This window comes from Magnolia sinica, chromosome 7, assembly GCF_029962835.1.
Source record: "Magnolia sinica isolate HGM2019 chromosome 7, MsV1, whole genome shotgun sequence".
Lineage (NCBI taxonomy): Eukaryota > Viridiplantae > Streptophyta > Magnoliopsida > Magnoliales > Magnoliaceae > Magnolia > Magnolia sinica.
The window spans coordinates 26,116,134-26,187,090 of NC_080579.1; the positions used below are offsets into that span (position 1 = coordinate 26,116,134).

The following is a 70,957-nucleotide window of genomic DNA, read 5'->3' on the forward strand; positions in this document are numbered from 1 at the left end:
ATTTGGATAACCTCGTAGTTGTATGAGACCAAAGTATGGTCTAAATTTGAGTTATGATGGATGAAAGGAAGTGGTTAAATCGAAAGATCCAGATTTATAAGGAGTTAGTAGGCCTTAAAAGGATAACTTTGTACTTAAGAAAAAACTTACCAAAGTGGGGTCTTCATAATTCATACTTAGTCTATATTATGGGCAATCCAAGTTATTCATATAAAGGAAAATATCTTACTATAACTACCCACGAGATTTCTTCACTCGATGGACACCAAAATCAATGGTTAAGGGGCTGATTTGTCAATTGGGTCACTTTTACAATGATCTAATGGTTGAAATTTAACATGTATAATTAATTTATGATATATAGTCATGGTATAAAATTTCACATCAAAAGGATCGTGGGAACCATGTGATCTAGAATTCAAGGGTCTAGGTTAATGGCATTTTCATAATTATTACTAATATGAGAGTTTTGAGAAATTTAATGATTCTACACAGTTATAGGCATGTTTCTAAGTAATACTTACAAAAAAATTATATCTAAATCATTATGAATAAAGAATTATTCACCAAATTAACTAAAGGAACGTACATATATCAACCAATATAATGGATGGTCAGATGACATGTTAAAAATAGAAAAACTTGATGATTAGTACTCTGATCATGTATATGAGTGGGTGTACGGTTAGTTTTGTAAACAGATAATCACAAGTGAGTTTTTAGAGTCATCAAGAGGCAGAACATGTATACCGTTAGATTTAAGTGACTTTTTCACATGTGTAAGTTTCTCAGATTGTAGTTTTGATGGTGGGTTAAAAATATTCATAGGTGGTGAACAAGATGAATAGATCAGAATTTTAATTTAATATGTGTACGAGCAAATGTAGATATTAGATAGTTAGTTTATTATAATCAAGTGGTCGAAATCTAAAGTGGACGGTCAGATATCTTTACCTATCGGTGGATAGTTGGCTGAACGGTTGTTTATGATAGACAAGTGGGAATACTTGGACATATGATGATCTTGTCTTAAAATCAACGGTTAGATGGCTTGATCTATGGATGAAGATCATTCTCAATGGTTAGATTCATATTGGAGAATAAGTATAAGGTTAGGATAACTAGATTGGTATCGTACACATGTACATATTAAGTTAAATTTCATTGTAACACTTGAGAACTTTCAATATTCAGGTATTGAAAAGTTTAGGGTGTTACACCATTAGTGTAATGTCCCGAAAATTGGAACCGAGTACATAGACTCCGATCCCGATTTTATGAGTGTTAACTTAATAAAATGCACATGTATTCTCATTCAGATTCACATTCATTTCATACACAAATAATCAAAGTAACGCATTTCATCTTAGCTAAACCAAAGCAAGGGAGAGATAACAAAATACAGAAATATAGGGCTAAACCAAAAGTTATAGGTCCAAAATTGGTGACCACCCATATAAGAATTATACAAATCACAATAATTGCAAAAGGAACAGAAAAACAACTACCTAACAAGAAGAAGCTGGAGATCTATAGGTGCCCCGAGCACATCACGAACTGGTCGTATTCCTAAGTTATCTGCATATGTCAAATAGGAGGTGTCAATGCCAACATAGTGAAGAAATATTCTTAAGATTGTTACTTGAGATATTTTAGTGAATAGTAAGTTCACAACGAATATATATTCATACATGTAGTACACTAAAGCATGTTACCTTTAACGCACAGATACTAAGCAAGTCACACATATTATGAACACAACCGTGTGCAAGTAACAATGGCATAACAAACAAATAGTTTCCTAATCTAGTTGGTAAGTATATTAATTCTATGATAAAATGATGCATGCTCCTTACAATCTAACACTCCCTCACAAGCGACTTTAACGCCTATTTCACAAATTTCAATACTCCCTCATAAGCAATTCCAACGCCAAATTATAACTTATCCTAAGATATGCATGATTAGCTAAGTAATTATTAGTCTCAGTTCATACAGCATATTGGTGAAGCTAGGATACCGTTTTTATATCACGAGCTATTGTCCGAATCACGTGACTCATTGCAGCATATGGCGGCTCCTCACCAATGTCCTTTGATTCAAATTAAGGGATTAACACGGTATAGGTCGTCACCCAACATCGAGTATGAATAATCAGTTGAGAGGTGTGGGCTTTTCACTCAAAACTAAATCAATACAGAGAAAAGGACTCATCACTCAATTCTATTCAGGCTCAGTCATTCGATCGGTATTCTGGCACGGAACTATCGACTAAGTAATTTAATGGGGGCCTTTTGAATAACATTATATCACCTCTAACAGTACTCACTGGTTACTATGGGGAGGCTGTCACCCCAGCATAGGCTAATAGCTCAAACACAGTGTCCCATACGCCCATGTTTGACTCATGAGTCTTTCTATAATCGTAATGACTAATTATTATGAGTAGACTAAATCAATGATAATGGTGGTATCACATATTCTATTGAATGTTATACAATCACCAAGCATAAGAATGATTGAGCTTGCATTAAACTAATGAGCATGACTATGGAGGACCCCAGGTAAAACAAATTGGGTGCAAAGCATCCCGTGTAGTTCTAACTACTATCGATCATCCATGTTCAATTTTAGTCGGTCATATAAGCTTGGGATAGCCTTCCTAAAGTGGGTTATCCGCATATTTAAATAATTTTCTTAGTTCGATCCACCACAATTACACAATTCAATAATATTAACATTTCTTAGCATTCGACATCGAAGAATTCTAATATTAAAATTTTAATGTCATTCAAGCATTTCATTAGGCATGTTATCAACTAAGTATCAAACAAACACATTTAGTTATTCTAAAATGTTGTGTAGAATCTTGAGGGTAGATCTTCAGCGTATAATTGAAATCCTTGACTCGAATGCGGCCTTAGCATTTAGAATTTGGGGAAAACTCCCAGAATCTTATTTCATCAGCAATTTCATCATTAGTATCGTGAATTCTAATCTAATTAAAGTTTAATTAAGGGTTATAAGTTTACCTAACTTGCTTCGAGCAGACACTAACTCGATTCAATAAGTTAGGGCCCCAAGTCCTAACATGATCAAACCCTATAGTCAGGATGTCTAAGAAACGACGGAAATGAAAGGCGGTTTTAACCATAATGGCTCAAACGTGCAGGAATCAAAAGAAAGACATGAAAATGCAACTAAGGGAACTCTTACTTAACAAGGTATGAAGCATCTAACCTAAAATCATCAGATTTTAGCTGTGGAATGCATGAAAATGAGCGTAGATGCGGTATCTTCAAGATCTGGTGAGAGTGGGGATCGGACAACAATGATCCAGCATCAGGCTCACCATCTCTCTCATCCCTCTCTTCTCTTCTTCTCTCCTTCTCTAGGGAAAAATTGTATAGGAGCAAGGGTTGCCCCCAAATGCCCTATTTATAGCACTAGAAATGGTGTAAATGGCCCTAAGGACTAGGTTTTCATTATACTAGCCATACATGAGGTTGCTTCTAATCTTTGGGGTCCACTATGGGGTGTGGGTGTCATTACATCATAAGATAGTTTTTCCTAGTAATGATCTACGTATGAATACAATTGTCCTGTTATTTGGATGTGTCGATTAATGGGTATGATTAGAAGTTAGTTCGATTGTCACTGATAGTCGATCAGGGCTGCGGCTGTACGAATATGTGTAGGGTATTAACTTAGGTCATTGCCCTAAATTTGGTCGTGATCTAATGGTCCGAAAGCCACAACTTTGGCAAAGACCAGATACAAACAATTAACTTAAGTTCTAGATTAATTTTAAGAATATTCACACATCTCATGCACTGATCTTGCGAGTCGAAGTTGAGTGATTCGAGATGTGATCTCGGCTCGATGCCCTGCGATGGACGTAAAGCCCGCTAAGACAAATGTCTCTTTATAGTCTCGGGTTTAATGGCCCACTAATGAGCGGTCTAGAACTTGTTCAAAAAATTGGGGCATTTCTAAAATAAATTAAATAGCGAGATTTCTTATGTACAACAACTAGAGTTTGGATTAAATAATTTCATAGCACAGCTTATTCGTAATTAGTGTAAATTATTATTCAGCTCTAATCACCCAAATCAAGAACTATAATTTAACTATGCTAGAAACTACCCGAATTAGTAAAATATACTAAAAATAGAAAATTCTAATTTAATCTATAGAATGATTTCTAGCATAATTAGAAGCAATTCCTAAGAAGACACCGAATACAAAGACACCAAGATTTTTTATTATTTTTTTAAAAAAGGATATATGCAATCCATCAACAACAAGAAGTTATAGAAATTTTCAATTTCGATAGGTTTATTGCTTATAATATTTTTGGTATTATTAGTTACAAGATTTTTATTTTTTTTAATTTTTACGGTAGTTTATCATCAATTCTACTTTAGTCCCACCAAATTTTATTACATTTTAAATTATAAAACAATTCTAAAAATTCTAGAAATACCAACTACCTTAAATTAATAATGTTCAGTATAGTTTTTAAAAAGTCCTAAATTTATCTTTCTTTTAGTTTTTTATTTTTATTTATTTTTATATAAAACTAACTCATCAATCTTCAGTCTGGATTTTGAATCACCTAAATCGGAGTTGTAAAAAAATAGATACAAATTTCTGAAGTTGATGCACAAACTGTCAAAATTTGAACATGCACAATATTGCTGAACAGGGAGTAACGGTGACACCATGGATACAACAATAGAACCATTGATTTTTGTCCAGATTTTGATGGTGGCACCATTGAGGTCATGGTGTAGCTATCAGGGTCTGTCTAGAAACTCTATTTTTCGGCGGTGGCACCACGGGGTCGATCCACGCTCTATAAAATTCAAACTTCAACTCTTTTAGATGGTTTTAGTGGACTTCACATCACTCCTTTTGATCCTAAACATGTGCGAATGCATGGATGGACATATACTCAAATCGAGATATCAAAGGTAACGCCCAAGGACGTCTAATTCCCAGTTAGCAAAATTCTAAGGCATTACAACTAGTTATAAAGGTTTTATATAAATACACTATTTGTGAATTAGGCTAATAAAGGGTAAACTAATCATGCATTCATGGCACACAGGCGTTATTAGGTGCATAATCTAGATATTGTGGTAGGACATACCGTTTCATGAGGTATTTTCGCTGGATCCTAGACCATTGTTCGAATGACCTTTTTGTTTATTGTGAGATGGGTCATTTGTTTTGAATGACTCAATCTCTTACATTGGTCTGGCTAGATGTGCATCCCCAATATGACGAGCATTTCATACATTCATACATTTAAATAAAACAAATTATAAACTATGATTGTTTTGTATGCTTTTCCTACGAAACTATACTTGATTAATATGTCGACTATGTAATCTTAAGGAATTTCTCACTGAGTTGGACACTCATGACTCGAATTCGAAAACCAACAATTAATGCAGGTATTTATGACTGTGGAGCTCGGTAATGTCTAAGTGGAGCACAATGGAGGGTTAGACGATTGAGTGGAGTAGTGCTTGCTTGGTCGAGCTTCGAGAGCTCAAGCCGCTGGACTATTAGACCTTACATGACTTTTGTTTATATCTTGCACATTAAGATACTTATGTTTTATAGTTGTCCCTATGGGCACCCCTTTTAGATTTATACACTTTATTTAGATATTTGCTCTGATACTTATGCTTTAGTTATCTTTTCTTTCCTTGATATCCACTTATTTCAATATGTGCTACTCTGATTTACTTTGGATATGGGATGAATGATAATCTTATTATGTAGACACGTAGGAAATGCCCTCATGTGTGACATCCCTAGGCAACACTCAGTTTTGCGCACCTAAAGCATCATACTCACGTGTAAAAACCGGGACATTGTCAGTGTCGGTCCAATGTACATGACCATCATAGTGTTAACACCATAAGACACGGGATCTAAGCCTACGTACTTAGGTGTTGGGTTCTGGGCCATTATACAATTGTACTCTAAATGCTCATATATGAGTTGTTATGATGCATAGGTTTAAGATGTATTCAATGCATGCCAAATTCTCATATGCTTCAATAATCAAAGATAATTAAAATTAAGTATGACATAATCGAAGTACATAGTTTCTTTTTGAGAAATTACAACATGAATCTAATAGTATTAATTCACAATATCATGATTTCAAGGCTCATGTATATTTGTATCCATACACCAAATCAACTACAATGATTTACCTTGTCACGCTAGACCTCTTTAATGCAAGGATGTATGAGTATGTTATAAGGGATTTCAGTAGAATACTTGAGCAAGGCCACTTGCACACCATATTACTATATATCGCATAAGTCAAGTGTGTTACATGAATATACCTGAACAATGGTTTGCATGCACATATCATTTGTGCACACTTCATCTCTTTAATGTTTGCTTAAGAGCATACTCAAACATGGATTCATGTACACACTATCTAATGTACATCACATAGCAAGCATCATCTCTAAGCATCGTTGACCAATTTCGGGTGGACTTGTTTAGCCCTTAGTTACCGCGTCCTCAACCATGCCAACTTGTGCTCAATAATCGCAAGATTAAGCTACTTATCTATGTGTTGTTCTCGTGATTAATCACGAATCTTAATCTCCACAAAAAGCATCGTTTTTGGCTTACCTGTCTCACTTAGTGGGCCTTATGGTGCATTAGGTACACATCTTGATAGGCCTCGCAACCTTGTAGGCCTCACAACACATAATTATGCATCTCGATGAGTCTAGTAGTCTCATGGGCCTTCCGACATATACATATATATCTCGACGGGCCCCATGGATGGTGTGGATAAGACCCATACATCATGGTGACCCCATGGACCACATAAATAAAATACATACGTGTGAAAAAGATATACACATCGAGGCGACCAATGGACCACAAGAATAAACCACATACATCACAGCAGCGCTTGGAACACATGAATAAATACACACATCAAAGGTGGGCCCCTTGCCCAAATAGAGCACATACACATGGTGGGTCTATTGAATACAATGCATACATCATGATGTGCCCCCCTGGTCGAATATAACACATACACATTGTGGGCCCGCTAAATACAATCCATATATATCATGATGTTACTTTGTATCCTTTTCTTACGAAACTATAGTTAATTAATATGCCGACTGTGTGAGAACCAATTCAATTGAACTTTAAATCTATTTTGATATATGAATGATGATTTAACCACTCTATTATCTGACTAAATAGGATAGGACTTCGATTCCGGTTGAGTTATATAATTGAATCAAGTGAATTAAACATTAAGAATGGCTAGAAGTAGATCATTTGCACTCTAATGCTTTATGTCTATTGATTTCCTTCTTTACTTTACTTAATTACATCGTTACTTCTCAAATCAGATTTCATAAGTTGGTTTTATTTTTAGTTCTAGTTCTAAAGTGTTCTAGAAATTACACAATTATAAGTCCATGTGGGTTTGACTTCAATCTCATTGAATAAAACTACATTGCAGCCCTACACTTAGAGTTTGTCTCGATCAGGTTTTTGGCACCGTTACTGGGGACTTCAGTTGCTTCCTTCTAAAATACATTAGCATAAAAATTAGTGTAGGATTATGATTAGTTTTCAATGTGTTTCTAAATTACATTTTTTTGAGATTTTAAGATACTAACCTTACTTTTGTTTCTTTTATTTTGTAGAATCTAACTTAGAATCAATAATTAGGTACTATCCCTCCAACCCTCTTACTATAGTTATTTTTGATCTCTTACTTTTTTGTAGTTTTTATTTCAACAGGAGTATGTTTTAAAATTAGGTTTAATAGTGGTTCATGCCCAAGTGGGTTCGTGACAACACTCTATCTCTTAAGTAAATGAGGATTAGTTGAAGTTGTTTGCATATTCATCGTAAGATTAGACAACACCTAAGATCCTCTGAATTGGCCAAGAATATGGCTGAGAATTAACTTCAACATCGTGCCATTAAGAAACAAGATGAAAATGAAGTGCAAAATAGCCCACCAGCTAGAACTCTACGTGACTATTTGCAATCATCTAAGACGAGCATACCTTCCTACATGATCTTTCCACATAATGCAGGAAATGTGGATTTTAAGCTGGGAGTGATCCAACTACTGAAATTTCATGGACTAGATTATGAGAGTCCATACCTATATCTCAAGGAATTTAATGAGATTATAGCCACCTTACACTTCAACAATGTGTCGAATAATACCCTGAGATTAAAATTGTTCCATTTCTCATTGAAGGGGAAGGCCAAGTCATGATTTCACTCCTTAAGACCAAGATCAATTGGCATATGGGCTGAGATGACCTAGGAATTCCTTAAAAATTTCTTCCCAGTTCATAAGACCAATATCCTTAGAAGGGTCATTATGAACTTCTCACGAAAAGAGGAAGAAGCATTCTTCCAATGTTGGGAGAGGTTAAAGGATCTCCTAAGTGCATTCTCACATCACGAACAGAGATTTGAGCACTATAATCTTAAACGTACAAATTTATGTCATCACACATGCTAATAAATTTTATTTTAAAAAAAAAAAGAAAAGAAATCTAATGTTAGCTTTCTGTGGCTCATTTTTAGCATTTTTTATCTCTTTTGGGAAATCCAAATCTTCCATGACATCTAGTGTTGGAGTTTTACAAGATGTACAGACCTAGGAATTTATAACGAGTACCACCTATACTGTGGACATTAAACTTTTGATGCAACAAAATAAGGATACACGACCCGCTCCCTATAAATTATCCTGAACTTAGCATAACTTCTCTCTGGTCATTATATGATGACTTAGCTCAAAGTTGGCAAAGTGAGTGCAAAGCTAGAAGTCAAGCGTAGGGCTTCCCCTAGATAGAAGCCCGAGGTAAGACATTCTTGACCACCAACACCACAAACACTACACGGTCATCACCATTACATTTTAATTAGACATCAACAGTAAAGACAATCCGCCTTCTCATTCCCCACACACATGCACTCTGATGAAGCGCGGGGATGGGAAAGGTACCCAAACCTTCGATCTTATTGAAATCGAGAGGTCTCGTCCAAATCAAGGCATAAATCACGATAGAAATAGATGTATAAGATGACATATCTTTTAGTGCTCCATATCTCCTCATACATTGATCAAATTTAGACACAATTTGGTTTAGGTGAGTTTCTCGATGTGTTCTTAGAGATGATTTGCTCAAATTAAACCATGCCTGACCAAATCCATCTTGATGCGATCATGGAAATTTGATATTGTTTTCAATAGATTTGATTCAATTCAAGTCAAATTGAACTAAAAAACATTCTCTTGCCTAATGAATACCTACTAAAGACATCTGATGGTTCGAAATAATCGTCCAATCAATGAGATATAGGTTGTGAATGTCTAGGATTATTGTATGACCAAATCAAAGGATCAACTATGAGAATCAACCCATACGAACAGTAGTATACTTTACATATCCTCATTTCAGGATTGCATGGGTCCTATTCTTTTTTATGCTTTCAGCAAGGAATCATAGGAGCCTACATTCGGAATAAGCACATCATATTTGGTTGTCAAGCTTTTACATATGGGTGGTTTATGTTGTAGATGGACCACGCATATTAGAAAATAATAACCATTAATATTTGATTATTTTCAAGTTTTATGCAGACAATTATTGTTGTTCTCTTGTTAATGATCTATTTTCAGCCTACGGATTGAAGTGATGAGACATGATTGGTGGACTGTATCAACCTCACACTCGGACAGAGTATCAAATACCTTGCCCCAAAAGAATATAGTAAAGTGATCAAATAACTCTCCCCTAAAGAATACAATGAAGTGATTTGCAACTTTTCTATCATTGACAATGATAGAAAGTGTGTTATCAGATGTCTTCAATCTGTCTGGAATAGGGGAGTTTGATCAATCGAACCCCTGACTCAATCAATCGAGAAACCCCATTTTTGTATAGTTTACTCTCTAGATAATTTAGGCCATGTTCGAATGATCAAACATGGGAGCTCAATCAATCAAGGATTGCTTAAGCAACGTCGCTCGACCGATGCTTAGATCGACGACGTGCGAAAAATTTTACGTAATTGCATGAACTGTTTCTTATTCTAGGTGTTATACTATCTATATAGGTGTAATTGAAAGATTAGGGGATTCCAATCAGGGATAAAATGTTTCTATGGTCCGTAGATGAGAAAATGAGCGTTTTTTGAATTGTAAGTGCATTCATCTCTTGTACTTTTTCATTTTCATAATAACTGTTGTCACTTTGTGCTATGATATTTTCCCACAAGGGTTTTCCACGTAAAATTCATGTCATTTATGCATGATTTGTTTGAGTTTTCTTATCATCGTGTGATTCTAATTCAGACTTTGCCTCATGGTTCCCCAACAAGTGGTATGAGAGTGATAACGTTGGGATTCGAGCTTGAATTTGAAACATGTCGATGAAAGGATCAAACGTTAAGTATGAAATTGAAAAGTTCACTGGTAAAAATAACTTTGAACTATGGAAGGTGAATATGAGAGGCTTTCTAGTTCAGCAAGGGCTATAACATGCACTCCTTAGTATAGCGAAGCAGCCCGCATTTATGAGCGGTGAAGAGTGGGAGGAATTAGATGAGAGAATAAAAACCACAATTCATTTATATATGTTCGATGATGTCCTTTATAATGTCTTTAATCAAAAGACCACCGCAAGGCTTTGGAAGAAGTTAGAAGGCTTGTACATGACGAAATCTCTATCGAATCGTCTCTATCTGAAGAAACATATTTATAACCTAAAGATGGCAGAGGGGTCTGATATTAATGAACACATCAGTGCATTCAATCAGCTACTCTGCAAATTAACAAGTGTGGAAGTGACGATCGGGGAGGAAGATCATGCCCTAATTCTGTTGAATTCCCCTCTAGAGTCTTACAAGAGTCTTGTAGAGACTATGTGTCATGGTAGGGAGACCATAGACGTCAAAAATGTCATCTCAACCCTTCATTCAAAGCAATTGAGAAAGAAGGACAGTGGCGATGATTCCTCTACGGATGTGTTGGTTGCTAAGGGAAGAAATTCTGAGCAAGAAAATGGAAACTCTTGATCTCGGTTCAAGTCTAAGGGTAGGGGAAAGATGAAATGCTAGAATTGTCGGAGATAGGGGCACATGAAGAAGCATTGTCGGAGTCCTAAAACTCATGAAGTAGAGAAATTAGATGATTTATCGAGGGAGGCAAATTCAACAGAATCTTATGTAGGTACGAGCAGTTGTGATGTGTTGTCAGTGTCCAAGGTCGGTCACTTACACAATGAATGTAGGAATGAGTGGATTTTGGACATGGGGGCATCATATTTTATGGGTCCTCATCGGAGTTGGTTCATCAGTTACAATGAGTACGATGGTGGCTGAATGTTTATGGGATATAACATTGCCTATAATGTTGTTAGTGTCAAATCGGTGTGCATCAAGATGTTTAATGCGATTGAGCGTATCCTAACGAATGTGAAATACATTCCTAATCTGAAGAAGAATCTGATATCTTTAGGAGCTCTCGAGGCATTTTGGTGTAAATTCATCAGGTTTGATCGTGTCTTAAAATTTCAAAGGGAGCACTCACTATTATGAAGGCACAAAAGAGCCTCATTCTCTACAGGTTGATTGAGAATACTGTATCAGGTGTAGCTATGGTGTCTATAACAGAATCCACGTTGGCACATTTGTGGTACACGGGCATAGGCCATATGAGCGAGCGCGGTATAAAGGTATTACTTGATTGACGCTTGATTTCTATATTTAAAAGTTTTGATTTAGATAAATGTGAGTATTACATATATGGTAAACAGTCAAGGTTATTTTCTAAAACCGGAAAGCATAGTAGTAAAGGATGGCTTGATTATGTGCACTCAGATGTGTGGTGGTCGTCGCTCATTATTTCTTGGGGGGGATCATTGTTCTTTGTGACATTCATAGACGATTTTTCTAGAAAGGTATGGGTTTATTTTCAAATCCGATGTCTTTGTCACCTTCAAGATGTGAAAAGTGATAGTAGAAAAAACAGTCAGGGCGGGATGTGAAAGTGCGAGGATAAATAATGGTGGAGAATTCAGTTCGAAGGAATTCAATCAATTTTGTAAATAGGAGGGGATCATTCGACATAATACATTTAAGCACACACCAAAGTAGAATGGTGTGGCGAAATGAATGAATTGGAATCTCTTGGAGAGAGCCCAAAGTATGTTGAGCAATGCTAAGTTAGGCACAGATCTTTAGACTGATTCCATTAACATGACTTGTTAGTTAATGAAACAACCCCTGTCTATGCCAATAAATTGTAAAATTTCAGAGGAAGTGTGGAGTGATCGTAATGTAGACCACTCAGGGTTGCGGGTATTTGGTTGTGACACTTTTATGTACCATCAGTTGAGAGAGAGATAAGCTAGACTAGAGGGCAAAGAAGTGTACTTTTGTTGGCTATGGTGATGGTGTGAAGGGATACGGGCTATATGACCAGGTCACACGGAAGATCACGATAAATCGTGACACTGGGTTTAATGAGGATTTCTTATTCCATAAAAATGAACACAAAGCAACGAAAAAGTCAGTGAAAATTGACGTTGAAATAGAAAATTGTGAGACACGAGCAGAAGTAAAGCCGCAGGAACAGATAAGGAGGAGGTGGAGCAGCCACATATGAGGAGAAATCCACCGAGCGATTGCAGATTACCAGCGAGATACAGAGATAACTTAAATATTACATTCGCCCATATTATGAATGAGGGAGATCCATCTTCCTTACAGGAAGCACTGGATAGCCCAGATGCTGAGAAGTGGATGGCGACGATGCAAGATGAGATGGATACTTTGTACAAGAATGAGACATAGGAGCTAGTAGAACTTTCCATTGGGCATAAGGCGATCAGTTTCAAGTGGATCTATAAGAAGAAGTATGATAAATACAAGGCGAGATTGGTTGCGAAGGGGTATGCTCAGAAAGAATGCATCAACTTCGGTGACATCTTCGCTTTTGTTGTCAAGCAGGTATCTATTAGATTTTTATTGGCGTTAGTTGTTCAATACAACATGTAACTGGAACAAATGGATATAAAGACTACTTTCCTATATGGAGAGTTGGAACGACATATCTACATGAAGCAACCAAAGAGGTTCAATAAAACGGGTCAGAAAATAAGGTTTGCAGGTTAAGGAGGTCGTTATACGGCATGAAATAGTTGCCTAGCAGTAGTACAAGAAATTTGATACTTTCATGGTGAGTCAGTAATTCACTATGAGTGAATATGATCAATGTGTCTACTTTAAGACACTGAATAATGCAGAATTCATCTTACTGGTATTATATTTTGATGACATACTAATCGCTAGTCATAGCATGTCTGAAATAAAGCTATTAAAGACTCAGCTATCAATGACATTCAAAATGAAAAATCTAGGGGCTGCAAAGAAGATTCTTGGCATAAACATACATATAGATAGAGAGAGGAGCAGGTTACAGTTGTTTCAAACAGAATACATTAATAAGGTATTGGTGAAGTTTGGTATGGACAAGGCTAAGCCAGTTGGCACACCTTGTGTTGCTCACTTTAGGCTTTCTTTAGAGCAATGTCCCAGTACAGATGAAGAAAAGTAGGTTATGTCTTGTGTGCCCTATTCGAGCGCAGTTGGCAGTTTAATGTATGGCATGGTCTCTTCGAGAGTGGATATTTCACATGCAATTAGTATTGTGAACAGATACATGTCAAACATTAACAAACAGCATTGAGAGGTAGTGAATTAGCTACTTCATTATTTACGAAGCACAGCGGACTATGTCTTGACATTTGAAAATTAATCGGAGAAAAATTGGTATGCTATGTGGATATCTACTACATAGGGAATGTGGACAACAGAAGGTTGACTTCTAATTACTCGTTTGTATTAATGGGTGGAGTGACTAATTGGATGTCGAAGCTTATGGTTGCTCTTTTTACAATCGAAGCTGAGTGTATGGCAGTAACAGAGGTTTTCAAAGAATGTATTTAGTTGTGTGGAATGATGAATGAACTCGAGCTTCAGCAGGAGGTTGTGTCGGTTAATTGTGACAGCGAAAGTGCAATCAACTTGGCAAAGAATTCGGTTTACCATTCTAGAACTACACATATTGTTGTTCGTCATCATTTTATTCGACAAGTGTTTGAGGAAGGCAGTGTCACTCTTAAGAAGATCTACACGAGTGTGAAATTGATGAATATGCTTAAAAAGGTGGCTCTCGCAAAGAAGTTCTGATTCTTTTCGACTTCTCTAGGTCCGGCAAAGGTTTGATGAAGACGGAATGTGCACAAAAAGCGACGATGATGGTGAAGTTATGATAGAGGCGATTAGAGATGGAGCTTGGAGTTGTGGTTTATGATTATTAAATCCAAGGTGCAGATTATTATCAGATGTCTTCAATCTATCTGAAATATGGGAGTTCGATCGATCGAACCATTGAATTAATCAATCGAAAAACCCCGTTTTTGTACAATTTGCTCTCTGGACAATTTAAGTCATATTTGATTGATCAAACATGGGAGCTCGATCGATTGAGGATTGATCGATGTCAATCAATTGATGCTTAGATCGACAGCACGCACGATTTTGCCTAATTGTACGAAGTGTATCTTATTTCGAGTGTTATACTATATATATGGATGTAATTGCAGGATTAGGGGATTCCAATCAGGGCTAAAATATTTTTAGAGTTTGGAGAGGAGAAAATAAGAGTTTTCTGAATTATAAGTATATCCATCTCTTGTACTTTTCGTTTTCATAGTGATCGATGTTGTTTTGTGCTGTGGTTTTTTTCTCGCAAGGGTTTTGCACATAAAATTCATGTCCTTCATCTATGCTTTATTTGTGTTTTGCTTATCATTGTGTGATTCAAATTCAAGGTTTGCTTTACAGGGACTGATTGGTTCCATCGTGATGTATTTGGTTTATATCCATGCCGTTCATCCATTTTCCCAACTCATTTTAGGGCATGAACCCGCAAATGCAGCAGATCCAAATCTCAAGCGGACCACACCACAAGAAACAGTGGTGATTAAAAGCCCACCATTAAAAGTTCTCGAGGACACCGGAATGTTTATTTGTCATCCACCCTGTCGATAATGTCACAAAGACCTCGATGAAGGGACTACACAAATATCAGCTTGATACAAAATTTGTGGCCCGCTAGCAGTTTTTAATGGTGTTGTCCACCTGAGGTTTTCCTGTGGTGTGGTCCACCGGAGGTTTGGATCTGCTGCATTTTAGGGCTAGTGCCCTTAAATGAGCTGGCAAAACGGCTGGATATAAGACAAATACATCACTGTGGGACCCACAGGGATCCACACACCTCAGTGGATCCGCCCATCACAGGTAAGCATTCACGTTGATTGATCGAGCAAACCTAATCTCCCATTGGTGAACATATACGTTTCCTCTTCATTTTAACGGTCAGTTTGATGTGTACCGATCGAATATCTAGGACCATCATTAATTTTGGATTTTGGGTTGTGAGTCATCCATAGAAGAAGATACATGTATGGAACTTCAGCAGCAGCAGGATACATGCGTACGTTCGGAGGTGGCCAGGGCATCAAATGACTGCTCATCCGTTCAATCCATGGCCACCCAAGTTAATGAGTGCACCACCTATTAGGAACTGGATTCTATTTCTTCTTTTCAACGAAGAAAAGGTGCTGAGATTCCTACCTAACTACCCCACGTAAACCCAAATCTCTTGGCATCACCACCACAAATACTCTCTTCCTTGTCGTAAACGCAAAGTGTCATCTCATTTTATTCCATCACACTTCTCGTAGGAAATTTGATAGAGATTACTGGCCATCTAAATTGTGGGTCACACTGTATTTATCATAACTCTAAAAATACAGTGATCAGGCAATCCTAACCATTCAATTGGTAGCTATCAAATCGATGGCTGAAAGTAAAATGTCAGAGGTCGAAATTTCAACAGCAAAATCATATGGTTAGTCTTTGATTCATGCACCATCCACCATTGGGTCAGCAATTTGGACGGTGTGGATTTCCATGCAACTATGTCATGTGTATGGTTACAGGGTCAGCGTGATTTTTACATTGGTGATGAACTATCACATGTGTCTATAGCACAAACGACAGAGCCAATCCTGCGTACTTCTTGCGCCAGCGATGGATTGCGAAGATGCCATTTTTGGGAGGAAGCGGATAGCGTGGTGTGCCACACACCTCCTACCTCCATGCTGTGTTGACGTCACCAAGTTCTGTGGTACCCACTGTGATGTATGTATTATATCCACACCGTCCATCCATTTTACGAGATCATTATGGAATGGAACCAAAATTGAAGCAGATGCAAATCTCAAGTGGACCATATCTTAGAAAGCAGTGGGGATTGAGTGCATACCCTTGAAAACTTCTTGGGTGCCACGAGTCTTGGATCAAGCTGATTTTTTATTTTTCCCTTTATTGAGGTATGCGTGACCTTATGAACAGGTTGGAAAGCAAATAAATATCATGATGCCCCCGAAAAGGTTTCAATGGTGGGTGTCATTGTCCTCACTGCTTTCTGTGGTTCACTTGAGCGTTGGATCTACCTCATTTTTGGGCTTATTTGCTAAAATGATATCGCAAAATGGTTGGACGGTGTGGATATAACACATACATCATGGTTGGGCCCAACTTGGTGACGTCAACACAGCAAGGAGGCCCGTGGCACGCCACGCAATCTGGTACCCTTTTGGGCGTATCAAAATCTTGGTAATGATCCTAAGTTGAGATCCTCACGCTACTAGACGCTTGCATACATGCACCTCAAAAGCAGCCATCCGAGTAGTGGGCCCCAGCTTAAATGAACTCCATTATCCCAACAACCGCCAATTCATCGACCTACGTTCGTTACCATTCCTTAAAGGCGTGTTTGGGCACTGGGATTAGAAGGGATTAGGTGGGATGGAATTGCATCTGGTCCGTGCCAATTCCACTCCATGTTTGGGGAGGATGGAAAAGCTGTCGATGGAATTGCATTGGGTCCCATGCCAATTTCACTCAATGTTAGCAAGTTGTGTAGGTCCCACTATGATGTGTAGGTTAGATCCACACCGTCCACCCATTTTTTGAGATTATTTTAGAGTATGGGCCAAAAAATCAGGTTAATCTAAAGCTCAAGTGGACCCCACCATAGAAAGCAATGGGGATTGAATACTTACCGTTGAAAACTTCATTGGGGCTATATAAGTTTTGGATCTACCTCATTTTTAGGCCCATGGCATAAAATGAGGTTACAAAACAAATGAACGGTCTAGATATAACACATGTATGTTATTCTCAATAACTTCGAATGATGGTTAGTATATCCATTCAATGTACCACTGGATTACCAACAAAGCATGGTATTATTCTTATCCCATGGCAACAGGGTGATTATCTTTTTTGAATCCCATCCCAGCGAATCCCTTCCAATCCCAACGCCCAAACACGCCCTAAATTTCCATTCAGCCATCCATTTTCTGGCCTCAATGGGACGGTTATGATCATCCAGTCATGGTTGACCCATGCCAGGTCCACAATGAAGCCAGTATATAAATAGTTTGATAGCCATTCGACAATGAAGCCAGTATAAACAGTTTGATAATAGCAAATGTTTGCCACATACGGACCAGAATCCCCTACAACACCTGATTTAATCAGTGCCTAAAACACCCAATCTCTTTGTAAGAGGTCCGGATAAGTAAGCCCACAAGATCTCACAGCATCTACATGATCTTACAGACCTTCGCATCCACATCCACTTCCGGCAATCTGCTTAATTAATGGGAGTAAAAAGGATCTAACCACCCTTCTGATTTTAGAGGTTGGAATGACCTCTAGACTTCTCATCTAACTCAACAGATTTCTCCTCTCGCTTCCTTTGCAGTGGAGGAGAAGACACCTTCCATAGACATTGGTGTATTTGAGATCTCAATTGTTTCAGCAGGTACTAAAAACGTTACCAATTCTTAATATCTCTAACACATAATTACATTTAACTGAATTGCAATTCACTCGTTTTAAAGTGGCAACCAAGGAGGCCCTAACCATCTAAAAACATGACAACGAAAATAAACGAAGATTTTAGTGATTTGGTACCCCTTTTAAATGGCTAGATTTTCCAAACATTTAGGGTCCATTTGGGATCTCTATTAATAAAAGCCTATATTTGCTTATTCTAAAAAATAAAATAAAAAAGCTTTTATTTTGAAAATAAAATGTTTGATAAAACTATAATTTTATAGCTTATTATTTTACAACATAGCCATAAAGTTATTAAAAAATAAGTAATAAGGAATTCATTTCTTCTTTAAAGTTATTTGGCTTAAGTGACAGACATTTTTGAATAATTTTTTGACAAGCTTGTCGTTAAACTTTCAAGTAATTCCCACCTTTCCCTCCTCTCCTCTTTAAAATCTCTCTAAGATAGACCCACATGATGAGCAACCCATATTGAAGGTGGGACTCCACATGACAAATGATCCACATGGGCTCACATAATGCATGGTCACATCAAAGGTGGGTTGTACATTATGGATGCCCCACATCAAAGTGTGGCCCTACTTGATGGATGCCCCACATCAAAGATGGGACCCACATGATGGATGGTGCCCATGAAGGTGGGACCACATGATAGAAAGTCGACATCAAAGGTGGGACCACATGATAGAAAGTCAGCATCCAAGGTGGGCCCACATGACGAATGACCCATATTGAAGGTTGGGCCCCAAATGATGAACGATCCACAGCAAAAGTGGGATGAACATAAAAGGTGGGTCCCACATGATGGCCCACATTAAAATGCGGCCCTGCATGGACTCTCTACATCAAGTAGGCCCCACGCCCCACATGATGAACGATCCACAGCAAAAGTGGGATGAACATCAAAGGTGGGCCTGCATCATGAATGACACATAATGAATGGTCCACATCAAGGTGGCCCATATAATGGACAGTGGGACACACATGATGGATGACCCACATCAAAGTGTAGCCCATTGTGAGACAATCCACATTAAGTGGGCCCCACCTAATGGACGGTCCACATCCAAGGTCTCACATGATGGATGGTCCATATCCAAAGTGGCCCAACATGATAGATGATCCACATAGAAGGTACACGCGACACAGTGGATGATGGACATCAAAAGTAAGCCCCGCGTGATGGACAACCTACTTCAAAGGTGGATCCCACACGAAAGACATCAAATTTGGATTCCACATGGTGGGTAGTGCATTGTTGTAATGGAGTTATTGTATTGACATCAACTACCCGTAGAAAAACGTCTCATTTCAATCTTTTACCAAACGTGTTTATGTCATATAAGAGCTTTTATTTTTTTTTTGAAAACCTGATTTTACATAACAAGCTTATTTAAAACAACAGATGAAATAAAAAGAGCTTATTAGAGTAGCTCTTATTTGAAAAGTTATTATTAGATTAGAATAAAAATGCCAAACAAGCCCTTAGACTGTCCCTAGCGAATGGATTGTTCAGATCATAGATCAAAAACTTGAAAACTCACACTCCACTCGATGCCTAGTCAGATCGAGTGACTAAATGACCTGATTGAGTCTTTTTTTACTGGACTCATATATAATAAAATAGGACGCAGGTATAAAGATAATAAATGTTTGAAAAGAAGGGGGGATTGGGCTCGCTTCTGGTTAGAGACGAGCTTTCCAATGGGGGAGGTAGTTTGTATCTCGCCTCCAGCCTTTCTATTTTATGAGGCAACTCAGCTCGAGTCGGCTGAATCAACACAGCTAAAATCTGGCCGAGTTGAGTTGAGCCACCAAGTTTTAGAAGTATGGTTTGGACAATCTCATTCGGCGCATTTACGGTAGAGAAGGTGAGGATCAAAATTACATCATCCCATGAGGAGAGCAACAGTATATTCCGCTAATTCAGGTCCTCATCAAAGTAGAGATATTAAGAGCCATTTTTACCCAAACACCGCTGGATACTTTAGCCACTTTACCCAAACCCCGCTGCTTAGTCTAAATAACACAAGGCTGCGAAGCAGGTTGAAACTTGAGGTCTGTACATCCACAAAGTTGTCCTGCTTTCAGTTCTGATAGTAAGACTCAGGAAACCCTAACACCATCAAGTTCCACTTGTGCTACAGAAGCATTGATTGCATCAACCACCTCCATCTTACCCTTGCTAACTGCTTCATCCATCGGGGTCCGCTCATGGCTAGCCAACATCCAACACCATAATCAACCAAACAAGAAAAGATTACAACCATCGGCTATTTTATGATCTCCAACATGAAGATATCCTAGTGCCAATTTGTCAGGCCCTGAGTTGCAACAAGCAGGGCCTGCAGTTCATTGATCCAGACCTTATATGATCAGCCCCAAGATTGATGCATCAGACCCGAAATCTCATAGAGACTGAAAATGCTAATCCTTCGATCAGTGTCCTGCAAATCCCAAGGTTGAGGGGAAAAAAATGCAGTCCGCATTCAATGGAGAAAGGGCAAAGATTGGATGGCTAGGATCTCTCAAATCTAGGATATTTATCGAGCAGAGTCCATCCACTGTTGCGCTCATCTGGTCAATGGTCTGAATCATCAAACTGTGGGCCCCACTTGCAAAAGGATATTCTCCATAGACTAGGGCAGGTTTGGTCAGCAATCACTTCAACTCTAGTTTACAGGTTTAAAGACAACAGACCTGTTTAGGGTAGTTACATCAGCTCCCGCCATAATCAAATTCCTAATCACCTGCGCTTTCCAATTGAGAAAGGAAACCATCTGTAAAATATGTTGCGGAATGTAACAAACTAACCATCGCACATAAAGCATCATCATTTACCTCAACATGACCATTAAGGCAAGCCCAATGGAGAGGGGTGTTTTTCTCTGCATTACAAGCATTAAGATCCTGTATCAAGGAGAGAGGTTATTACCACTTCAGAAATTTCTATATGATTACCCACTAATTATGCTATGCTTTGGGTACAGTTTTACAAACAGCTAATACAATACAATGAACTCTAATCACTTGGTTTTTTTCCCCCCTTTTATTTCCTTTTTGGGATTTTTACTGTGTAATTCCTCAAGATTTCTTATTCTAACAAACAATGTCTTGACTGAAGTAAATGCCAGGAAGTGATTTTGTTAGTGTAAAATCTCCTAAATGCCCTTCTTCTTTTCAATAAAAAGTGAATTCGAGCATTGTGGATCCCACATGGTGTGTGTATGACATCCAACATGTCCCACAAGTACACCCCAATATCATGATAATGAGATGAACCAAAAATTAGGCCAATACAGTCACTAGGCTAGGCCACATGTGAATTTGGAGGTATTTTCAGTGGGTGTGTATGACCTAGGGATTTCAGAAGAAGTTTCAATACAAACCTCTATCAAGGAAATTATGATAATATCCTTCAAGTGCCCTTATCTACCTCTGTCGCTTCTACTCTAATCAACTATGGATAAATGTTTATGATTAATCAAATATTTTCTTGCTAATAACATTATAACAGATCTCAACAAGCTAACACCCATCAAATTAATCTGCGATTCTAACCAATCAAAATTGCAACCAGATTTTTATAAATGTATAGATTTATTATGCCGTAACCAACACTGCATCATCGAGGGAGATGAAAGCATTTCCATCATCTACAGAACCTAAACATGGATGAAGTTTAATCATCCTCCAACGATTCACCTCATCAATTTTTATACCAGTGCAGATTAGTGAATTAACCACCCTGAAATGAGGTGTAGACTGCTTTCATCAATTGAGAATCAAGATGAGAGCTAGATTGGGCAGATAAGACGAGCACTTCAATTGATAGAGAACGACTAAACTAATCCAAAGAATTCCCAGTATAGAGTGGTTACATTTCATCATTGTCATTACCATGACATATGATTCCACATATGCTGAAGGCATTACCTGCCAGATGTAGGATTGATCCCTATTTCTTCAATTCTACTCCCATGCAAGTGATGAATCCATTTAACTCTTGTACCCTTTTTAGGGAGAATACTTTTTCTATTCTATTTCAGTATTGAAGAAGACTTGAACCAGGGTTTTGCGGAAAACCCTAGCATTGGTACCATGCAGTAGAGAAAGGGATTTGGGGAAGATAGTGTGTTTAAGAGAGAATAGCCTCCCTGACCTCTTTTATTATTAATTGAACATACAAAAATATGGTGTCCTGAGGGAGCACCGAAATAAAATAGAAAGACATCACATATGCTTAGTGGCCAACATATCACAAAAATGAGAACAAATGGCTATGGTAAGAATATTGACAAGTTGCTTGGATTTAACATGAGGCATAGAAAGAAGACTGGAGATCTTTTTCACGAATGAAGCGACAATTGATCTCGATGTGCTTTGCAAGTTCATGGAACACTGGATTTGAGGCAATATGAAATCATGGCTTGGTTGTCACAACATAGTAAGATAGGCATTGAAACTTCAACTACAAGGTCTTTAAGTAGGAACTGAAGCCAAACAATCTCACATGTAGGATGACCCACAGAGGGGACTATTCAGCTTTCGCAGAGGAGCAGGCAACAACAGTTTATTTCTTACTCCTTTAGGAAACCAAATTACCTAGCAGTAGACCTTGAGTCGCTACATGATCCGGCCCAGTCTGCATCACAATGTGTTAATATGAAGATGATCATGATCTAAGTCTAAAAGACCCTTTCCAAGAGAAGGCTTCAAGTAGCAAAGTATCCGACAGAGTGTTGAGATGACGAATACAAGGAGCTTGCATGAACTGGCTGACAACATTAACAGAAATGCCTTGGCAGGCGATGCTTAGATAAGTAAGCTTTCCCGCAAAGCAAAAAATACATGCCTGGCTCCACAAGTCCTTCTGATTCACTAGAATGCATGTGATGATTCACTCCTATCGGGGTATCAGCAAGATGTGAACCCAGCATGTTACTTTCTCGAAGAAGGTCAAGGGTATACTTACTCTGCAATATAAATATCCTGTTCTTGGACTGAGTAACTTCAGTTCCAAGGAAATATTTCAGTGACCCTAGGCCTTTAACTTCAAAAGTGCCCACAAGGAACTTTTTCATGGCAATAATATCATCAGCACTTTCACAAGATATGATGAAATGATCGACGTATACTCTGCCAACACAGTTATAAAGGAGTCAACTCTCTTCACAAAGATAAGAGTGGTCACATGAACTACGCTAGAAGACAATTTGAGAAACCGCTTTGCTGAACTGCTTGAATTAGGCCCAATGAGATTGTTTAAGGCCATACAGAGACCTCTGAACTTGCATCCTTTGCACTTCTAACCCGGGGAGAGATATTTTCCTCTTGAGGGTTGCTATGGAGAAATGCATTCTTCACATCCAACTGCTGAAAAGGCCAATGAAGATAAGTAGCCATGGATAAAGCTGGACACCGAGTCGAACCGAGTCGAGTTTGGTACAGCTCAGCTCGGTTTGGCAAGCAGCCAACCCCAACTCAAGTTCGTCTCGGCTTGGTCCTCGAGCCTGATTGGCCAGCTCGGCTCGGTTAGGTCAGTAGCTCAAGCCAGCTCGAGCCCAGTTTGAGCTTGAGCTTTCAAGTCGAGTTCAAGTCCGAGTGATGCAAGACAATTAACTACTTGCTCTAAAAGCTCGAACTGTTAGAGTATGGTGAATTAATCCCTTTATCTCATAGCCCAGGCCCCACATCGCAATGGTTAGGACCTCGGCCGAACCCCCTTTGTGGACCCCAAATCACATGGGTCACCCACCCCGAGCTTGTCCCCGCATCCCACGAGCTACCCCACTCAAGCCCGGTGTGAAATGCGCATTAATCACCCCCGGTAAGGAGTCTTGAACACAAGACCTCCTCTGTGGGCCGCACCCACCCCAAATGTGCCCCTGCATCCCACAAGCGACCCCACTCGAGCCCGGTGTGAAAATACCCCTGCATTACCAAGCTTTCAAGCCAAGTTTGAATTCGAGTTCGAGGTTCTACATAAAATCCAATCCATTCTGCACTACAGTAAAAGTGAAAACCGAAGACGACTTACAAACGGAAGAGTGGAAATATTATAAACTTACAATGTTCACAACATTAAATGCATTTCTATTGTTATTTACTACAGGAGAGGAGATTCGTTTGCCGAGCTCAAGTTACTTTCTAATTCTTCATATAGGTACTCGTTCACCTCTCCTGAATCAAAAGTTGGTGAGACTTTTCCATCGTTCTCTAGTATAGTTTAAATTAGATTGTTCCAAAAAAAAAAAAAAAAAAGATTGTTCAAGCTCTCTTTGTGAACAGATTTATACGTAATATCCAATACATTGTAAAATGCACCAAGACTAGAGAAAAGCTTGGATGGTTTATTACTCTTCTTCTTTTTGCTCATTCTCGATCCTGCTTTGGCATCGCGTTGTCTTAGAGGACATCACTAATATATGTAAGTAATGCAGGGCCATTTCACACCAGACTCGAGTGGGGTAGCCTGTGGAATGCGGAGACACACTCGAGGTGGGCGGCCCATGTGATGCGGGTGGCTCGTGAGGGGCGGGCCCCACCCGTGTGATTCGGGTGGCTCGTGTGAGGTGGTACCCATATGATTTAGGGCCCACGATGAGGGTTTGGCCGAGGTCCTAACCCATGGGATGTGGGGCCTGGGCTATGAGATGAAGGGATTCATTCGCCATGCTCTAACAGTTCGAACTTTTAAAGCAAGTGGTTAATTGTCCTGCATCAATAAGCCTCTTCCATACTACGTTTCAAAGCGAGTTGTAATTGCTCTTCTTGCAATGCTAATAAGATAACTTACTCGTCTTCCTCTTCCTTACTAGTTCGCTCAACTCTTCGTGTATCAAAACCTTCACCAATTACAACTTTTGTGGAAGGTTTGGATGAAGTGGAAGGTTTCTTATTTAAATCTAGAATGGCCTGAAAAAGTTGGAGTTCCTTTAGGCTTTAGGACACAGTTTTGCATCTCCACTCCGACATGATAGGTGTAACCTAAGCCGATTAGTATTGTTAACAAACTTTGTCTCACACAAATGACACAAAATCTTCATTTTTCCATACTCTGGGAAGTAGACTAAGGAACCGTAGTCTCAAACGTTGGTCGATGGGTCAATTGACAACATATCTATACTCCATGTATTGGAAAAATTAGTATTTTAACAATAATAAAATATGATAAACAAAAGCAATAATGAAATATTAATTATATCATAAACAAAAGCAAATATGGAATGATAGTCTTCCACGCACGTGACAACGCCTTTAATAATTCCGTTGGTTTATTTAATGAACCACTTTGACAAAAGCATGAATTTTTAGACAAATATTTCCCATGTTGAGCACATTATTATATTTGCATCGTATAATTATAATCTTTAATGTATGCATGACCAGTGTTCAAATTATCGGCGATATTATCGAAATATCGCCGATAATATCAGTGTCGCTGCAATGGTGACACCGAAACCCCATTACTTCGTGTCGCTTCCAGGTTTCGCCAAAATCTCGCCAATATTATCGGTATTTTCAAAATCACGCTGATATTTCGCTATTCCCACCAACCACGAGTGGGAACTGTAGCTAACAACCCACTTTTATCGATAGAAGGGGTGGTTGTCGGCAAGAAAATCACAAAAAAACATAAGAAATACCCTTTTTGCGCCCGAATTTGGAGGAAGACGCGAATTCAACTGCTGTTGAGTGCATATCGGCATTTCCGATAAGATTCAACCCAAAAATTTCTTTTTTTTCCGTCCAAAAATCCTCTAAGCTTCTTGATTCCACTAGCGGGCGGAGATCTTGTTCGAAATTAGAGGTTTTTTTTTATTTAAGATGAGGGAGAGGGATTTTCGAGTTGAAAATCCGGAGAAATCGGTGGGAAGGAGATAAAATTTTGAAAATTTTCGAAGGGGAGAGGAATTTTGGGGGTTTTTATCGCAAATTGGGGATCGGGCAGCGTGAATGGGATTGCGTACTTGGTTACTCAGTACGCTCTTATCGTACTAAGTACACTCGGTTGGGCCCACAGAGAATGTATCTGGTCTATCCATGCAGTCCATCCGTTTTTCCATATTATTTTAGGGGTTGAGACCAAAATTTTAGTGTACCAAAAGATCAAGTGGACCAAACCATTGGAAACAGTTTGAATAATGACTTCCACCGTTAAAACTTTTCCAGGGCCCACAATGATGTTTATTTCTCATCCAACCTGTTCATAAGATCACACAGACATGGATGAAGGGAAAAAACAAATAGAAGTTTGATCCAAAACTTCTGTGGCCCCCAAGATATTTTCAACGGTAAATGTTCAATTCATACTATTTCCTATGGTGTGGTCTACTTGAGGTTTGGATATACTTCGTTTTTAGTCTCAAGACCTAAAATTATCTGTTAAAATGGATGGACGGAGTGGATAAAATACATAAATCATGGTGGACCCCACAGGTGAGCTTTGACGATGCAGACGGTGTTCAAAAGACACCCCACCACGACTTGGGCTCCGAGGGTGCAAGTCGATGCTCCGAGGGCCCCACCATGATGCATCTGTTGTATCCATGCTATCCATTAATTTTTAAATATTATTTTAGAGCTTTATCCAAAAAATGAGTTAGATCTAAAACTCAGGTGGACCACACCATGGGAAAACAGTAGTGATTGGATATCCACCATTTAAATCCTCTTAAGGCCCACTGTACTGTTTATTTGACATCCAATCTATTAATTAGCTCATAAAGACTCAGATGAAGGGAAAAAACAAAGATCGGGTTTTTCCAAAACCTTTATGGCCCCCAGAAAGTTTTTAATGGTCAAAGTTCATTTAACACTGTTTCTTGTAATGTGGTCCAATTGAGATCGGGATATACCTCTTTTTTTTTTTCATATTATAAAATTATCTATAAAAATAGATGGACGGCATGGATGAAACACATAACTCGTGGTGGGGCCCACAGAGCACGGCAGGGGAGTAGCCAAATCCGTTTCCGTCGCGCATAGATCAGGGACGCGGATTTCCCGCGGAAGCCTTTCCCTCTGTTCCAGTGCTGCAAGCTCAAGTGGGGCCCACTGTGATGGTTGTGAGAAATCCTCTCTGTCCGTCCGTTTTGTGATTTCACTTTAGGACTTGTTTTAAAAAATGAACGGTATCCAAAGCTCAAGTGAGCCGTACTAAAGGAATATGTAGTTTGGGAAATTCCTACCATTGAAACCTTCTTGGGTTCAACAGTGATGTTTAGATGCCATCCATACCATTAATAATGTCATTACTATTGGGATGAACTGAAAACAAATATATTGGCATGAATCAAAACTTTGGTGGCCCCACGAATATTTCAACCGTGGATGTTTAATTATCACGTTTTAGGCTCACAAGAGCTTTAGATACGGTTCATTTTTGGCATCATGTCCTAAAATGAACTCACAAAACGGATGGACGGGGAGGATTTTTCAGAAACATCACAGTGGGCCCCAGAAGTGGGGACAATGATCCACCGTTCAAAACTTCTTAGGGGCCACAGAAGAGTCCGATCAAGCTTATATCTTTGTTTTCACGTCATCTATCTCTATGTTAACTTATGAAGAGGTTGGATCTAAAAAATACATAATGGTGGGCCTTATAAATGTTTCAACGGTGGGTGTGACTGATCCCACAGTTTTCTGCGGTGGGTCCACTTGAACTTTAGATCCATCTCATTCTTTTTATCATGCCATAAAGCCATCTTTACAACTGGTTGGACGGTATGGATACAACACACGCATCATGGCAGGGTCCACAGAGCTTGGTGACGTCACTTCAGTAGCAATTTGGCTACTGCCTTGACAGTATCTAATCCGTCACTTCAGTAGCGATTTGGCTACGCCCCCTGCCACTAGCCAATGGCTGGTGGTCAGTGATCTGTGGGCCCCAGTCCCACCATGATGAATGTGTTTCATCCATGTCATCCATCTATCCAAATCATGGGTCCATTTTGGATGGATCATAGCTTGAAAATCACAGCAATGGAAAGATTTTAAAACCATTTTATCTTCCCCATTGAATTTCTAGATGGGACCATTGTCATTTTATCCATCTGATTGGCCACTTAGGATCATCTTATCCGTGCTGTTTTCGATCCATGCTCTGATTCTAGTGGGACTAGCGAAATGGATGGTCTGGATTGGCCTAAATTTATATGTTTCATTTTTTTATCCAGTACTCTATAATTAAATACAAAAACAAATGAACGGCGTGGATATAGAATAAATACATCAAGGTGGGCCCCACAATCAGGACCGCACTGTGGTGGATGAGGCTGGGGTCGCACATGCACATGCATTCATAAAGTAAAATCCAACCCGTCCATCCTATGAAACTGTGAATTTTACTCCAAATTTCCAAAAATCAAGATCATCAATTAATTAAATGGGCTACACCAGAGGGAACAAGTTGGGAGATAACATCCACCCTTTATTTACATGGACCCATCATGTTGTATGTATAAATCACAATAGACCCCATAAAGTTTACTCAGTATGCAATCTGCAGACTCTTTCCTCAATTGTAACTTATATGAAATTTTGATTTGATCTAAAATCTTCGCCCTTGAAATGATTTGGACTTATTACACTGAATACGAGCCGATGCAACTTTTGCATGTCTTAATTGTTGTAAGCTTGCATTTATATTATATAAACTCATTTTGATTACTATTTGAGTGATTTCTTACGACAACGCATGCTTTTTGGCCCCCATTAAATAGAAACTTATTATTTAATGCATTCTTTTTGCAAATTTTTCATTCCTGAATATGTAAATATATGTATTTAGGCATGTCCTGAAGTTTCACTGAAAATTTTCACCATTTTCTCCATGTTTCCCCCTTTTTCCCTGCATTTCCGGTTATCGGCGATATTATCGACGATAATGATATTATATTTATATCACTAGCCAGCGAAACTTGTAGTGGCACCGACAACTCGAACACTGTGCATGACTATATTGCTGCCTACTTTAGCCATTGCTATCCTCTTTCCATTAACTATTATTGTGGCGTAGGTATAATGAATTTCCTGCGGAGCTCATTGAAGGTTTCCAGAAATACAAATGAGAGATCGTCGCCTACAAAGGAAGCAGGTTCATCATGTAAGAGTCCAGCTTCACCTACTGATCAAGTTGTAACACCATCTAAGAAAACCTCGACCCCCTCACACAAAGGTCCTTCACCTAAGAGTCAAACAAACCCGAATCGAAGAATATCTGCCAGTAAGAAAATTCGTAGCATACAATGGTCTGATCCAATGGACAATTCCCTGGTTGATACATTGGTGGAGCAAGTTAACCTTGGCCTTAAGAGTGACATTGGATTTAAACCTAAAGCATACGAGGCTACTATCAAAAAAATCCATGAAAGATGTCAAATTCTCTTGGAAAATCGTCATATTTCAAACCGTCTTCACACTTTGAAGAGGCTTTACTAGGCAATCAAGGATATGCTTAGTGCCTGTGATTTTGGTTGGGACCCAGATGAGAAGATGGTTGTAGCTTCTGACGATGTTTGGGAAGGTTATATTGCAGAAAGTTTGGGGTAAGATTTGTACTTCATTTTTGTGATAGTATTCAATTCATATCATTACCTATTGAATATAATATGCATTCATAAATTTCTCCTCTGTCTACAATCTCACCCATATGCTGAAAGAGTTCACAAGAAGCACATCGAAAGATATGATGATTTGGCATTTATCTTTAACAATGAATGTGCACATGGCTCATTTGCCAATACAGCTTACTCGTCACCCATTTCGGGGAGACGCCGCAGCCGACGTGAACTGAATTCGGATGACGCATCGGAAGAAGAGGCTTCTGAGACTGTTCATCTATCATCGAATTATGACGATGATCAGCACCTTGGTCCTCACATTTGCTGCAGCGAGAGATCCACTCATCGGTCAAAGCGGTATAACAGGAGCCCGATGGAGACGACAACAAGGTCCCGAAACAGTCACTCAACAGCGAGCGACATGAACCGACAACGGAAAGGTAAGCCAAGTGATCATATAGGTGACAAGATAGGAGAGATGGCTGAAGCGGTGAAGTCCCTGACAATTACAATGTCACAGGGTAAAAGTATGAGCCGCCTGCAACGATTGTTGGGGATTCTTAAAGAAGTGGAAGGACTAAGCCACGAAGACCAACTTCGAGCTGCAGGCTTTTTTATGAAAATGGGCCATGAGAGGAGGAATGAGTGGATTCAGAAACAAATAATTGAGCGTGGTGGCCCTGAATGAAAATGGGTTGGCTTTCTGGCTACTGACTTCGTGTTTTTTAACAAACTCTCTTCTTTTCTTTTTTGAATATTTGGGGACTATTATATGCGTGTTTTTTTGTGCACGGTTGGGGATGCTGCTGAATATTCTGTATGGTACAATTGCTACTAGAATAGCAATTGCAACTGACATTTTTATTTGAAGATGGTAGTTGTTTTTTTCATAAACTGTTGCAGGTGTGTAGCAGGTGTTGGTGAATAAAATTGGATGAACAGGTGGACATTCTCTGTCAAGGTAACACCATGTGTACTGATAAGAGGGATGGACATTGTGGTTTGGTATATGGCTGATGCGTTTGTGGCAATGAAGTGTGACCAATAAACCATACCTGTTCGATTTATGATACATATCAGATAACTTTATTTTACAGAGCAAATTTGAAATATCTCAGTGGATAGTCATCTACAACAGACTCCCTCAAACAGGAATGTTATCCGAAGTGTGATTACATTAAAATTGCAACTTCTAGGTCGAATGTCATTTCATTAGTAGTGTTACAGTCGATGGACATATATGTTTTCGCATATGCAGCTATTAACTGTATGCCTTAACAGCAACCATGATTTTTCTATTTGACAAGTATGTAATTTAGTTTCTGTTCCAAATGTAGGAAAATGAAGGCAAAGTTTTACGTGGTGTTCGTGGGAAGAGTCCCGGGAATATATGACAATTGGGACGACTGCGATGCACAGGTATACCGATTCAGTGGCTGTAGACACCAATCTTTCAGGACTTACAATTTTACCATAGAATATTCAGCAGCATCCCCAACCGTGCACAAAAAAGCATGCATATAATATTCCCCAAATATCCAAAAAAAAAAAAAAGAGTTTGTCAAAAAACACAAAGTAGCCAGAAAGCCAGCCCATTTTCATTTAGGGCCACTGCGCTCAAGAATTTGTTTCTGAATCCACTCCTTCCTCCTCTCGTAGCCCATTTTCATAAATAAATAAATAAATAGAAACCCTGCACCAACTATTTCATATTGCAAAACCCTTGCAGCCCGAAGTTGGTCTTCGTAGCTTAGTCCTTCCACTTCTTCAAGAATCCCCAACAATCGTTGCAAACAGCTCATACTTTTACCCTGCGACATTGTAATTGTGAGGGACTTCACCGCTTCGGCCATCTCTCCCATCTTGTCACCAATACGATCACTTGCCTTACCCTTCCATTGTCGGCTCATGTCACTCGCTATTGAGTGACTGTTCTGGGACCCTGTTGTCATCTCCATCGGGCTCCTGTTATAACGCTTTGACCGATAAGTGGATCCCCCGCCGCAACGAATGTGAGGACCAAAGTCCTAATCATCATCATCATCCGATGATAGACGAATGGTCTCATAAGCCTCTTCTTCCGATCCGTCATCCGAATTCAGTTCATGTCGGGTGCGGCGTTTCCCCGAAATGGGTGACAAGTAAGCTGTATTGGCAAATGAGCCATGTGCACATTCATTGTCAAAGATAAAGGCCAAATCATCATATCTTTCGATGTGCTTCCTACGAACTCTTTCAACATATGAGTGAGACTGTAGATAGAGAGGAGAAATTTATGAATCCATATTATATTCAACAAGTAATGACAGACCTGAATACTATACAAAAATGAAGTACAAATCTTACCCCAAACTTACCACAAAACATCGTCAAAAGCTACAACTATCTTCTCATTTGGGTCCCAACCAAAACCATTAGCACTAAGCATATCCTTGATTGCCCAGTAAAGCCTCTTCCAAGTGCGAAGACGGTTTGAAATATGGCGATTTTCCAAGAGAATTTAAAATCTTTCATGGATTTCTTTGATAGTAGCCTTGTATGCTTCAGGTTTAAATCTAATGTCACTCTTAAGGCCAAGGTTAACTTGCTCCACCAACGTATCAACTAGGGAATTGTCCATTGGATCAAACCATTGTATGCTAGGAATTTTCTTACTGGCAGATATCCTTCGATTCAAGTTTGTTTGACTCTTAGGCGAAGGACCTTTGTGTGAGGGGGTAGAAGTTTTCTTAGACGGTGTTACAACTTGATCAGTAGGTAAAGCTAGACTCTTACATGATGAACCCGCCCCCTTTGTAGGTGACGATCTCTCATTTGTATTTCTGGAAACCTTCAATGAGCTCCATAGGAAATTCATTACACCTACGCCACAATAACAGTTAATGGAAAGAGGACAGCAATGGCTAAAGTAGGCAGTAGTTAGGCATACATACATTGAAGATTATAATTATACGATGCAAATATAATAAGGTGCTCAACATGGGAAATATTTGTCTAAAAATTCTTGCTTTTGTCAGAGCGGTTCATTACATAAACCAACAGAATTATTAAAAGCGTTGTCGCGTACGTGGAAGACTATCATTCCATATTCTCTCAGCAATCTCATCTTTCTTCCTTGCCTACTCATCTCTTACGTGGTCTGTCACCCAAGATAACGCTCGACCTTCTTCCGCAGTAGTGACCTCTACAGGGGATCGCGAAACGTCCTCTGAGTTATGAACTTGAACTGAGGTGTTGTACGTAGAATAGGAAATTGGCCTTTCAAAAGGCCAAAGCAACACTCTATGACATTTCGCAATTGGGCGTAACGATAATTGAAGAGTTCTTTCTTATTAGCAGGCTTCCTTCCAATACGAAACTCATTCAAGTGATATCGAACACCTCGATAGGGTGCCATAAACTCGGGTGAATGTGCATATCCCGCATCAACAACATAATATTTTCCTACACATTTGAAGATATGATTAAGTTATGTTTGACACATATTCTTATAATAGAAACAATCACACCCTTTATAATGATTACCATGAGGAACAAGGAAACAGTCAAGGCGACCGGTTAATGCATTTTGTAAAACACGAGCATCGGATGGAGAGTCATCCCAACCAGCAAGCACATATACGAATTTCATATCAGAAGTACAAGCAACCAAAACATTTTGTAACAGAAAACCTTTCCTATTTTTTAAAGTTAAGCTTGATTCTTTTGGCATATAAGCGAGAATGTGGGTGCCATCTAGGGCCCCAATGCAGTCCTACAAGCAAAAGTGGGCCTACGATTAGTTGATTCCTTACACGGAAAAATGGCACCAATGACAAAAAGACATGTATACAATATTACCTGAAAGAATGAACTCCACATTGGATTGTCAGATATTTCTTTCGGAGTATGTAAGCCAGGGAACTTCACATATTCAAAGACCGATTATAGCATCCAACACTCTAGTGAAATGTCTGCTTACAGTCTTGCCAGATTGTGAAAAGCGATGACCAATCACACGGTTACGTACATTGTGACCGATAATATGTAGGAACATTACAACTTACTCTTCTAAACTGCACCTTCTTGTATTGGAAAGAAGATTCCGATCTCTCAACAACGAACATATTTCGAAGAAGTTATCCCTACACATTCTTAACTGTACAAGACAATCAACATCGCTCTTCCTTATAATTCTATTGATGAATCCATTCCTCTCAATGTGACCACCCTTGGGCAATGCCTTCATACAGTAACGCCGATAATATTCAGCAGCTCCCATTAAACATGCAGAAGCTGCAATTGCTGTTAATGCAACTATAATTTCATTGTCGCTCCAATCAGTACCGGAGGACTTCTCAACGCTATTATCCCCACTATCAGAAGTAATGAGAATATTGGGGAAGAATACTATCTGAATGGGAATTACAGTTTTAGCCAAATTTAAAATATCCACAGAAGCATGAATGGATGCCAAAAAATGCACACCAATGACGTGCTGTAAATCAATGATGGCTTTCATCCATGGGAACACTAACTAAATCATGGAGATAATAGGAACAAATATTAACTCATAAAATGTCAAATATTCATAACCAATAACACCAAACAGGTCATGACATTACATATACAAAGCTATAATGTTGAGTTACATACATGTGGGATATATCAGTAAATTCGATAGGTGACAGAATATAGTGAATAATCCTGGGAATACCAGATAGAACCATTCATGCACCTATTGAGCATAAATAAATTATGCAGAGTATTGCGTATTTCCCACAAACTCCACAATGGCGAGTGTTGTCTACATCGTCGCATCAACAGGCGTGTGGTTAGGAAATACTTTGATGATTACGAAGAGAAACGGTAAGGTGGTTAGGAAAAAGTATGGAAGGCCGTTGTATGTCATCATACAACGGACATGCTAATGCAATGTAATGGCTATCCAGAGTGAGTAAATGAGAGGACAGCGAATGAAGGGAAGGTCGTGTTAAACAAGGGCCTACAGATGAAATTTCATCAACGCAGTAAGGTGAATTTACGAAATACGAAGATATGAGTAATTCCTCCACCAACGACTAGCCCGGATGTAGCACAATCTTACCCCAATAAACTTCCTGGTGTGTAATGGTGTAGAAGATGATCATGGACTGCATGTATTTATAACCAATCCCCTTCTCCCTATGAAGGTCTATCTAGACCTTTACTTACCAGATGCTTCACATGCATTGGTCATATCTACCTTCCACAGTGAATGAAGAAGAAGCGAATCCCTTTGATACGACGTCATGTCCTTGAGATTCACCTGTAAGCCTCCTGGACTCAGCGGTATACCCTATCATGGAAAGAAAAAAGGTATGGAAAAACCAGAGGACTATATTTAGACCGTATACACCCTACTGGGGCAGAGGCATCCGGAGTAGGAAGAGACCGATGCGACCTAAATAGAGGGTAGGGTCATTTTTTTGGAAGAGAAGAAAACCGATACCGATTCAGGGGAAGAGGACATCAATATCTGAAGGAGTTGGTTTCAGATCTCCCTACAGGAAAAGGAAATCCCCGATCTTCCCCTTCCGACTTACCGAAACCACTTTCGCCTATGAGAATCGCAAATGGGCGAAAGAGATTCGGAGGTGGTGGAACACATGCAGGGGGATGCAGACGATGGGGAGGGGTGAGGGAGTAGCATGGAAAGATCGACCTCAGATGCACCGCAGGATCGTCCTTATCTTCTCCAATGTTGTATGATGAGTGCGTTGCACTGATCGAAGCACTGGACTCTGACATTACTGAACCGCCGACTGCAAATATTAATTCGTTGATGTATTCACAGGGTCGGTAGACCCCGGATTTGAAATCCCTATCAAACACAGTAAATGTGTTGTTTCGACATTTAATACCATCTAAACCAATCGTCACCGTCAATCCAAATAGGCCCTACCTAATGTGGTAGTAATGATAGAAATCATCACTTTAGTATGCCCCAAAGTACAAAAGAAAATCCAAATATAACCTTTGATGAAGTAACACTCAGTCATTAGTGAAGCCAAATTATACAACTACGATATGGAGGAAAAAAAATCTACACAAAACAGCTTCCTCACCGCTCCATTTCTGATAAGATAATCCACTATGTCAAGATGTCCATTGGCAGCAGCCATATGAAGTGCTGAAAGTAGCATCAACAAACGTAAGTTCAAAGCACTGATTAAAAAGCAAGCACAAATTCAGAAGGGAAATCCGTGAAGATGTCACAATACATGGGTACATAATATCCTAAATGACAACAAATAAATATTGATGAGCAACGGAGTCTTTGACAAATTAGGAGTAACAAATATCATAGAAAGCTTTAATCGATCAAATGCAACTGCAAGGAAAAGAGCATGCCATGATCTTTCACTCCAATGTTTCTCAAAAAACCCAAATTTGTGTGCTCTTCTTCTTCTTCTTCATTTTCAATTGAGAAGTGGGGTGTGATTCATGAAATGGTAGGGACACAAACTTTACTGTACCTTCCGAATAAATGGCGGAACATTGTTATTAGAATGGCAAGGAGGCAGGTCAGTGTAATCAATTAAGACTTGGGGAAAATATGAGAGGTGATGAGAGAGAAGTTTGAAAAAGGAGAAAAGAGAGAATTGAGATTGTAGAGAAGTGTTGCTTAATTACGTTATGCTAGCATCCAGCATATTTAGACGGTGCATGAAGAGAAAATGAACAAAATACCCTTGGTCAGTTACAAAAGAAGCAATGAATGGCTCTCTATGATAATCACTAATAATCCTCCATTGTACAGAAAAAAAAATTAACTATATACACTCCCCCACAAGCTGAGTGCTCGATGGAAGTAATGAGATTGCCAGATGGAAGTTGATATCAGGGAGAAGTCCATTGGTTGAGGATGCATTTGGTTGCACCAAATATCACTAAATTTCATGCTTAATCAGTTTAATCACCAAAATCCCCAATTAACTGGGATAAGGCTTAGATGATGATGGTGGTGGTGATGACAATGATGATGTCTCTCATCTACTCATTCACTTGCTAATACCTTAGGGTGCATTTAGTTACCCCAAATATCATGAGCAAGTAAATTTCACCAAATATCTTGAGCTGCATTTCGTTGCAACAAATAGATGAGACACACCTAAGTGAATTTCACCACATACATCTTTTTCCTGAATACAATGATGACATAGTTCTATGTGCTTCCTTCTAGTATGGATGGGGTACATAATGGGCAAGATAATGGGGTATGACGGACAGGGCACACAGAAATCTTCATCATACTCTCTGTATATACTGGCCAAGATTGACAAAAGAACCAAGTTAAACGAGTAAACAAGAAAGCCAATTGATTTCAGCCATATGCATGTCATGGCACAGTCGACTTTAACAATAAAGCAAGCTGTCAACTGCCCCATTGCTTCCTGCTGGCCCTTGATGCCAATTTGTGGGTTGTAAAGCTACAAAATCCATTTGCAGAACGACAACTGTCCAGATCACCAGCCCAATCTGCATCAAAGAAAAATGATAAGGTTTGTCTAACAAAGGAAGAACAGGATAACAGAGACCATGATCAAGTCTCTCAAACGTAGCACATGATCCCCCAGCCTGACGATGACTGTCGTTAGGGTCATTTAAGAACTTCACACTACTGACAATGAAGATTATGTGAGGCCTACGAAGGTCAAATGTTGAAGTGCCTCAATGATGCTATCACACAAAGGGATTTGCTACCAAAATGCTCTCATGCCCACTCAATCATTTGTTGAGAACCACTGGTGCATGATGCAACCAGGCCACCCATCAAGCATGCTTAGAATTGGAGGTCCGAGTGTGGACCCCATGTTCCATCAGACTAAATGGGTGCCCCAGATTGGCATCTGACAAATCCAATTGGATGGCCCATATCAAGAACCACTTGGATTGTGAAGCACTCAATCCAGTGACCCGTCGGATGGTTGAAAAGCATGAATCTAATGGAAAGTGGAGCCATCAGTCTGATTGGGTGGCATTTGGAGCTTTTATATATCAACCAGCAAGGTTTTGAATATTGCTATTGGGTACCAATGTTTTCAGTATTGGTATCAATTGATGTATCGCACCCTTGGGATAGAGAAACACATCTGCTATCACATGAGAAATATCGGATGTATCACGTAATGTTTCGCGGTCTTTGGGAAACATTGGGAAATTAGTCGAATTTGTCAATGAAATTTTGGGGGATGTTAAAAAAGGCATCAGCACTCTTAGAAATCAAAAGATAACAGAAAATAAGTGATCATAATAAGTTACCTTTGCATAGGGTGATAAACTATGTGTTGTCTAACAGATTGATGCAACTATATTCAAAATCAACTAATATAATTTATAAATCATAGAAGACATGTATGAAAATACAATCTTTTTCTTTTCTTTTCTTTTCTTTTTTTTGAAAGATGATAAATTTATTCAAAAAGAACGGAACCAAAAATACACAAGACAAAAACAAGAAAAAGAAAATCATTCAAGCCAGCTGATCGGATATTGGGAGATAACTTTTAATGAAATCACCCAATCCATTACATCTGATTTAGCCCAAATGAAAATCTCCATAACTTCCCCTTGCCGATTTCTAAAACAACGTGCATTACTTTCTAGCTGTATGAACCATAAACCCACGACTAAACACAAATGCTACACTTTTTTGCCAATCCTCCCTTTACCTCCCCCATGCCATGCCAACAAAAATTGATCTATAGAGATTGGCAACACCCATATGATCCCATGACCTATAGAGCTTGCAGATGATACATTGTTATTGTGCGAGGTAAATGTTCTCAAGGTGTCCAATCTTCAAGCGATCATAATCAATTTCGAGGTGGTTTCGGGCCTTGAGGTTAATATTGGTTAAAGTGAAATATTGGGGGTGGACATCTCTAAGGAAAAGGTTGGCCAATATGCTGGAATATTTGGATGTCAGGCGGGTTCCTTTCCAACCACGTATCTCGGTCTTCTGTTATGTATAGGAAAATCAGCAAAACATCTTTGGGACCAAGTGGTGGAGAGATTCGAAAGAAAGCTATCACAATGGAAGACTAGATACCTATCAATTGGTGGGGGGGGGGGAGGCTAACAATGATAAAGGCGACGATATCAAATCTACCAATTTACTTTGTCCTTATTTAAATGTCCCAAGGTGGTGCTCAAGTTGGAAAAAAAAATAGGAGAGATTTTTTGTGGCATGGAGTAGAAGATACGAAAAAATTTCATCTCATGAAATGGGAGGAAGTGTGTAAACCTTGGGATCAAGGGGATCGGATTACGAAAAATAGAGCTTATGAATTTAGCATTGCTAGGCAAATGGGTTTGGAGGTTTGGAGAGGAGGAAGGTTCCATATGGAGAGAGGTAATGGCTAGGAAATATGCGCTAGAGGAGAGGGGTAAGATGGATTAGTGTGTCATCTCTATACAGGTCTTCTTACTTATGGAAATCGGTGGCATTGGTAAAAAGTAGGGTGTGGGCAGGGGTAGGTTTTCATTTGGGGGATGGCAAAACCATTAGGTTCTGGGAGGATATTTAGGTAAGGGAGAAAAAGTTGTGTGAATTGTTTCCCCAAATAGATGCTTTTCAATTCAAGGAAACAAGGTTACTTGGGCTCCACTGTGTCATAGGAATTTGAGTGAGGTGGAGATAGATGGGTTTATTCGGTCATCGGATGTGCTGTCTAAGGTATTTCCGACACCTGAGGAAGTAGACTCAATGTTATGGCTGAAGGAAAAATCGGGTAAATTCTCTGTCAAATCTTTTTACAAGGTTATTAGTGGGGATAGCATCAATGATGGTTTCTGCCCGTCATCTTTTCTTTGGCGTTATGGAGCTCCTCCAAAGGTAGTGGTGCATGCATGGTTAGTGGGAAGCTAGAAGGCATTAATAGTGGATAATTTGCGCAAACAATCGATGATCCTCCCAAATGTGTGCCTAATGTGTTATCAAGATGAGGAAACGATGGATCATCTTTTCATGAAAATACAATCAATTAATTATTTTTCAAAATTGCACACGTAGCATCCAAGCAACTGAAATTAATTTTTCCATATTACGTCTCGTAACCCAAAAATTAGGTTTATTTCCTCATCTGACGATTGGTGGACATTTCTTAGACAATTAAGAATGAAAAATATCCAATGGCCCTATTTCAATAACAAGTGTCCACGAATCAAAGGTCACGATCGTTCAAACAATCTAATTTTAGGACCATGACATAGCAATAGTGGTTCCACAATTGAATTACTTCAATTTGAGTTAATATATTGATGAGGGCATCCGCACACCACCCGTCCGAGTGTATGCGAGGAGGAGAGAACCGGTATCCTTATGGCTAAACGACCTATACATGGGGCCCATTGGACCTGGATCATCATGAGCTACATTCTGAGGAGTATCGAGACATTAATCTTCATCAATATATTGTTTCAACAGTTGGATCGCAATCGAGGGACATCATCACCGTCAGTTCGAGATCGCGGCCACTCATGAGCCCCGATGGACAGCATATATGCCATTTAATGGCATAGATTTGTTTTAGGATTTATTTGCTAGTTTATTTTATGTTTTGAAGCTTTTATGAGTGTTATGTCACATTCATTTAATTCTAGGAGTGATTTGACAAAAAGACCATAAGTGAGGGTATATTTGTAATTTTCTTTTATATGAGATTATAAAAGCAAAAGGGGGGTGGTGTGAACCTCTCTATCCATGATTTTCTTCAAAAACTCTCAAGTTTTTTCTCATTCTTTATGTGATTTGAAGGTATTATCCAAGTGATTGGGATAGTAGGATTGGTGCGAAGCCCTCTTCGATGGATGTGCGAGGCTTCCTTTATCGTTCATCTTCTCTTTTCCCTTTGCTCAAAAAAAGGTATTCTTCGCAAACTTTCACCTCTTTCCTCTTCCCCTTTGATCTAAACCCATCCAAACCCCTCTTTCCGTCTTCCTTACATCACCTACATTAACCCAACCAAACCCTAACCTTGGAACCCATGAACCTACACCAAAATCTGCTACACATGTGACCGTACAACCACACGTGTGAACCATCCTAGCTGGTTGTACGGTCAGCCATACACCCTCCTTTGTTCCATTTGTTTCCCCCATCAAAACCCCCTTGAATCCACAAACCTAACCCTAACCTAAACCCTAAATCCCAAAATCCTCAAATTTCCCAAATCCCCTAAACCCTAGATTCCCAAATTCCCTAAAATTCCCAATACCTAACCCTCCAATCCTACAATTCCCTTCAATTATAAGAAAAATCCCAAATCCCTTAGCTAATAAAACTTAAGTCCTAATTCCAGTTTTCCCTAAATTCCATGAACCATAGGTTAGCCTAAGCCCTAATTGAGCAAACCCTAATTCGTATTAGCTTCCCTTTTGGATTTAGATTAGTTCCTATCCTAATTGGATGTTCCTAGATCCATAAGATCCGATCAATTAGTGTTTCAATGGTTATGCATTGTGTAGTTGTTACGTATGTGGCTTGAATCTCACGTAGTTAAGTGCTTGATTGTTGATATGTGTGATGAATTAGCATAACTTATGAATTTTAATTATTTAGATTAAATCACTGATTGATCTCACTTTATTATTTAGTCACATGCATGTGTCCTGCATCATATATGACACGTACATGATTTCTAAGTGCATGAGTATAAGTGTTGTACACGCATTATAGACGTACAATTTGTGCATGTTTAGGGGTCGTTTGGGAGCTTGAAAATAGAGGTAAATGAAATCCATTTCACATTTACTACCATTTCAAGTGTAAATGACTTACTCGGTTGTGTTTGGATGGGAGTAAATGAAATGTTTTGAATCCAAATATTTTGTTTGGATGGGAGTAAATGGGAGGAATTGGAATGCATTGGAATTTTTTAAATATATTCACAAGACCATAAGTGATATCTCAGATCAGCTTTAATATCCCAAATTATTGTACATATGTGATATTTGACAGAATGATTGTAATAAGCCCATTGAAATATATACTTAAGCAAAAAATGAGGACATTTTGAGCCTTGGGTGGGCCACAAACGTAAGGATCACAAAGAAGCAACTTGCCAACATTTTTAACCATCCATTTAGATGGCCAATGACCCGCCCAGGGTTTGGGCGAATGGCTAGTGTCGTGGGTTTACTCCCCACAGACACAAGTTTGATTCCCCTTCCCGTGATTTACCCGATGCATGTGGTTTGCGCGTGATTGCGTGCATCCACAAGGAATAGCCTCACCTTGAAAAGGGGATGGGAACACCCTTGTCATCATCAAAAAGAGAATTAGATGGCCAGTGTTTGGACTTTTTGGATCATTCTATTGGTGTGATTTTAGTCATGTAGCCGATAATTGGATTGTTTCAAAGTATCATCAGTGTCTCATGTGTACAGTGGACACGTGTGCAACGACACCTTTGTTTACTCATGCAACTCTCCAAGGGAGCCCAAAAATGCATTTCACCCTCATTTACTCTCAAATCTCTCCTCTTCCTCCGGATTTCAAATCAGCCCCTTAGTACCAAAGTTGTTCATTGAAACTTGGATTAAATTAGAGGTCAATATTCCACCCTGCCTCATCCCATAAAGATGAGAAAATATCCCTCAACCATGCAATAATGAGTTGGATGTCTTGAGAGAGGTGGTTGTCGAACCAAGAGAACCTAGCTAGAAGTTATGGAAGTGATCTACCACTCTCAAATCTCTCCTCTTCCTCGGGATTTCAAATCAGCCCCTTAGTACCAAAGTGGTACATGGAAACTCGGATTAAATTAAAGGTCAATATTCCACCCTGCCTCATCCCATAAAGATGAGAAAATATCCCTCAACCATGCAATAATGAGTTGGATGTCTTGAGAGAGGTGGTTGTCGAACCAAGAGAACCTAGCCAAAAGTTATTGAAGTGATCCGCTAGCAGGAGCTTCTACTCTAAATCATTCTTTGATTGTATTAGAAGCCTAAGTGTCAGAACATTGTGTGCCAATGTGTGGGGGAATGGTGATCCTCTAGGGGTTGAGGCTATTGCCCGGTTGGCTACCGCAAATACAATTTTAAGCGTGGACAATTTTAGGAAGAAGAATTTCGCACTTTAAAAGTCTGCTTTATGTATTGAGAAAACAAAGAGACTGTTAATCATCTTTTCCTTCGATGTCATGTAGCAAGAGAGTTTTGGAGTCGGTTCATGTCTCTATTTGACATTGACATGGTGCTTCAAGCATCTCCGGTTGATATGATGGAGGGATGGACCGGTGGTCCATTTCCTTCAGAAGGGACTGTTTTATGAAAGAACTACTGATCTGGCTGCGTTAGCACCCAGAATGCAATAGACTAGACTGTTTGCACAGTAACAGTTGAGGTGGTACCGTAGTTGCCAGACAAAAAAATAGACGTAAGAAATGGAAATTAGAAACATCTCATTTTAGACATATGTTGTACTAGTTGATGCAGGACGGGATCAGTGTTCGAGTTGTCGATATCGCTACAAGTTTCGCTGGTTGGAGATAAAGATATAATATCGTCATTGCCGATAATATCGCCGATAACCGGAAATGCAGGGAAAAAGGGGGAAACATAGAGAAAATGGTGGAATTTTTCAGTGAAACTTTAGGACATGCCTAAATACACATATTTACATATTCAAGAATAAAAAAATTGCAAAAAGAATGCATTAAATAATAATTTTCCATTTAATAGGGGCTAAAAGGCATGCGTTGTCGTAACAAATCATTCAAATAGTAACCAAATGAGTTTATATAATACAAGTATAGCTAAAATATAATAATTAAAATAGGTAAAAGTAAATTAATTAAAAAAGTTTCTAGATAGCTTTGAGACAATGCTGCTTTTCACTTCCCTCGTCCGAATAGCTTGGATCGTACAATTGTTGTTGTTAAACAACCAACATCAAATGGGCCACTGCCAAGAAAAAGGAAAAAATAATAATAATAATAATCCAAAACTTCTGTGGCCCCACGAATGTTTCAATGGTGGAGTTTAATTTACATTATTTTCGGTCATGCGACCCACTTGAGTTTTGGATATGCCTCATTTTTTGGCCCATGTCCTAACATGATCTAGAAAAACAAATGGGCGGAATATCACGGTGGGCCCACCTACCATCCATGGCAAGCCCATCTTTGAAGGCTTTGTAGGAGTAGATTGTAGACCGAGCAACTCTTAACGTACTGAGTAAACTCCATGGGGTCCACTGTGATTTATGTATTTTATCCACTTCGTCCATCTATTTTACCAAACAATTTTAGGGCTTTATTCCAAAAATGAAGCATATCCAAAGCTCAAGTGGACCACACCATAGGAAATAGTGTGAATCGAACGTCTACCAGTGAAACATTCTTGATGGCCATAGAAGTTTTAAATGAAGCTGATATTCGTATTTTCCATTCATCTGTCTTTATGATCTTATGAAGAGGTTGGATAACAAATAAACATCACTGTGGGCCCTAAAAAGGTTTCAACGTTGGAAATCATCATTCTCACGATTTCTTGTGGTGTGGTCCAATTGAGCTTTGGATATGCTTCAATTTTCGGCTCAACCCCTAAAATGAGCCCGAAAAATGGATGGACGACGTGGATAAAGCACATACATTCACAGTGGGCCCAACATAGTTTACCCAGTACATTAAAACCGTACTAGTAACCCAGTACCGGTGGGATTTCTTCACAGTCCATTATTGGGTGGGGCCTTGGCCGTGGGGTTACATCAATAATATAATATGTATATCTACACTGTCCATTAATTCAGGCAAATTATTTTAGGACATGGCCCACAAAATCAGTCAGATCCAATTCTGAGGTGGACCACACCATAGAAAATAGTGGTCATTGAATGGCTGTTAAAAACTTCTTGGGGCCCAAAAGTTTTGATCATCAGCATGATATTTGTGTTTTCCCTTCATTTAGGTCTATGTGAACCTAATGAAGTGGTTGGGTGGCAAATAAAAAGTACAATGGGCCTTAAAAAAAAAAATTTAATGGCAAGCGTTCAATCACATTGTTTACTGTGGTGTGGTCCACCCGAAATGTGGATCTAACTCATTTTTTAGCTCATTCCATAAAATGAGTGTCCAAAATAGATGGACGGAGCAAATAAAATATGTTACATCATAGTGGGGCCCACAATACCGTAGGTAGCTGCGACTCACGACTCGCAGCAACATAAGCAACATCCGCGTCCCCGAAAAATAAGGACGCAGATTAGATAGAGTAGCGAGTGGGCTACTGAAGTGACGTCACCAAGTTTTGTGGGCCCCACTATGATGTATGTGTTGTATCCACACCGTCCATCTAATTTGAGATATTATTTTAGGGCATGAACCAAAGAATGAGGCAGATAAAAAGTTGTAGTGGACCCCACCACAGAAAACAGCAGGGAAAGTGATTCCCACCGTTGAAACTATCCTAAGGCCCACCATAATGTTTATTTGAAATCCAACCTATTCAAAAGTTCCAAAAAACATTAAGGGAAAACACAAATATCAGTTTATCTAAAACTTCTGTGGCCTTTAGAAGTTTTTAATGGTGGGCGTCACCGTCCCACTGTTTTCTGTGTTGGGGTCCACTGGAGCTTTGGATTTATTCTTTGGATATTGTCCTAAAATGATCTCTACAAATCGATGGAAGGTGTGGATACAAAACATACATCATGGTGGGGCCCACGGAACTTGGTGACATCACTTTAGTAGCGAGTCTAGCTTCTCAACCTGTCAGTAGCTAATCCGCGCCTGAAAAAAAGGGGGTTTGATGCCGAAAGGGGAATAGGGTTTTCCGTTTTCATTTCGAACCCAAATCTCAATCTAAGGGCTTCCATTCGAACCCAAATCTCCAAATTGAACCAAAAGTCCCAAGAGATATCGTAGATTATTCGCCGAAATTCTAGTTGATTTTGAAAATTTTCATCTATTCGAAGAAAAAAGGAAAAGGGGAGGTTTTTTCGTACCTGCAAAAAACCGAAACACAACTGTTGCCAATCAATCGATTGACCCACTGAATTCTTCTTCCGATCAGGCGTAACTCTTCTACAGGTACCAAAATCACCTTCTTACAATTTTTTTTATTTTTTATTTTACTTTTTCGCATTTACGATGCTCTCCCCAAAATTTCTGATACTACCTTTTCATCGGCGAAATGGAGTTAGGTAGCTACAACGAATTTGTCGCCCGACAACTCGGATTATCACGAAACTCTAAAAAATCACCGATAATTCGCCGACAACTGGCAAAGAAACGAAAAAAGGGGTTTTCGGTGTCGTAACGCTGGCAACACCGATATTATCGTCGATATTATCGACTTTTCGCCAATAACTTAAACACTGGACGGGATAATCTAACCTAAAATGATGCATTGAAACTAGATAGCGGATTAACTAAAGCAATCAAAAGAAAAAATAACACTAAACTACGACAAGTTAAAGAAACTCAAATTTGTAACATGTTAAGGTTCAAAACACCTAACAGTACTGCATTGTGATTCTTATAAAGTATCAAGTAATTAGGATCATGTAGAAGATAGGACTCCCACTAAGCATAGGTATTAAATCTGAACATTCATGGAATCACTCGAGTTATAAGGGTTTTGCATGTTTAGGGCTGCTTTAAGGGTTAGGGAATGTAGGGAACAAGTATAGAATATTTAGCAAACTAGGAATTTAGGGTTTCGATATAGGGATTTGAGGATTTAGGATTTTGGGGATAGGAATTCGAGGGTTTAGGGTTAATAGGTTAGGGAATGTAGGGAACAAGTATAGAATATTTAGCAAAAATGGGTTTAGGGTTATAGGATTTTGAGGGAATTCAGATTAAGGTTTAGATTTGGGACAGTGATCTAGTACGATATAAGGGTTCTGCTACTTCACCATCTGATCCATTTTCAGACCCTCACATAAACCATGACCTAGTCCCTACACCACACCTTGATGATATGCTAGACATGATGGCAAGTGCTACCATCTTTTCAAAGATTGATCTCAAGAGTAGGTATCACCAAATCCGTATCCGCACATGAGATGAGTGGAAGACGGCATTCAAGACAAAAGATGGGCTTTACGAGTGGTTAGTCATGCCCTTCGGCTTAACCAATGCTCCAAGCACATTTTTGAGGGTGATGACCCAAGTATTGAGACCTTTCATAGGGAAGTTCCTAGCGGTATACTTTGACGATATGCTCATCTATAGTACCTCTAAGGAGCATCATCTCAACCACTTGAGACAAGTTTGCGAGATCCTTAGGAATGAAACGTTTGCAACCTTAAGAAATGTTCCTTCATGACGGATAGAGTTATATTCTTATGGTTTGTTGTATCATCTAAGGGAATGTCTGCGGATCATGAGAAGTTTAAAGCCATTGTCAGTTGGCCTGAACAGCGGAACATTCATGAGTTACGTGGCGTTCACGGCATAGATTACCTTCTATAGGCAGTTCATCAGAGGCTTCAGTTCCATCATGGCCCCCATCACAAATTGTATTAAAAAATGGGAGTTCATATGGACTAAAGCCACATCAAGAGCATTTAAGGAAATTAAGGATATCTGCCTTCTTGACTTTTCTAAAGTCTTTTGAGTTTACTTATGACACCTCAGGGGTAGGTATAGATGGAGTACTCAGCCAAGAGGGACACCATGTTGCTTGCTTTAGTGAGAAGTTGAATGAAGCAAAGCAACGGTACTCATGACAAAGAGTTCTATGCGGTTGTTCAATCCCTGCACCATTGGTGTCATTACCTGTTACCACAAGAATTCATCTTATTCTCTGATCATGAGGACTTGCATTACCTCAATTCGCAGAAGAAACTAAACCCTGGACATGCTAAGTGGGATCAATTTCTTCAGGAATACACTTTTGTTCTCAAACACAAGGCCGGGGTCGAAATAAACATGCCAATGCCCTTAGTCGCCGTGTGGTGCTACTTCAGAGTATGAGTATGGAAGTGATTGAGTTTGAGTAGCTTGAAGGAGAGTATCCTATGTGCCCAGATTTTGGAGAGTTGTATGCGTAACTGGGAAATGATCAACCGAGAGATAGTCAAAGGTTTGTCATCATTGATGACTTCCTATTTAAGGGTGATAGACTCTGCATTCCTCGTACTTTCCTCCATGATTCTCTGGTTTGGGAACTTCGTGCTAGAGTAGTTGGTCATTTTTTGAGGGACAAGACCATTGCCCTGGTGGAAGATAAATTCTATTGGCCAAGTTTCAAGCAAGATGTAGCCAAGATGATTGGACAGTGTAGGAAGTGTCAACTGGTGAAGCAGAAGAGGCAAAATACGATATTGTGTACGCCTTTGCCGGTGCCACATGCTTTCGTGGCAGGACATCGATATAGATTTCATGTTCTGCTTACCGACGACTATTTAGAAACACGATTCCATCTTTGTGGTTGTGGACCATTTTTCCAAAATGGCCCATTTCATTCCTTGCTCAAAAATGTCGGACGCCTCAAATATTGCTAAACTCTTTTTTGAGGTGGTGCGCTTACATGGTTTACCTAAGATCATAGTGTTTAATCACGATGTGCACTTTATGAGCTATTTTTGGAAGACATTATGGCACGTGATGGGGACAAGGCTTCGATTCTCGTCAACCTATCATCCTCAGACAGACGAACAAACTGAGGTCGTCAATAGGAGTCTTGGAAATCTACTCAGATGGCTTGTGGGGGATCATGTCAGAACTTGAGAAACCGTTTTGCCTATATTTGAGTTTTTATATAACAGTTCCATCAATACGTCCATAGGCATGAGTCCATTTGAAGTTGTGCATGGGTATAAACCTATGAAGCCTATAGATCTCATACCTATGTCAGTGTCCCATAAGCCCTCAGAGTTGGCACATGAGTTTGCATGTCACATACATGATTTGTTTAGTGAGATCAGGAAGCGAATTAATTTAAGTAATGAAAAGTATAAAGCACTTGCTGATTCTCATCGCAGATTTTAGGAATTTCAAGTAAGAGACTATGTTATAATTCATCTGAGGCCCGAACAGTTTCCACAACGAGCCATTAAGAAATTGCAAGCCCATAGTGCAAGACCTTATAAGATACTGAGTAAATTGGAACATAATACGTATGTTGTAGATCTTCCACCTGACAAGGATTTTAGATCTATATTCAAAGTGGAAGATCTTTTATCTTTTAAGGGTCTAGTACCCACACCTGTTAGCCTTTATTCAGACCATCACCTTGATACTAATGATAGCATTCCCGACCTGTCCCATGACCCTTGGCCTATAGCCATCTATTCTTCCCAGCATCTATCTCTTTTGCCATACACACCTACCAAGAGAGAAACGATAGAGGATATCTAGGATGAGCAAGTGGTTTCCACATAACATGGAGCTTATTAGGAGTACCTCATCAAGTGGAAAGGCATGCCATACTCAGACAACATATGGATCACGGAAACAGAGCTTCAATGACGAGACCTAGATCTTCTCGAGCATCACCACCGCTTTATTTCACCAGAAGTGATATCTCCTTAGTCAAGGGAAATTGATGATGACATCCGAGCAATTATGGCTAGACGATCATCACATGGGGCGTAAGTCGCATTCCTAGCCATCGTTGAATACCCCACACTGAGTAGATACGCGTGGGTTGCTTGTTTTGAGCTTTTGGACCGTCGGATTGCATGGGCGCATCGATCGGCCCGTTGTATCGCGCATAATGGACCTATGGACCACTCTTGATCATGGACCACCCCATTGGCCACGAATAATTTAGGATAGTCTAGATTTATTTGTTTTGAGTAGCTTTTGTAATTTATTTTATTATTTTTAGACTATTTATGTTTTACTTGAGATGGGTTTTTTTATAAGAATTCTTTCTTGAGAGGTTTTGTGTAAAAGTCTTTTTCTGAGACTAGAGTTGTACATGAGTCAAGCTAGCTCAAAAAGCTCACTCGGCTTGGCTCAATCTAGCTCGGCTTGACTCGGCTTGAACGACGACTCGAGGCGAGCCAAGCTTCATATAACCCAGCTCATTTTGAAAACGAGCCGAGTTCGATCATAGTGGATCTTGACTCGAACTCAGCTCAACTTGAAGCTTAAGCTCGGCTCAACTCGAATAAATAAATAAATACATATATATATATATATATAATTTTTTATTTAAAAAAAAGTTAAAACTTAAACCTTACCCTTCCGTCCCTTTCTTACCATTTCCCTTTCTAACCCAACTTGCCCCACCCAAGCTACTCTCTCTCTCTCTCTCTCTCTCTCTCTCTCTCTCTCTCTCTCTCTCTCTCTCTCCTTAGGGCTGTAAATCGAGTCGAGTCAAGTCGAGGTGGGCCAAGCTTGGCTTGACCCGTCCATGCTCTCATTGAGCTTACCATTGGAGCTTGACTTGTTTGCCAAACCTTTCGAGTCGAGCTCGAAGTGAGCTAGTGGATCAAGTCGAGGCGAGCTTACCTCGAGTCGAGTCGAGCCGAGCCTACTCCCAACCCGACCCAACCCAACACCCAACCTGCACCCGACTTAACCTAGCAACCCGACCCAACCCGCATCTGACCCAACTCCCAAATCAAATATTCAATTAATAATATATATATATATAATTAGACAGAGCCATAGAGGTACCTTGTTGTTGGTGTTGCGAGAGAGAAAGAGAGCTTGGGCGAGTGGCCGACTGCAGGCCGTATGGCTGAGACGAGCCGGGCGAGTAGTTGAGTAGGGAGAAGAGAAGGAGAGAGAGAGAGAGAGAGAGAGAGAGAGAGAGATTGTGGAGCTCGGGCACAAGAGAGAGAGAGAGTAGCTCGAGCGCGGCGAGTTGGGTAAGAAAGGAAAAGGGTAAGAAAGGGACGGACAGGTAGGGTTTAAGTTTTAACTTTTTTTTAATTTTATATATATATATATATATATATATATATATATTCGAGTAGAGCTGAATTCAAGTCGAGTCGAGTCAAGATCCACTGTGATCGAACTCGGCTCGTTTTCAAAACGTAAACGAGCTAGGTCATATGAAGCTTGGCTCGCCTCGAGTCGTCGTTCAAGCCGAGTCAAGCCGATCTAGATCGAGCCTAGCTAAGCGAGCTTTTCGAGCTAGCTTGGCTCGTGTACAGCCTACTTCTCCTCTCCCTACTCAGCCACTCGCCCGACTCATTTCATCCGTACGGCTTGCACTCGGCCACTCGCACAAGCTCTCTCTCTCTCTCTCTCTCTCTCTCTCTCTCTCTCTCTCTCTCTCTCTCTCTCTCTCTATTAGCACCAACAACAAGGTACCTCTATGGCTCTATCTAATATTGTGTGTGTGTGTGTGTGTGTGTGTGTGTGTGTGTGTGTGTGTGTATATATATATATATTATTATTAATTGAATATTTGATTTCGGAGTTGGGTCGTGTGCGGGTTGGGTCGGGTTGCTGGGTTAAGCCGGGTGCGGGTTGGGTGTTGGGTTGGGTCGAGTTGGGAGCAGGCTCGACTCAACTTGAGGTAAGCTCACCTCGAGCTCGACACAAAAGGTTTGGCAAACAAGCCAAACTCTAATGGTAAGCTCGAGGCCGAGCTTGAGGAGAGCACGGACGAGTCAAGCCAAGCTTGGCCCACCTCGACTCGACTCGACTCAATGTACAACCCTATCTGAGACTATAAAAGGTGGACCCCCCTTTAGGGTTTGATTTTTATGAACCATGAATTAAAGGAGTTTCCTCCCCTTTACTAAGTGATTTAGCAATTCATCCTGTGATGGGATTGATGGTGGGAAGCCATTTGGAAAGTGATTCCCCTAGTTATCTTCTTATTTTCTTTCCCTCTCAAGGTATTTCTCTTCTCATCTCTCTTTCTTCATCTTCTTCTCTTTCTTCTTTTTTATGATTCTAAACCAACCTACACCTAACCTACACCCAACTAAACCCAAGCTCTAGCCATGAACAGTACTGCATAAATAGTGTCCCTACGACCAGGCCCAATTTGTGGCCCTCTTGCTTCAAATCTTCGACTTCCCCCTTCCCTCAGGGTGGGCGGCTCGTGTGAGGAGAGTGGTTCGTATGAGGCGGGACCCACGTGAAGTGGGGCCCACGAGGGGGGTTCGGCCAAGGGCCTAACTTAGGCTATGAGATAAAGGGATTGATTAACCATGCCCTATCAGTTCGAGCTTTCAGAGCAAGTGGCTAGTTGTCCTACGTCACTAGTTAAGCAATCTAAGAAACAAAGGCAGGAAATGGAAGCAGGAAAAGGAAATACATGCAAGGAGAATGAATTCTCAATAATGACAGGTGTAACTAAAAAGTAAGTTGCTTTTTCCTTATAGGCCTATTTGGATTCATGGAAAAAAATTTCAAGGAAAATGGTGTTTTTTAGTAAACACCATTTCTGAAAAATGGTGAGAAATGAAAAGGTCATTTCCTTTGCTTGTTTTCAACAATAGTATCTTGAAAAAAACTTATTCATTTCCAAACTTGTTTGGAAAAAAAAAAAAAAAAAAAAGGAATTTTTCATTAAAACTTTACCCGAAGATAGAAGGTGACACATGTGCACTAAAAATAGATCGTAACACGTCACATTTTCACATGTTTGATGTGAAACATTGGCACATTGGGGATGCTTGAAGACAGATGGCGATATGTGTTGTACATGTGGCACTGGCATGTTAACACATGTCGCGCAAATGGTGGGCTTAAAAGGTGAATGGCAGCACGTGGCACAATAGCACATATGATACATTTACAGATGTGGGGTGCTTGAAGATGAGGGTGGCACACGCTGCACATTAGGGCGAATGGCATATTGACACACCAGTCGATAGTTGGTTATTCATGTCGAACATGTGGTGCATTAGCATGTGTATGTTGTTTTAAGATGGACTGAGGCACACATGGCACATTGGAACATGTGGGGCACTTGAATGGACAGTTGCACATGGAGGGCAACTAAAGGTGGTTGGTGGCACATACATGTGGCTCAATAGCACGTGGCACATGTAGGGTGTTTGAAGATGAGGATGGCATATATTGCACATGGCACATTGAAATGTGGGTCACAAATGGGTAATGGCATATGTAGCACGTGGCGTAATGGCACATGGGTGGCTCTTTAAGATCAATGGTGGCACATGCTACACATGTGGCACAATGGCACATGTGGGGCACCTAAAGATGAACAGTTGCATATGTGGGCCACTTAGAAGATGGGTGACGACAAATGCAACTATCGTGTGGAGCACTTTATCAAAAGTAGGGTCACTTCCTCTTATTTCTCTCAATTTCTTGGAAATGATGTTTCTTAAGTCTGAGCAAAGAAACTAAAAATGGCATTTTTTTCTGGAAATGAAAGGAAATTGGAAATAGTTTTACCAAGAAATTTACAAAAAAAAAACAAAAAATGGAAATGCCATTTCATGGTTATGGCATTTCTTCAATTTATATTTCAATGAATCCAAAGAGACCCTAAGGAAAATGGTGCCAAGTATAAATTCAGTGCAATATCTTTTAATATGTGAATTGAAATGCTCTTGGCCGAAAAACTCAGATCATATATAAAAAATAAAAATGCATATCTCAAGATGAAGCACAGTTATAGACGACAATGACAGTAACCTGTTCGGCCTTCAAAATCCTTAGAATCAAGAGAAACACCTGTAGACGCTAAGCTTATCATGTCATCAATGTCAGCATATCTAGCAGCCTGTTGGGGAAATAAAAGCATGTCAAACAAATGGGTCAAATCTTTATTGACAATCAACAAAAGCGGAAAAAAAAAAAAACCATTTGAAGTGGAAAATGATAACATTTTTCGATTAGTGTTAGGGGTGTGCTCCAGGGTTACCGATACCACCATAAGTAATGGTGTACCAGCCTGTTGTGGGACCCACAAGGTATGTGTAGGAAATCCAACACGTTGAAAAGGGTGTGCCCCACCATGGTGGTCATAGGCCCAAAGAGGCTGATCCAACCATAGGTGGCCCCACTATAGAAAACAATGAAAAATGCACCATTTGGTGGAGCCCACCTGATTGGCCTGATTTTCGGGTGACCCATCATCATGGATTCATGGTGAGGTGCTTCTTTTGGACAGGTTGGATTCAATAAAAATCTCACATGGAGCCCACCAATTGAATATGAGGGTTTTTGGGCAGTTGTACTTTGTTTTCTACTGTGTGACCACCTGTGGATAGGATTGGCCTGATATTTGTGCACATCATGGTGGGGCATACCTTTTGGGTGGATCGGATGTCCTACACATACCACATGGATAGCACAAGAGGACGGTAACTGTTACTAATTGTAGTACTGGCACCACTATAGCATGCCCCTTGTTCTTAAAGGCTAATTTAAACCAAATTGACTGGTAGATGACAAAAATAAAGATAAAAATAATACAAGGTAACTTTTATTGCAAGGTTGATCAAATCAAGTACAAGATCCTTGTATTCCATATAACTTCCCTGTTTGTTTCAAATGCTATCAGAATTCGGACTCTAGTTTGGCTTTAAAACCCAAGCTTACCACTTTTGGTTCGTTCGAATGTGTTCATGGACAGTACTTGACAGCAAAAGGAAAATACTTCCATTTTTATCTGTGGTTACCCAAAAGTGGATGTTAAAAACATCCACTTGTTTGGCTGTTAAAAACTAAGCTTACCACTTTTAGTTCCTTCGAATGTGTTCATGGATGGTCCTAAACCAATGTTTTCAACATTGTCGTAGAGTAGCGTGTAGTGTGCACTACATAGTGTCGCGTAGCTAAAATGCTATGTAGCGCACCCAAATAGTGAAATCCTGTATAGTATACTAGTATAATATATGTCGTATGTGGCAAACACCAATGTTTTATATATCGATGAGATCAGCCGATATATCAGCCGACATATCTTATATCCCACCTATGTGATACGAAACACGCAAGTAGTGCCAATATATCCCACGTGTTCGATCTGGTGAGCATTTTCAATTTCCGATCCTCTTTCTTTTTTTTTTTGTTGAAATTATGTTAAATCAGTGTTGAATGGTTACAAATCCATTGGTTCTTCATGTTTTGCATGAAAAATCATGGAGTTGGAGCTTTGATTTCAATATCCATTGGTTCTTCATGTTCTCCATTTTTTTTCAAAACTTTCCTTCAACTAGCTGTCAATTGAGACTAATTTTGAAGTATTTAGGAGTATTTGATGAAATGATCATTACATACACTCTAATTTTGAAATTTGAGTGTAGGTGGTACGATTAAGGAAAATTGGGGAAAATTCAAAATTTTCACAATTTCTCCCTAATGGCTTGCAATGTCACACTCCAAACATGAAATCAAGCATGTGTGAGGGCTAATCTACTAATTTGTTAAGTCCTTATTAATTTTTTTAAAATAAAAATCATTTTTAATTAAAAATTATTAAAATATTAATTTTTTTTCAAAATTTCCCTTCAACTAGCTATCAATTGAGACTAATTTCGAAGTATTTAGGAGTGTTTGATGAGATGATCATCACATACACTCTAAATGTTATGCATTCAATTTGAATATAGTTACATTAGTTCAATTAGACAGAGCATATCATAGGACCCTATATAAGGAAACCTATTATGTGCACTTCTTTTTTAATGTTATGATTTAAAGTATGTATTAAGGTCTTTTTTAACAATCCCTGAAGTTTCATTGAAAAATTCAACCATTTTCCCAATGTTTCCCAAAAAGTAAGATAAATTACCCGATACAAATGATATATCCCGTGTGATAACCGATACATATTTGTATCCCAAGGATGCGATACATAATGCGATACCAATATTTCGAACATTGGCATACACTACACATGTTGTAGCACGTAGCATAAGTAACATATGATAAAAAGTATATGCATTTTAGGTTCTAAATTCTAAATTCTTTTGGTCTCATTCTTCTTGTTAGTTCAACATGCATTTGAAAATGATGGTAAACTCATCTTCCTCACACGTGGCGCTAAAATAGAGAGCTATCCAGATTGTGGGTAGTATTGTGGATGGAGCATATCTCTATATTTAAAACTATCATTTATTTTATACCCAACATCTCGTTGTTTGAAATATTCACCTTGAGGCCCGATACAACTGCAAAACATCACACAATCTTTCGCAAATTATCCAGAGCTCTCTCATCCACATCGCATGATAGGATAGTATCATCAGCGAATTGAAGATGAGAAATCTAAGCGCCCAAATTTGCCACCTTAAAGCCCCAAATAAGACCAACTTCTCAACCTTAACATCTTGCTTACAGCTTCAAAAACAGCCAAGATTAGGAAAGCTGAGAGGGGGTCACTTTATCGAAGGCCTCTTAAGGCCTTAAAGAAGCTTTTTGGAGACCCGTTAACCAAGATGAAGAAGGCTGATCCTTCCTATCCATTTTCTTCCAAAACCAAACCCTTCCAACATCTAATCCAAGAAAGCCCAATCAAAATGGTCAAAGCCTTTTCAAATGTCCAGCTTAGACGCCACCCCTTTCCTACCTTCCCGATTTTGAGAGTCGATACACCCATGGGCCATGAGCACAGTATTCAAAATTTGCCTGCCTACCACAAACACTCCTTGATTTTTTAAAATGACACTACCAAGCAAAGTGTTCCATATCCGTTATGATACGCCCATAAAGGCCAATACGTATAGGTAATGGCCATGAATGTTACGCAATACGGGGGTGAAACGGGGCAATTGATTTTCTGGGACCGTATTGGCCGTCATGGTGACCATAAAGGCCGTTGCGGGACATAACGACCGTTACCCCCGCGACTGTAAAAAACCGGCCACTTTTTTCTATTTAAATCCATTTTTGCCCCTTTTTTTCACTTTTCTCATTTCAAAAACTCTCTTAAATCATTGAATAATAGATTTCGACCACTCTTACTATAGTTTTTAAGATTAAAATCATAGATTGAAGTGATTTGAGCGAATAGAAACTCCGATGGCCTTTTTTTTTCAAAAAATTGAAAAAGTAGTATTCATGCATTTTTTTTTCTTATTTCTAGTTTTAATGCTTGATTGTGATGTGTAAACATTAGATACATAGAATCATGTTCACAAATTCACTAGACAGCCCGATGTGACACTCTCACCAAAGAGTGGACCATTACACTACCATAAACATGTTCAAAACAAAAAATGAATACATATTTGGAATATCTACATTATTCTTGATTTTATATATATATTTTTCACAATTTTTTGGGCAAAAGAAAATTTTCAACTATTACGGTGGTCGTAACGGTCATTACACCTCCATATCGGCCATTACGGCTGATACCCGTATCAGTAATGGTGGTGATCGTTACAGCCACCGTTACCGATACAGAACACCTTGCTACCAAGGGTCACAAGAAGCTTGAAAGCTAGAACTCTAGCCAAAATTTTGTAAGGGTCTCCTATAAGACTTATAGGCCTAAATTCTTCCACTCATTCAATCTTCAAGATGAGAGATATAAACGAAGCCCCCAACTGCGTCGACAACCGACCCCGTTCGAAGAACTCAAAGATGAATTAAACCACACGCCTTTTTTTTAGAGAGAGATATATAACCACGTCCCTTTTAATAACATTCCAAGAGATAATAAAAAAAAAGGGAGGGAGCACGTCTATGCCCGGTGTTTTAAATAGCTACGCTATATAGCATGTAGCTTACACTATGTAGCTCAATAAAATAGCCTAAGTCGTGTGTAGCCTATGTTCTATGACAATTTACATATACTACACACTACATAGACTACACTACACGCTATGTAGGTCACATGACACACTACATGAATGTTTTTAATGATTTGTTACATTTTTCTATTTTCAATAAAAATTAGTTAATCTTTTCAATGCTTTTAGTAAAATAATATAAGTAACAATATTAAATCAGTTTTGTTGCTGTTTCTTTTCCTTTATACTTAATCATTGCCCTTTCCTATTACTATAGGTTGCATTTGGTTGCACCAAATACAATGAAATTTTGTTAAATTTCATTATTAATCAACCTAATTTGGTGCAGAATATCATAAAATTGGTGCAACCAAGCGCAACCTTGATTAAAAATCTAGAAGTAGCATGTAGCTTACGCCTCACACTTCGGAGGGGTGAACGCTACATACATGCTATTCGACATTTAAAACATTGTTTGAGCCTGAACTTTATCCCTTCCTAGAGAATCCACAATTTCTTTTATTTCTTCCTCGGAAACAGGTTCTCAAGCTTCTCCGCTTCCGCAACAAAGATTTGATCGAAAGGCAGGTTGTCCAATCGTGGCCACTACCATCCTTCAATGGATAGCAAGTTTCTACAAAACTTCACAATAGAACCACAAACATGCTCCTTACCTTCAATCCTTTTTCCGTCCTCTATAATGCTGACCATCATGTTGATCATTGCCCTTACACTTGCAATATTGTGGGAAAATCTTATGTTCTTATCTCCTTCCTTAAGCCAAACTGCACTTGAGAGTTGTCTACACTTTATCTCTTCCTCTTTGAGACGTTTGGAGTAATCCAACAGAATCACCCATTTTCAGAGAGTGAATCACCCCTAAAACGCTATCAGTTTCAGCTTCTCGATTACCCAAAACCTCCCGTTTCCAACAGATAAGTTTGCCCTTTAGCAATTTTAGTTTTTGACCTAGAATGAACCCAGTGAATCCATTCACCTGACAGGATTCCCACCATTCCTTCACAAGATTCGACAAGCCTTCCAATTCCAGACATAGCAACTTAAATCTAAAGGGCTTAGGGCCCCAATTTTCCTCTCCTACTTCCAACAAGATGAGCAAGTGGAAAACACTTCATCCAATCAGCAAAGATAAAGAATCTATCAAGACAAGATAGGACAGCTTTTCCCTAAGCCATTAGACCACATGAATTTGGCTCCCCCTATAGGCAGATCCACCAATTCATTCAAAGTCGCCCACTCTAAGAACCCCTCCATACTGCAAGTTATGTGACTATCATTGGATTTCTCATGAGAGAACCTTATCAAATTCACATCACCCCCCACACAACACAGCATGCTCCATCTTGCCCGAGCATCATTCAGCTCCTCCCACAAACAATGTGTCAACTCCACCTGACAATGGCCATAAACAGTTGTAAACAACTACCAGAGACCCAAAACCACATCCCTCAAGATAACAGAAACAAAGAACGAACCGCACCAGTAATCTTCTCTAACCCAGACCTCAGTATTCCAAGCCACTATGATGCCTCCCGCATTGCCATTTGCATCTAAGGCCACCTCGTCCTTGTTTCTAATGCCCTAGATTGAATCCAGTAACTTATGGTCGTCTAACTAGAGTTTCGATTCTTGCAAAGCTATCAGTTGTGCCTTGGCATTCATCCACACACCTTTAACTTGAGATCTCTGATCCTTCCCCTCCCATGCCCCTGAGGTCCTAACATAAGGCAACACAACAAATGTACAAAGTGGGCATCACAAAGTCATCACAGTGGGCCCCACACATCCTTTGTTGCACAAGTGCCCTAATAATAAACATCTTGTAGGCTATACACAGAGAGGAGGAAACATTGGGAGGCATGAAAGAGTGGAAATTATGAAACTAACCCTCAGTTGAGGACTGGACATCTCATTTTTCAATAGGTTATGCCCCTCCCATGACTAATTGCCAGGGTAAAATTGGCCAAAGCTGCCCTCGCTATATATAGTACAGATGAGTAAGCTATAATGTCAGTGTACATCTGCCACAATCCACAAAGCCGTGGTATCTCATCCACAATACATGTGCCATAAGAAGAAGCATCACAATCCAAGCAATCCAAACCACAGATTATGCTAAATGAATGGTCATTGGCCGTCAAAAGCATGGTTAAAATGAAAATGGTCACTTGTCCAGATTCAACGAACGAAATCAGAGGTACACAGTCTTCATATCAGTGTAACTTTAGGGTTATGCTGCATCCACGATACGAGTTACTCAGTACACTAGTATGGTACAGCAACATGGACTCATGTACATAGCCAATGCAAACCCGGCCTACAAGTACAGGTACCTCAAGTCAAAACCATCCAAATCCAATGGCCAAAAATTCAAGAAAACAAGCATTCCATAATAGGAAGATGACCCCATCAATCTTCTTTTGGGACTGCACCCAATCTACAATGAGGGTGACCATTCGGATGATTTGCATTAGTTGCATCCATAATACATGATGGTGGCAGTCGGGCATCAGTATCCAAAATGGGGCATAGAATTGGAATTGTATGGACCAAGAGAGAAATCTTCAGGCATAAAAAATCAGGCAGTTTCACACCTCAGGTGGGCCACAGAACATGAAAACGAACCAATGGCCAGAAAAAATTAGAAACAGTCAATTTTCACCAAGTTTACCTATCATAAAAATATATGTGCATATACATATATAAATAGGTAAGCAGTCAAACTTATTGAAGAAGGGCACTTTCTCATTCAGTAGGGACCATTGACCAATTGTCATTATAACCATTCATTTAGTGTTCAAAGCAAGGTTTTCCAGTAAAATGTGGTCAAAACATAGGAGCAAAAGAGGGAAAGGAAACATGGTCTTTGGGCAGCAAAACCCTCAACAAGGGCCAAGAGAAATAAGACAACCCTATTCCTTGAGACAGTCAGACAGACAGACAGAGAGAGAGAGAGAGAGAGAGAGAGAGAGAGAGAGAGAGAAGGGAAGAAGAGAGAAAAAGAATTGAAACCTCAAGCAAGGCCTGGACGTTGTCTGGCATGGTCTCGTTTGGAGGTTCCTGCGTCGAATTCGCCTCCTCTCCCATGCCTCTTCTCTTCTGCTGTTACTGGGTCGTTTGGATGCCTGTAAGTTCTGTGTCAGTCACTTAGAGGTGGTGTTTGGGGGAAGAAATCCACATGTAAGTCGCTTGCAAGTATAACTGCCAGAGAACTTCATGGCCTGGGGTGATAAGTCACTTCCCTGTAAGTGACTTGCAGGCGAACGTTCTAATTTTTCAAAAAGGAGAGAAGAGGGGGAAAACGCACCTTTGTTCTCTTGAACTGTAACCGATCGAGGTACGGCACACCGGATGGACGGTGCAGAGAAAGACAAAGTGGGTTTGGAGAAAGAGAATCCGGCGATTTCAAGAGAAGGAGAAGGGTTTCTCGCAGGAAGAGGCGAGGGTTTCTTACTCCTTTCGGTAGCTCTCTTTCTTCGTACTGAGTAACTCTCTACGCAGTAAACTCTCTGGCCCACGTGATTTATGTATTTTATCCACTCCATCCATCCATTCTACCATATAAGCCCAATAATTAAGCACATCCAGTGCTTAAGTAGACCACACCACAGGAAACCGTGTGAATTCTAAGTCTACGTTGAAAAAGTTTTAAGAGCCACAGAAGTTTTGGATCAAGCTGATGTCTGTGTTTTTCCTTCATCTATGTTTACGTGATCTTATAAACCTATTTGACAAATAAACATAGCCGTATGCCTTCGGGAATATTTCAATGGTAGAATGTTTGCTGTGGACCCACTTGAGCTTTGGATATGCTTTAATTTTAGAATCAATGCCTAAAATAAGCTCTATAAAACAGATGTACAGGGTGAATAAACGGCATACATTCAGGGTGCACGCCCAACAGGGCTTACTCAATACGATTAAAGCTTACAAAGTAACTCAGCAAACAAGTGGAATTCATCTGCGAATTGCTGTAACCCGGGTTTGACATGACAAATCCACTGTATCCATTTATTTTTAAAGACCATAGTATGATAGAAGTCCATAAGTTCGCAGATTTAAAACTCAGGTGAGCCACAAAAATTGAAAATGTGGGAATAGATACATCCCCATTGATACCATTCAGGAGCTGATCATGATATTTACATGCCATCTAAACTGTTCGTAGAGTTATTTATCACTCAGATAAAACGCAGGCACAAATATCATCTTGATATAAAACTTCTGCCACTCCCAGCTTTAATCCCCATTGTTTCGTGTGGTATGGCCCATAGGAGTTCTGGAATGCCTGGTTTTTATAATCCTCTTCTAATGTGGTCTTGCAAGACAGGAGGGTGGATTTGGTACGACCCTGGCCTCACCCAAGATGTGCGGCTCTCACCATGGGGCCCACCCTGATGTATGTATTATGTACCCACATCTTCCATCCATTTTTCCACGTCATTTTAGGGAATTATTCCAAAAATGGAGCAGATCCAATTATCAAGTAGAACATACCATAAGAAACAGTGGTGATTGACTATTAATGGGCCACAAAAGCTTTGGATCAAGTTAATATTTTCTTTTGCCTTTAGCCAGGCTTATGTTACCTTATTAACAGATTGGATGGTAAATAAACACTAGGAAAACGTTAAGGTGCGCCCTAAGAAGTTTTTAATGGTAGGACAATCAATCACCACTGTTTCTTTTGGTATGGTCCACCTCATAATTGAATTTGCCATTTTTGGTGTAATGCTCTAAAATGATTTGAAAAAATGGATGGACGGCATGGATACATAATACATACATCAAGGTGGGCCCCATGGTAACCCCACAGTAAAGGCGGCACGTCTTGGGTGAGGCAAGCATCTCACCTAATCTGCTCTCACAATACAGATGGACGGAGTGGATTTGTCATGGACACCCCATGGGGCCCACACAACCCCACGCACAAGAATATCTCCCTTATGTGACAAGGGTCACAAGCAATCCACTCCCTCTAACAAGAGAGAGGGGATTGCATAGTGACTCGGTGCTCTATGGGGCCTACTATGATATACGTGTTTTATTCATGCGATCCATCTATTTTTCTAGATCATTTTAAGTTTGAGCTCAAAACTAAGGTAAATCTAAATCTCAGGCGAACCCTGCCATAGGAAAACAATAAAAATTGAATGCCCTCCATTAAAAATATCCTAGGGCCCATTGTAATGTTTATTTTGACATACCTATTGATTAGGTCATACAGACGGATGAAAGGAAAAACAAAAAAAACAAAAAACAATATCGGCATGATCCAAAACTTTTGTGGCCCCAAGAATTTTTAATGGTGGGCATTCAATCAACATTGTTCCTTGTAATGTGGTCCACTTGATATTTGGGTCTAGGGCCCATTGTAATGTTTATTTGACATCCAACCCATTGATTAGGTTATACAGAAACGGATGAAGGGAAAAAACAATATCAACATGATCTAAAACTTTTATTCCCCTAAGAATTTTTAATGGTGGGCATTCAATCAACATTGTTTCTTGTAATGTGGTCCACTTGAGATTTGGATCTACCTCATTTTTTTGTCTCATACTATAAAATGATCCAAAATTTGGATGGATGATGGATGAAAAACATACAACATGGTGAGGCCCATAAAGAATCGACCAGTAGCCACCGGCAGCTGGTGGCATCACTAGCCAATCTGTGTTGTGCGAAAAGAATGGCAGGGGATTAGGTGTAGCCCCAGCCTCACCCCACACTGTGCGCCCTGACCATGGGCCTACCTTGATGTATGTATTCTACATTCATGCCGTCCATCCCTTTTCTAATATCATTTTAAGGCAAAATATAAAGCAGAACCAAATCTCAAGTGGACCATGCCATAGGAAACAATGGTGATTGAATGATTATTGTTAAAAACCTCTTAAGGCCACCTTAATATTTCTAAAATTGTATTTTCTATCCAACTCATTGATAAGGTCATAAAAGTTTGGATGAGGGGAAAAAATCAAATCACACCATGATCCAAAACATTGTGGCCCACCAAAAAGTTTTTAACGGTTAACCGACACCTTTTCCTCTGATATGATCCATTTGAGATTTGGATCCACTTCAATTTTTTATCATGCCATAAAATGAAATGGAAAAATGGATAAACGACATGGATTTTTAATACATACATCAAGATGGGTCCCATTGTCAGCCCACACCATGTTGAGTGAGGCTAGGTCTACATCTAATCCGCTCCCAGAAAGAAGCTAGGTAGGGCCCACCATCCATTTTGCCATGTTTGTAAGAAATCTACCTCATCCATCCACTATGCCCAATTATATTATGTCATGGGCTCAAAAACAAGGTAGATCCAAAACTCAAGTGGGTTGCATTGACTGGACACAACGAAAGTTGAACATCCACTATAGAAACATTCGTGAACCCACATAAGTCTTGGATTAAACTAATATTTCAATTCATTTATGTAGGAATGACCTTACGAACAATATGGATGGCATATAAATATCACGGTGGACCTAGAGAGGTTTCAACTTAGGCATTTTCCTACCCACTTTTTCCTGTGTTGTACGACTTACTTGAGTTTTGGATTTGCCTTGTTAGCCTATGTTGTAACATGATCCAGCAAAATGGATGGATGGGATCAATTTCTCACAAACATCATAATGGTCCCACCCAGCTCACTGCCATAGGAACGACAAGATGCCCAAGCAACATAAGAGTTATGAGGTCTTACCATTATAGAAATTTATTCTGCTCATCCATTGAGAAATTACTTTCAAAATTTTTTATGAAATAATCACGCTGATCAGAAGCTAAGGTGGGCTACGAAACCAGTAAATGGTGGAGATGAAAATGTCATCATAGAAACCTTTATAAGGCCATCGATCATTTTTTATGCCATCCAACCCGCTCATCAGTTCATAACCTAAAGGATGAACATAAATCCAATAAATAATTCTCATCTAAAACTTAGTTCATATATAGTATTTAAATTTAAAGGTTTTAGTTGTGATATAGCTCATTTGAAATTTTCATCGTGCTAAGATTTACTATTTACGGTTAAAATAGGACTCTAAATTGTTGATTGAGTGCCTTCAATTTGTTGTTAGAGCAGAGTTCTTGATTCGATCGAAATATTTCAAAAAATTCATGTTTGCATGTTGGACGTTTTTAGATGTTGTTGATTCGATCGATGGTCTATCAAGTCTTATCGGTTCGATTGATAGTCAAATGACAATGAGCGCAAGTTCTATATAAGTGCGGGTTTTATTTTCCAAATTGTCTACAAGTTGATCGAACTCTAGAATTGACAACTCTAAGTGCAGGGTTGCGATGTAGCAATAACTCAGTGAGACCGATGTCAAATCCTCAAGGAATGGGAAACACAACTTAAAATTAATCTAAATGTAACAGTTTGTCTAGTTTTTAATCCAGCGAATAGGTTAAAGGTTTAAAACAAATATAAAAATGACTAGGGATCCAAGAATTCACTCATAATAATCACAATATTTCATTCATTAATTCAATTTATAACTCAATTGGAATCGAAGTCCTATACTATCTAATTGGAAGATAATTCTATTAATCCAATCATTAACACTAATATGATTTCAATTTGAACAATTTTCTCATGAAACATTCGGATATCAATCACGGGGAATCAATAGTGTCTAAAGACCCTTAGGCAACAATAGATTAATCAATTATAAAAATTTATTCATTCTTTAATTCAGGCTAAGCAATTGTTAAATCAAAGCATTTATCATAACCATGGTTCATAATAAAATCCAAAAATCAACAACTTAAAGACTTAAAGTAAAATCCAAATCAACTCAATTTACTATCATCATTTAAATAATTGTTTATTGAATCAAATAAACTTAATAATGTAATTAAACTACAAGCTTTATCCATTAGCCTCAGCTAAGAGATCAGTCTAACATGGCTAACATCATTATATATATATATATATATATATATATATATATATATATATATATATATATATATATATATATATATATAAACTAGAATTGAATGATTGAAGAAGGACAACTCCGTGGAAGCTCTACCATCCATTGGTCTCTCTCCTAAGCCCTAAATCGTATCTAAAACAGCTTAAATATCCCTTTAAATAAGAAAAATTCACATCGACTTCCAACAAAGTCCAAATTTTTTACACTTTTTTTACGCTTCGGTTGCACTGACTATAGACTTCGATCGCATTGAATTGATCTCTCAGTTACAGCTGAATTTTCTCAAAATCTATCAGAAGTCTTTGTCTTCCTTAGGTAGCACCGAACCCTCCTTCGATGGGACTGAATGTCACTTTGGTCATGCCTAAGTGTCGAACTGAATTATCATTGAAAATCACAATTTCTTGCTGGACCATTTTGGGCACTTTTGGTCGTACCGAACCAACTTCAGGTGGGGACCGAATAATCTATTATTTCTGTTAATGAACTGTGTGATTTTTCATTCTTTTCTCCATCCTTTGTATTTGATTTTCTTGAATCTTTAACACGTGAAATCTTCAATAATATCTTCCAAATCTTTATCATCTTATTTCTTTTAAGCTTTAGTTCCTTCATTTAGGCATATATTCATCTTAGGCTTCCAAATTATCTTGCATGTAGAAAACATATCTTATTAAATCAGTTTAACACTTAAATGCAACCAAAACTAATGTAATTGAGATGATAAATATACAATATTTAGGCGTTAACACGAGGGTATTTAAGTAGCCTTATAATCACAATTAGAGTTAAGCTCGTGGTAAAGCACAAAGAGAAAAGGGTTTTGAATGGAACTAAGGTTTTTCATCTGTAAGTTGTTCCATCTCTTGTAATTCTTTTGATATGGTGGATTAATCGTCGCCTTGAGGCATGGTCTTTTTCTCGTAAAAGGTTTTTCACCTAAAAATCTTTGTATCCATTGTGGTTGCTTATTCTTTTGCATTCCCTATTGGGTATTTAATTTGTTATGAGGTTTTCCACACCCATTAAGGGATTTTAGCACCCAGCAAGTGGTATAGAGCCAAGTTGGGTTATGGGATTGAATATGGAGACATGACATCGGGGGGAATCGAATGTGAAGTTCGAGATAGAGAAGTTCGCAGGTAAAAATAACTTTGAACTGAGTTGAAGATGAAAGCCCTCTTAGTTTAGCAAGGGTTGTAGCATACACTCTTTGGGAAAAGCGAGGTATCTGGAATCTATGAAGCAAGAGGATTGGGATAAACTTAATTAGAGGGTGATTAGCACAATCTAATTGTGGTTGACTGATGAAGTCTTGTACGATGTCATTAATGAGACGACTATCGTAAGATTGTGGGTGAAATTAGAGAACATCTACATGATGAAATCGCTCTCCAATCGTCTATATTTGAAGAGACAATTTTATATTCTAAGGATGGCGAAAGAGTCGGATTTCTTTGAGCACATTAACGTCTTTAACAAACTGGTTTGCAAACTGACAAGCGTGAAGGTGAAGATCGATGAAGAAGGCAAAGCCCTAATTTTGTTGATGTCACTCGTGGAGTCCTGCGAGTATATGATGGATACTCTATGCTATGGTAGAGACACCTTAGACATCAATACCATTATATCAACCTTTCATTCGAAGCAATTGAGAATGAAGAATAGAGACAAATGTACTTCTACGTATGCATTGTTTGCTCAAGGAAGATCGTTTGAGCAAGAGAATGGGAAGTCTGGATCGAAGTCCAAGTCGAAGGGCAAAGGCAAGTTGAAGTATTGGAATTGTGAAATGATGGGACATGTGAAGGACTGTTAAAATCTAAAAACTCAAGAGGAGAAATTAGATGATTCACTGAATGAAGCCAATTTAGCGAAATCTGGTGAAGGGACGAGTAGTTATGATATATTATCAGTGTCCAAGGTCGGTTATTTATATCATAAGTAGATTTTGGATATGGGGGCATTGTATCATATGTGTCCTTATTGAAGTTGGTTCACTAAATACAACGAGTATGATGGTGGCCTGGCTCTTATGGGCAATGATCATGCTTGCAGGATGATAAGAACTGGTTCGGTTCACATTAGAATGTGTGATGAGGTGAATGTGTCTTAAAGGTTTTAAAAGGGACTTTAAATGCACTTGGGTGCAAGTTTGTTGGTTATGAAGGTGGCTTAAATGTTTTAAAAGGGGCACTCACAATTAAGAGGGCACAAATGAGCATAAATCCTTATAGGTTGATTGAGAATATTATATCTGATGGATTCGCAACATCTATAGCGGAGTCCACATCGACACTTTTGTGGAATGAGCGCTTGAACTATATGCGTGTGCACATTATGAAGGCACTTCTTGATCATCAGTTAATTCCTCATTTAAAAATTTTTGATTTAGATATATATGAGCATTGCATATATGAAAAAATAATAAATATTAAGATTTAAAACTGGGAAACATGTTAGTAAATGACAACTTGACTATGTGTGTTCTGATGTGTGAGGGTTGTTGTCCGTTGTTTCTAGAGAAGGAATTTCATTATTTGTCACATTCATTGACGACTTTTGTAGAAAGGTGTGAGTTTGTTTCATGAAGCATAAATTTGATGTTTTCACCACTTTCAAGATGTGAAAGACAATGGTTGAAAACCAGGTAGGGCGAAAGGTGAAAGATCCAAGGACAGACAATAACAGAGAATTTACTTCTGGGTAGTTTAATCAAGATCGCAAGAATGAGGGGATAGTGAAGCACAACACAATGAGGCATACACCAGAGCAGAATGGTGGGGCTGAACGTATGAATCAAACTCTTTTAGAAAGAGCCTAAAGTATGTTAAGTAATGTTGGGTTGGACAGTGAGATATGGGTTGAGGCTATCAATATGGCTTGCTATTTAGTAAATTGATTTTCGTCTATACATATAATTTGTAAAATTTTAGAAGAAGAATGAAGTGGTTAGGTGGATTACTCGAGGCTGCAGATATTTGGTTGTAATACTTACTCTTATGTATTATCAGTTGAGAGAGATCAACTAGACCAAATGACTAAAAAGTGTACTTTTGTCAACTATGGTGATAGGGTGAAAGGATACAGATTGTATAATCGGGTTTCACGGAAAATCATATTTAGTTAGGACATCAAGTTTAATGAAGGTTCCTTGTTTCAAAAGGATGAGTACAAGGAAACGAAAAAAATTGGTGATTGATGTTGAAATAGGCAAAAGTGAAACACTTGAAAAAGTTGAACCGTAGATAGAGGTACAAGAAGAGGTGTTTACACCACTTGTCAGGAGAAATCCACCAAGGGATCACAGGGTATCATTGAGAAACATGGATGACTCAAACATTATGTTTGCTCTTATTATAAATGAGGGGGATTTGTCTACTTTTCAGAAAGCTCTACAAGACAAAGATGCAGAGAAGTGGATAACAAAGATGCATGATGAGATGGACTCTCTTTACAAAAATGAAACGTGGGAGCTGGTGGAGCTGATTGTTGGGTGAAAAGCGATCAGGGTGCAAGTGAATTTTTTTGAAAAAACTGAATAGGTGGAAGGCTAGATTGATAGCAAAGGGTTATACTCAAAAGGAGGGTGTCGACTTCGATGAGATATTCGTGCCTGTGGTCAAGTATCTATCATATTTATATTGGCGTTGGTTAACCAATATAATCTGGAATTGGAATAGCTAGATGTGACGATTACATTTTTACATGGGGAACTAGAATAGTAGATCTACATGAAGTAACTAGAAGAGTTCGAGGTGCAGCGAAAGGAGAATATGGTTTGCATGTTAAAGATTTCGTTGTACGGCCTGAAAAAATCGCCTAAATAGTGGTACAAGAAGTTTGATTCTTTCATGTTGAGTCGGTAGTCTATCAAAAGTGAGTTCAATCATTGTGTCTACTTTAAATCACTGAGTGACAGGGAATTCATTTTTTTTTGGTGTTGTATGTTGAGAATATACTTATTGCCAACCATAATTAGAGTTGTACACAAACCAAGTTAGCTTGGTTAACTCGCTCGACTCGACTCGAAAAAGCTTGATTCGACTTGGTTCGAAACTGAGTTCGAGCCAAGTCGAGCTGATTTTTAGAGCTCGAAAAAATTTCGAGTCTAGTTTGAGCTTGTTTGAGCTCAGATCGGACCTCAACTCGAATCAAACTTGGATTGAACTAGTTCAGTGACTCGGTGATTTTGATATTCATGTTGTTCGCCAAGTGTTTGATGAAATGACTCAACGAAGTGTCAACTGGTGGCAAGGAAGGTATGGATATGAAACAAATATCCTTGTAACTTGATTTTGATGTTGCCTACTGAGTGTTTGATGAAATAGCTGTAAACTACTGCTGCTGTTTTACATACTATGAGAAATTGAAGGTGCACTCCATGTGTTTGAGAAAATGTTGTACAGGCTCGATCTCAGCTCGAACTGGCCCGAGCTGTTGACTAAACTGAGCTGAGCTGAGTCGAGATGTGCCAAGCTCGACTTGTGTACAACTTTAACTATATTATGTCTGAAATCAACATATTAAATGTTCGGTTATACCGGATATTTGAGATGAAAGATCTGGGGGCTGCAAAAAAGATTCTCGATGTCGATATACACAGAGAAATGGAAATAAGCATGTTATGGTTGTCTCAGGATGAGTATCTTAAGAAGGTTTTGATCAAGTTTGGACTTAAAAATGCTAAACTGGTTAGTACACTCCATGCGGCTCACTTTCGACTTTCTTTGGAGCAATATCTTACATCAAATAAAGAAAAGCGAGAAAAGTGGTATATGTCTCATGTGCCTTACTCGAACGCAGTTAGCAGTCTTATGTATGCCATGGTCTGTACTAGACTAGATATTTCACATGTGATGAGTGTTATGAGTTGATACATGTCAAATTCCGGAAAGTAATACTGGGAGGCGGTGAAATGGTTGCTTCTTTACATATGAGGTATGATGGACTATGTATTGACATTCATAAATTATACGGAGAAACTTGTAGGCTATGTGAATGCAAATTATGCAGGGAATATGGACAGTAAAAGATTGACTTTTGGTTACCCATTTATGTTAGCAGATGGAGTTATCAGTTAGATGTCGAAGCTTCAGTTTATAGTTGCTCTTTTCATAACCGAAGCTAAATATATGACAGTGACGAAAGCATTCAAGGAAGTTATTTGGTTGAAAGGGATGATGAATGAGTTGGGGCTTTAGCAGGAAGTCGTGCTTGTAGATTGTGATAGCAAGAGCACTATCAATCTAGCGAAGAACTCGGTATATCATTCTTGGACTAAACACATTGATGTTGATCATCATTTTATTTGGCATATGCTAGAGAAAGGAAGTGTTACTCTTGAGAAGATTTACACTAGTAAGAATCCGATGGACATGCTTATGAAGGTTGTTCCTGTGGAGAAGTTTAAGTTTTCTATGACTTCTCTGGGCCTGGCAAAGAAGAGATGAAGATAATGTGCACGAGAAGCGATGGTGATGGTGTTACTATTGAAGATTAGAGATGGTGATAGGAGCTTGGAGTAGTGGAGATTAAAGATTGAAGCCACAATGGAGATTGTTGATAGAGTACCTTCAATCTATTGCTAGAACAGAGTTTTTGATTCGATCCACAAGGTGTCGATTCGATCAAAATATTCCCCAAAATCTATGTTTACTTATTAGACATTTTTGGACGTTGTTGATTTAATCGACAACTATGTTGATTCGATCGATGGTCTGTTGAGTCTTGGCGATTTGATCGACAAT

The 70,957-nt window shown here is 39.1% G+C and overlaps 1 protein-coding gene across 3 annotated transcripts; it reads right to left on the bottom strand.

Annotated features, from left to right (window-relative positions):
• Positions 1–19,875: 19,875 nt before the first annotated feature.
• Positions 19,876–60,733, bottom strand: LOC131251239 (uncharacterized). 3 transcript variants are annotated; one of them, XM_058251847.1, is made up of 7 exons: positions 60,554–60,733; positions 60,259–60,354; positions 53,177–53,264; positions 35,702–35,766; positions 20,884–20,952; positions 20,743–20,792; positions 19,876–20,260 (listed from the first exon to the last, which is right to left on the bottom strand). In XM_058251847.1, exons 2-7 carry the CDS (start codon positions 60,331–60,333, stop codon positions 20,149–20,151), a joined length of 459 nt encoding a protein of 152 aa, XP_058107830.1. In that variant the 5' UTR covers positions 60,334–60,354; positions 60,554–60,733; the 3' UTR covers positions 19,876–20,148. The 3 variants fall into 3 exon arrangements, with proteins under 3 accessions (XP_058107830.1, XP_058107829.1, XP_058107828.1); XM_058251846.1 differs by having other exon boundaries at positions 60,259–60,467; positions 60,554–60,732; XM_058251845.1 differs by having other exon boundaries at positions 60,259–60,371; positions 60,554–60,730.
• Between the last annotated feature and the right edge of the window lie 10,224 nt (positions 60,734–70,957).

What these genes read in the sequence shown, in the direction of transcription:
- LOC131251239 (XM_058251847.1), bottom strand. Translation starts at nt 60,333, where the DNA reads ATGGGAGAGGAGGCGAATTCGACGCAGGAACCTCCAAACGAGACCATG. An exon ending in ACGTCCAGGCCTTGCTTGAG is followed by an intron (nt 53,265 to 60,258) that starts GTTTCAATTCTT and finishes TTTCCCCAACAG; the next exon opens with GCTGCTAGATATGCTGACAT. An exon ending in GATGTAACTACCCTAAACAG is followed by an intron (nt 20,261 to 20,742) that starts GTCTGTTGTCTT and finishes GATGTTGGCTAG; the next exon opens with CCATGAGCGGACCCCGATGG.